This window comes from Lactuca saligna, chromosome 6 (genome assembly GCF_052625555.1).
Source record: "Lactuca saligna cultivar CGN05327 chromosome 6, ASM5262555v1, whole genome shotgun sequence".
NCBI classification, from domain to species: Eukaryota; Viridiplantae; Streptophyta; class Magnoliopsida; order Asterales; family Asteraceae; genus Lactuca; species Lactuca saligna.
In genome coordinates, this window is record NC_136422.1 from 160194707 (window position 1) to 160266795 (window position 72089).

The 72089-nt window shown below is 39.2% G+C and overlaps 1 protein-coding gene across 1 annotated transcript; it reads right to left on the reverse strand.

The window, feature by feature from the left end:
* Positions 1-24034: 24034 nt before the first annotated feature.
* LOC145003076 (uncharacterized) lies at positions 24035-55869 on the reverse strand. Its single transcript, XM_078962226.1, has 4 exons — positions 55635-55869; positions 24803-25311; positions 24580-24756; positions 24035-24388 (listed from the first exon to the last, which is right to left on the reverse strand). Exons 1-4 carry the CDS (start codon positions 55867-55869, stop codon positions 24035-24037), a joined length of 1275 nt encoding a protein of 424 aa, XP_078818352.1.
* Positions 55870-72089: the final 16220 nt, after the last annotated feature.

Consider the following 72089-nt stretch of genomic DNA (forward strand, 5'->3'; position numbering starts at 1 on the left):
TTACCCGTTCCCGTTATCCTCACTTTACGTCCCTAAACACCTATCATAAGGGACCTAGCCTAAGGATCATCATCGTTCACAACACCTACAGGTTGCGAGCCTGCTAGTGTTCCACTGGACTGTCTAGAAGAGTCCGTGGTCGTCATCTATACTCCGCTAGATGACTAGATCAACAACAACAACATCGAGGCCTCTCATCATTTTATCACACATCACCTATTACATCTACCCATGTTTTACCCCAACATTTTCGTAGATATAAAATACATATATAGTTTAAATCATTGAAAACATGTATAACAACGTTCATCTAACATAGATAGCAAGTATTCAGATAATATGCACACTTAGCACGTAATTTATATAAAATACTTCATATCTATGTGTAAGCTGAAAGTAACTATGCACTCACCTGATTAGGTGGTGACTCAGCACTCGGACAGCGCTTCGATACTCTTAAAATGATATTCCTTCGATAAAACCTAGTATCGATATCACTAGGGTTTAGTTTAATGATAACCGCGATAAATTAATTAGTTTGACTATTATTAAGCGTTAATAATGCTCAATATAACTCATAATAATAGCCCACATAATTATTTTAAGGACCTAATAACATTCCTATAATTATTTGGAAGCTATATTAAAAATTGCGTAAGCGTAGCACACTTACAGCGAATTTTATTGAAAACCGGGACTCAATTGGAGCAGCGTTTCGAAACTGAAAAACTCCTTTTTCTCGGGACTCCGGGAGCCTCGGGGCTTCCTTAGGGTGCTAGGGGTTCAACTAGGGCTTAGGGGTGGTTTGGGGTTGTAGAGAGAGAAAGATTTTAGAGAGAGAATGAGAAATGGTGTGAAAAATGAGGGCACCTTCGGCCCCCTTATATAGGCGCGAGGCCTCGGCAGTACGCGGGGCGTTCAGCAGCTACGCGGGGCGTTCCCTCGGATAAGGGCGCCAGCTCGCAGCCAGCTGTCTCGCACCGGACGGAGGGGAAGCGAAGGTACGCGGGGCGTACCCGGACCTCGCACGCGGGGCGTAGGGCGAAGCGGCGTGGCGCCTTCTGGACCGAGAGCGAGCGAACGCGGGGCGCACGAAGCCGGACGCTGGGCGTAGCGAGGAGCGACGTGTCGCTCATCCGAGCGAGACCGTGGGCCGCAAGCGACGGCTCTGATCGCGCCACGTCACCCGATTTCGCATCAGACTTCGCATTTTCGAGTTCAAACTTCAAAAATTCGTAACTTTCGCATACGAGCTCCGTTTTTGATGTTCTTTATGTCCACGCGAAGGTGGGAACGTACTCTACAACTTTCGTTTAGACTTCGTCGGCTAATTTTGGCTCGATTTTAAATTTTATATTATTAATGGGCCGGGACACGGTTGATCCGTTAAATCCTCATAACTTCTTCATCCGACATCCGTTTTTGCCCATCTTTTTCTCGTTACGCTACTCTCTACAAGATCTTCGATTCTCGTTCAGGTCGTGTCGGCTAAAAACTGCTCGATCAAACATTCGAATTTCGGGCAGTACATTGCTAGTCCGAAACTTCGAGAAAGCGTAACTTTTTCACACGAAGTCGGATTTGGGCGTTCTTTTTATCGATGTTCTTAGTTTAACATATCCTACAACTTTTGTTTAGATTTCTAAGGCTAAAAAGTCTTCTATCGTAAATTTACCATTTTATGTCTTCCGGTGCCGTGCCGGTTTTGCCATAAAACTTCGGCGGGCCATAACTTCTTCGTTATAGCTCGGATTTCGGCATTCTTTATATGTACGGAAACCTCGAGACATATTCTACAACTTTATGTAGAGATATCAGGATTATCTCACACTTTAATTTTGACGCTCATTTTTATTCTTTATTAATTATACATTTATAATTTAATAATAAACACATAAACACATAGTTCACATAATACGCAAATATTTCATATTTATTACTTCAAAAAGAGTTACAATAGTTGACCTAGACTATTACATTGACAAAATGCTTAGCCCTGAAAACCCGGGCGTTACAATTCATTTATTCCTAAGGAATTGGCACGAAATCCATTGCTGCCAAAGTTTATTTATCAAGTACTAAGTCCATAGTTATCAGGCACTAACTCCATAGTCACCAAGGTTCACTTAACAAGCACTGACTCCATAGTCGCCAAGGTTTACTCAACAAGCGCTAACTCCATAGTCGCCAAGGTTTACTCAACAAGCGCTAAATCCATAGTCGCCAAGGTTTACTCAACGTGCGCTAACTCCATAGTCGCCAAGGTTCATCAAATAGGCACGAAGTCACATCGTTGCCAAGGTTTATACAATAGGCGCTAACCCCATAGTCACCAACTATCCCATCTACCCAAGTTCCACTCAACATTTTTGTAGATATAAATACTTACACAGTTTAAATCATTTAACACTTGTATAAAACGTCAATTCCACGTCCATCTCAAATAGACAAATAATATATAAACACATAGCACGTATTTCATAGCAAATACTTCATATTTATGTGTTAGAAGAAAGTAACCACACACTCACACATATAAACAACAATAAACTTAATACACTCAAACCATACTTGTATTATTATCGTGTTTATGAAAGCTTGTATACACTCACTTGATCAGAAGATGATCGGACAACACTATGGCTTGTAGAAGTAGTATTCTTCGGTGAAACCGAGATCACTTCACACACCTAGTTTCTCGCGGGCAGATCTTCGGCTCGGAAACTCTTTTCTTCTCGGGATCTTCGGGCTTCGAGACTTGCTTCGGGTCTCGGGGTTGATACCGGGGCTTCAGGGGGTTAAAATAGGGCTTAGAGGGTGTATTGGGAGTGGGAGAGAAGGGATGGAGCAACCATAGTCGGTTGGCCCTTCAAATCTATTTATAGGGCAAATTTGGCCCTTGCCACGTCGTGGGCTTGATCGTCACTGCATGCGTCATCCCAAGTTGCATCTGGGGGACTCCCGAAGCTGTCAGGAGATTTGCCACGTCGTGGCACTGCTTGCCATGTCGTGGTCTCTGACAATTTTGGGGTTTCGCACCCCGAACTTCATAAATTCATAACTTTCGCATACGAACTTCATTTTCGATGTTCTTTATATCGACGCGAAGGTGAGATTATGCTATACAACTCTCGTTTAGACTCCATTGGCTAATTTTGACTTTATTTTTAATATATTATAAGTATATTACTTATATATTATCTATAGTAGGCCCGGACAGGAAAACTTCGTTCGAAATTCATAACTCCTTCATTTGAACTCCGTTTTCGTCTGTCTTTTTATCGTTGGAATACTATCGAATAAATCTTCAACTCTTGTTTAGATCACTAAGGATAGATATCTATCTACCTTAAGTTCACTATTTACGTCGCGTTGGGTCGGGCTGGGTCGTGCCAGTTCTGTCGCGAAACTTCGACAGGTCATAACTTCTTCGTTATAACTCGGATTTTGGCGTTCTTTATGTGCATGGAAACCTTGTGACATATACTACAACTTGGTTAAGATTAATCCTTCTAAATAATCTTCCATCAAAAAGTCATTTTTTTGATGCTTATCGTCTCTAAATTGACTAGCCCGGATCTACGGGCATTACAGTTTGTGCCGGCTGTCGAGCTTCAGCAGCTGGCCAGGTAATTTTTTGATATGAGGCAGACGACTGAGACTGTGGCGGAAATCACCGCCAAATTCCAGGAGAGGGCTTTCTTGGTGCCCCAGTATGCAAGTGACGAGTGTGTGAGGAGGACCTGTTATTGTGATATGCTTCGAGTTGACATCCGAGAGCATGTTAGTTTTTCAGTTTGCCCCACCTTGGACTCCATGATTGCCAGGGCAAGGGAGAGGGAGATAGATTTGGATCATATCCGGAAACGGAAAGCGGAGGAGGGGCTTCAGGGAAGAAGCCCAAGGGATCAGATGTGGGGCCAAAAGGCCAACAGGGACGGAGCCGCTGCAGGAAATGCAGCAAGACGCACGAGGGGGCGTGCAGGTTGGGATCATCAGGCTGCTACAAGTGCAGCAAGTTTGGGCACTTTAGCAGGGATTGCACTGCTCCAGCAGCAGTTATTCAGACATTGGAGTTGCTGTGTTTCCACTGCACCCAGAGGGGCCACAAGAAGGCCAATTTCCCCCAGTTAACAGATTCAGCGCAGGTAAAGGCGCCAGCTCCAGCGAACCTGCAGATCACTGATGGCCGATAGGGCAAGGCAGAGGCTCCAGTGGTGAGGAGCCGAGCATTCCAGCTGACCACCGAGGAGGCACGCGCAACACCCGATGTGGTGACGGGTATGATTTTTTTCTCTCTCATTTATTTATATGATGTTATGATATTGATATGTGCCCGGTATATGTATATGTGTTAGGATCGTTCCATGTGAACGGTATCCCAGTTTAGGTGTTGTTCGACTCGGGTGCATCCCGATCGTTTGTGTCCCTTGCGCTTAGCAAGAAGTTTCCTGAGTCTTCGAGCATGCTGGATTGTCCTTTGGAAGTAGAGATTGCTGATGATCGATCGGTGCGAGCATCGATGGTATTTTGGGACTGTGTATTGCGTTTGTTTGAGGAGCGCTACTTGGTGGATTTGGTTCCCATTCCGTTGCGTAGGAACAAGGTGATCATAGGCATGGACTGGTTGAGCCCTAATGGGGGTGGTGATAGATTGTGTGCAGCAACTAGTGCGAGTCAGGACCCTAGGTGGGGGAGAGTTAGTGATCCACGGCGAGAGGCCACAACGCGGACCCGCTGTATGTTCAGCAGCAAGGGTTAGACGTTACTTTCAGCAGGGATGCACAGGATATGTCGCGTACGTGATGGATACCCGGGAGGCGGATAATGCGACCGTGAGCGAGGTTCCAGTGGTGCGAGATTTCGCGGATGTTTTCCCAGAGGAGCTTCCTGGGACACCTCCTGAGCGACAGGTGGAGTTCAGGATTGACCTTGTTCCTGGTGCGGCCCCGATAGCCAAGGCACCATATCGGCTGGCTCCTCCCGAGATGCAGGAGTTGTCTACGCAGCTGCAGGAGCTGCTAGATAAGGGATTCATTAGACCGAGCAATTCACCCTGGGGAGCCCCGATTCTGTTTGTGAAGAAGAAGGACAGGTCGCACCGGATGTGTATAGACTATCGGGAGTTGAATAAGGTAACGGTGAAGAACCGTTACCCACTCCCGAGGATTGATGATCTCTTTGATCAGCTCCAGGGAGACTCTTGGTTCTCCAAGATTGATTTGCGTTCGGGTTATCATCAGATGAGGGTCAGGGAAGAGGATACGTAGAAGACCGCGTTTCGGATGTGCTATGGCCACTATGAGTTCGTGGTGATGCCGTTTGGGCTCACCAATGCTCCTGCCGCGTTCATGGACCTCATGAACCGCATATGTAGACCGATGTTGGATCGGTCTGTGATAGTCTTTATCGATGACATCTTGGTTTATTCCAAGACGCAAGAGGAGCATGAGGAGCATCTGAGAGAGGTTTTGGAGACCCTGAGGAGGGAGAGCTTGTATGCCAAGTTCTCCAAGTGTGAGTTTTGGTTGCACGAGGTGCAATTTCTCGGACACCTTGTCAACCAGAACGAGATTTTGGTCGATCCGGCCAAGGTCGAGGCCGTGATGAGATGGGAGGTTCCGAAGTATCCATCTGAGATTCGGAGTTTCCTAGGATTGGCAGGCTACTATCGGAGGTTCATTCAGGATTTCTCCAAGATAGTTGTACCCCTGACTCGGTTGACGAAGAAAGTCGTGGTCTTTCGGTGGGGACCCGAGCAGCAGGCAGCATTTGAGACACTGAGACAGAGATTGTGCGAGGCGCCGACCTTAGCCCCGCCAGAGGGCGTAGAGGATTTTGTGGTTTATTGTGACGCGTCTATTTCAGGGTTGGGCGCGATATTGTTGCAGAGAGGGCATGTCATTGCCTACGCTTCGAGGCAGCTCAAGCCTCACGAGGCGAACTACCCGACGCATGATTTGGAGTTGGGGGCAGTGGTATTCGCCCTCAAGATTTGGCGGCATTACCTCTACGGGGTTCGGTGTACCATTTACACGGACCACAAGAGATTGAGGTACCTCATGGATCAACCCAATTTGAACATGAGGCAGCATCGATGGTTGGACGTGGTGAAGGATTATGATTGTGATATCCTTTACCACCCGGGAAAGGCCAACATGGTGGCCGATGCGCTTAGCCGCAAGGCGGCGCCAATCAGGGATATTTGCATGAGGATGACTGTGGTGACTCCCCTGTTAGAGCAGATTCGGGAGGCTCAACAGGAGGCTATCAAGCAGGAACATCAGAAGAGCGAACGTGTGGTGGGTCAGGTTTCCTCCTTCGATTATGATAGTCGAGGACTATTGACACTACACCGCAGGGTGTGGGTGCCGTATCACGAAGGCGTGCGTCAAATCTTGATGGAGGAGGCGCACAAGTCCCGATTCTCTATTCATCCCGGGGCAACGAAGATGTATAGGGATCTTCGTCTAGATTATTGGTGGCCCTGCATGAAACGGGATGTGGCATGGTACGTCGAGCGGTGCTTGACCTACAGGAAGGTCAAGGCCGAACATCAGAGACCGTATGGGAAGATGCAGCCGTTGGACATCCCGTTGTGGAAATTAGAAGACATCACGATGGATTTTATCACAAAGCTTCCCAGGACTACGCGCAGAGTAGATTCGATTTGGTTCATCATGTATCGATTGACCAAGAGTGCCCATTTTATTCCGATCCAGGAGAGCATCTCGGCCGAGAAGTTGGCCGATATCTACATCAGGGAGATAGTAGCGTGACACGGGGTGCCAGTGTCAGTGATATCAGACCGAGATGTGCGATTCACTTCCAGATTTTTGGAAGAAGTTTCATGACGAGTTAGGCAGTCGTTTGCATTTTAGCACCACCTTTCACCCGCAAATGGATGGTCAGAGCAAGCGGACTATCCAAACTTTGGAGGATATGTTGCGGGCATGCGTGTTAGATTTCGGTGGTAGCTGGGATACCTACCTTCCCTTGGCTGAGTTCTCATACAACAACAGCTACCATGCGAGTATCGACCGTCCCCCATTCGAGATGTTGTACGGACGGAGGTGCAGGACCCCGATATGCTGGGGTGAAGTTGGCCAGAGGGTCATGGGGAGCACTGAGGTGGTGCTTGAGACGACCGAGAGGATCCAGCAGGTTCGGTGCAGGCTTCAGACTGCTCAGAGTCGGCAGAAAAGTTACGCCGACAAGCGTCGATCTGACTTGGAGTTCCAAGTCGGGGATATGGTTCTCCTGAAGGTGCCGCCTTGGAAAGGCGTCATTCGATTCAGGAAGTGGGGCAAATTGGGCCCGAGATTTTGTTGGGTTTTAGCCATAAGAACTTTCCTATGTGCGCATGCAAAACCCTATTGCTTGGATCTAGGATTTCTAATAAACATGCTTTTGAATCCAAGACTTCTAATGGCTAATTAGGTTAAATAGCAATATTAAAACAGATCTAGAATCATACATTTGAATCCCTTGTTGATCTTGTTTGTCTTGGAGCTTCTAGAGTCACAATTGTCACTCCTCTAATGGCTTACAAACACCAATAGCAAGCAAGATGATTTAGGAGAGAGGAGAGGGGAGGAATTCGACCAGAGGTTCCTTGCTTAAGGTTGTGTCTCGAACTCCCACATCCATAGGGTCTATTTATACTATCAGACTCCTTAAGGGTTTCACCCTAAACCCTAATTGGATAATCTTCTCTTAAGGCTATCCAAATCCATTCCATAGATATCCCTATGGACGATTTTAAGCTATCCTAAAGCTCTTAGAATCCGTCCAAGGTGTATCCTAATGGATTTATAGTCTAAAGTCTAACTATCAAACAATTGATAGTTTATACCCTCTTATTTAATTAATCTCTTTAAGTCACCAAATTAATACCAATTAATTTATGACTTATATTAATCAAATAGCCAAATATTATCCCTTATAATATTTACTCTCTCTTAACAAATCATCCTTCAAGTTGCTATGGTGAAGGCAACCCAAAAGGACCATGCACCACCGAGTATAGTTATAGCCTTAGACACTATTCCAACAGTCTCCCACTTGGATAAGTCTAATAACTATACAAGTACAATACGGTTTGCAATTGTAGCTCTCAAAGACGCTGTCAACTCTGATCTAATCAATCATGTCATTTAGATAAGGGATCGTACAGTCCTCTGTTAGATATCATGCTGACAATCCTATGGAATGGTTAGTCTAGCATTTAGATTTCTCGATCTCCGATTTATTTGACATAGAACTTAATCGAACACATCAGTTCAGTTCTGACCGGGCCCGGCACATAAGTCAAATCAAATCATCGAGTGGCCAAGATATCTCTTCTATCCTCTTAGGATAAAATCTACAGATAAACTTCGACTTATATGCATTTACTTATTCATTAACCAACTATACACAACAATGCGTTTTATAACATCAAGTTACTGATGCGTTTTCGCATTATCAATGCACAATCAATTAACAAACATAAACCATATATCTAGGTTTTAAGACCATATGACATTATCGTCTTGCGATCACCTTTTATATCGTATTCCATAAGGTGATTCCAGCAAGCGCGGGTTTATTCCAATGCTCAAAACCAGTTCATAAGCACTCATGAACGTTGCAGCAACCCTTGCTATGTCTAACACCATTTAGACACTCTACACACCAATTCATGACAATCTTCATTCATATCTACTCCCAACATATGAACGATTGTGGACCATTTGAATAATTCGATTATTCCTAATAAACTCAATTATTCTGGAAGTCAAAACATGCAAAGTGAAACAATAGTTAAACAACTAACATGTGATAGTAACTTTACTCATAAATAAAACTCCTTTATTTAATCATCAAATGTCAATTACATTTATCTATTATACGTTTCTAATACTATCTAATCTATGCTAATATCATCCTTCAGCCCAATACTCCTAGCATGCTGCAAGTGCTTAACCCTACTCAGTCCCTTCGTAAGCGGATCTGCTGGGTTATCTTCTGATGATATCTTCTTCACTACGAGTTGTCCTTCTTCTACACGATGTCTAATGAAGTGATATTTTCTGTCGATATGTCGAGATCTACCATGATCCCTCGGTTCCTTGGTCAAGGCAACCGCACCTTCGTTATCACAGAAAATCTCCATGGGCTCCTTTATGGCCGGCACAACTCCAAGATCACCGATGAAGTTCTTCAGCCATATTGCCTCCTTCGACGCTTCGCTCGCTGCGATGTACTCTGATTCGCATGTTGAATCAGCTACGGATTCTTGCTTGGAACTTTTCCATGTCACTTCTCCTCCATTTAGGGTAAAGACCCAGCCTGACTGCGAACGGTAGTTGTCCCTGTCGGTCTGAAAACTGGCGTCACTATACCCTCGCATCTTCAAGTCATCACTCCCTCCAAGGACTAAGAACCATTCTTTCGTCCTCCGAAGGTACTTAAGGATGTTGTTCACCGCAATCCAATGTGCTTTGCCAGGGTTCCCTTGATATCTTCTAACCATGCTCAAAGCGAAGGCTACATCAGGGCGAGTACAAGTCATAGCGTACATGATTGAGCCAACTGCGGAAGCGTATGGTACTCGGCTCATTTCTGCTATCTCAGCTTCGGTACTCGGACTTTGAGTCTTACTCAACATGGCATTTCCTTGTATCGGTAGTTCTCCCTTCTTTGAGTTTTCCATACTAAAAGGTTTTAGTACCTTCTCCAAGTAAGTATTCTGACTAAGTCCAATTAGTCTCTTACTTCTTTCTCTTACTATCCTTATTTCCAAAATGTAAGAAGCCTCTCCGAGGTCCTTCATAGCGAAGCACTTCCCGAGCCAGGACTTAACCTCCTGCAGAGTCGGGATGTCGTTTCCTATGAGTAATATGTCATCGACATATAGAACGAGGAAGCTTACTATACTCCCACTGGCTTTGACATATACACAAGATTCGTCTTCGCTTCGTACAAATCCAAACTCTTTGACTTTCTCATCGAAGCAAAGATTCCATCTACGAGACGCTTGCTTAAGTCCATAAATGGACTTCTCAAGCTTACACACTCTATTCGGATGCTTTGGATCCACAAACCCCTCTGGCTGAGCCATGTAAACATCCTCAGCCAACTTTCCGTTAAGGAAAGCGGTCTTGACATCCATTTGCCAAATCTCATAATCATGAAATGCAGCAATTGCTAGCATCACTCTAATAGATTTAATCTTCGCAACTGGTGAGAAGGTCTCATCATAGTCAACACCGGGATTTTGAGTAAAGCCCTTCGCAACCAATCGCGCTTTATATGTGTGTACGTTCCCATCCACGTCGGTCTTCTTCTTGAAGATCCACTTGCACCCTACGGTCTTGCGTTTGGGCATGTAATCAACCAAATTCCAAACTTGGTTATCGTACATGGATTGGATCTCGCTATCCATCGCCTCTTTCCATTTCGCAGACTCCGGGCCTGCCATGGCTTCCTTATAGCTATTAGGTTCATCAAGATTTACTAGTGTACCATCACTAATATACGTGTCCCCTTCGGTAGTAATATGAAAACCATAAAACTGGGGATGAACTCTAACTCTATTGGAACGTCTAAGAGGTAAGGATTCGTCAATCGGTTCAACCGGAGTTTCCTCCTCGGGTTGAATGCCAGCGGTTGAGGTTCCTTCATCTATCGACTCTTGAATCTCTTCAAGTTCGATTTGCCTCCCACTGTCTCCTTGGCTTATGAGTTCTCGCTCTCGGAAAACTCCTCTCCTCGCAACAAAGATAACATTATCTTTCGGTCTATAGAAGAGACATCCAAAGGAAGTTTGCGGGTAGCCAATGAAAATACATCGCTCACTTCGAGGTTCAAGCTTGTCGTGAGTATCTCGTCTTACGAAAGCCTCGCAACCCCAAACCTTGATATGTGCCAACGAGGGAGCTTTCCCCGTCCACATCTCGTGAGGTGTTTTGGCAACCTTCTTAGTAGGGACTTTGTTAAGGATATGGGCGGCAGTCTCTAAGGCATACCCCCAAAAGAAGATAGGTAGTGAGGCACGACTCATCATAGAGCGAACCATATCCAATAAGGTTCGATTATGCCTTTCTGCCACACCATTCAACTGCGGTGTCCTAGGAGGCGTCAATTGCGAAACTATTCCACACTCCTTGAGATAATCGTGGAATTCAAGACTTAGGTACTCTCCTCCTCGATCGGATCGAAGCATCTTGATTTTCCTGCCCAATTGATTCTCCACTTCATTCTTGAACTCTTTGAACTTTTCAAAGGTTTCTGACTTTTGCTTGATTAGATAGATATACCCATATCTACTATAATCATCGGTAAAAGTCACATAGAAGCGGTTCCCATCCTTCGTGGTTGATCTAAAAGGTCCACATACATTGGTATGTATTAGGTCTAATAGTTCCTCACCCCTTTCACAAGTACTCGTGAAGGGTGACTTAGTCATCTTTCCAAGTAAACAAGACTCGCATGTGTCATCTTCCCTAAGGTCGAATGACTCCAACACTCCATCCTTTTGGAATTGGGCTATGCGTTTCTTGTTGACATGCCCAAGACGACAATGCCACAAGGATGCTTTATCCATACTAGTGGAAGAATCAATATTCAAAACATCATTTCCTAAGTTATCAACAATCATAACAGTTTCATATATTCCATTACATGGTATAGCTTCAAAGTAAAAGACACCATTTAGATAAGCCAAAATAGAACCATTCTCATTATTAAAAGAAAATCTAAATCCTTGTCTATATAAACCATGAAATGAAATGATGTTTCTAGCCATTTCTGGCGAATAGCAACAATTGTTCAAATCTAACACTAAACTATTCTTAAGCACTAAAGAATACACTCCAATCTTGGTCACAGGCGACGATCTTCTGTTCCCCATGATTAGATTGATCCTTCCTTGCTCCACATCCCTACTTCTTTTTAGTCCCTGCACATTAGAACAAATGTGATAACCACAACCGATGTCAAGAACCCAAGAAATAGCATGATTAGAATCGTTAGATTTGATTGCATATATACCTGCAAAAGATGGCTTGATCTTTCCTTCCTTGATGGCTTGCAAGTAATCCGAGCAGCTTCTCTTCCAATGTCCTATCTTGTGGCAGTGGTGGCACTCTGCCTCCTTCGGGTTAGAGCAGGGCTTAGAGGGATCAACTTTGGTCCCACTAGAAGAGGAACCATCTCGGGCTTTCACCTTTCGATAGTTATTTGAAGAAGCTTTCCTCTTCTTTCCCTTCCCTTGACCAATAGCCAAGACAGGAGCAGCGGATGGATTGGGAGTTGGTGCAACAGACTTATCCTTGAAATTGCTCTCAGCAACCCTCAAGAGACCTTGGAGTTTACTTAGAGTGACCTCCTCTTTGTTCATGTGGTAGGTCATCCTAAATTGATTATACATCGGAGGCAAAGAGTGAAGCACCATGTCGATCGCCAAGTCTTCGCCGAAGTCAACATTTAACTTTCGAAGGCGGTCGACATACCTTTGCATTTTTTGCAAGTGCACGGTAAGAGATTCTCCATGACCCATCTTAGCGGAAATCATGTTAGTGAAGATCTCGTAACGCTCTTGTCTCGCGTTTTGGTGGTACCTCTCCAACAAGTCTTGATGCATCTCGTATGGATACATGTCCTCGTAGGACTTTTGGAATTCGGAGTTCATGGAGGCGATCATGATGCAATGTACTTTCGTTGCATCTCGCTCATGAGTTTCAAAGGCAGTGATTTCAGCGGGAGTAGCAACTTCGGGGTTGATTTTCTCGAGCTTCTCGTCGAGGACATACTCTTTATCCTCATAGCGAGCAATGGTGCGAATGTATCTTATCCATTCGCCAAAGTTCGTTCCATCGAAGGTGACCTTTTGGCAAAGGCTCATCAACGTGAAAGAACTAGCAGCAACGTTGTTTGCGTTTGACATCTATAGAAAGGACAAAGATAGATTAGAACAAGAATCCCTAATTATCACCCAATAAGAAAAATTAGGGCTAGGATCCAACAATGACATTTACATACTAGAAAAGGGATGCCGTAATCTAACATGCAAATAAATTGAAGGTAAGTGAATGACGATTCACTAATTCTCCATCACAAAACTTAAACTTTTAGTCCTAATTGTTTTTGAGAATTCCTAGGTTCGGATGAGATTCATTGAACTATTCAATGGCATGTTTAAATCTCGATATGCCCCTCTTGTTTGTGACTGGGATGCCGAGGATCACAAAGCGGGTGTGAATTACCATGCAAATTTACATGGTGCCTTCATTGTTACGATCACCTATTCGATGTGCCGGTAAACCACACACGCTCCATCGAACTATGATAAACAATGAATCACCCTTCGCCACCTTCGCTTAGAACCAATTAGTGTGCCGGTAAACCACACACGCTCCACTAACATCTTAGCAAGGTGCAAAGTGTAATTTCATGGGATTGCATCAATTCACTTTTCCTAAAGTAACTAAGATTGGGAAATTTAAAAAAGATTTAGTTACTTCGTATTTCTTATTATACTTTTAATGAGAGGATGAGGTTGCCCTATCCTACCCGTTCGGCTAACGACCCTCCACCAATCAAGCAAGCGGTGGGTGTGAGTGTACACCCATTAAGCGCCATTTTATAGGCCGCAACCTTATACCCACCTTATAGATCGGCTTCGTGAATGAGGCCTACTAGCGGTAAGACTAGAATTTACTTATACATATATATATTATTCTAGTAATATTATATAAGTATAGGGTTGCATTTTAAACTTTTCAAAATCTAGGGTTTGAAATTTAAGTTGTCTAAATTAAAACTTTTAATCACAAATATAAATTTCAAAACTTTAGGGTAGGTATTAAACATTTAAAACATGAAGGATCAAATAACAAATAATTCCAATTAACAATTAATATTCTAATTATCTTTATTTGATTTATCTTGATTTCTTTGAAGATAATTACCAAAATAATTAATTATTATCATATAAGGAAATTAAATATTTTATTAGATGATAAATATCTTTAATTAGATCAAGATAATAGTCATATTTATCAAAAAATCGGATTTACATTGATCTAATATGATTAAGGTAAGTTTCCATAAGATAATTATGAAAAAATCCCGAATCTGGCCCTTCCTGACGCCTGGACTCGCCGAGTGCACAAGGGGACTCGTCGAGTCAGGCCTACTCGACGAGTCCACCTTGGAACTCGACGAGTCAGTGACTCAAAACCCAAAAAATCGAATTTTGCAGGTTTGTTTCAGTTATTCAAGCAACAATTTAAAGAAAACCAATCTAGGCTCTGATACCACTGTTGGGTTTTAGCCATAAGAACTTTCCTATGTGCGCATGCAAAACCCTATTGCTTGGATCTAGGCTTTCTAATAAACATGCTTTTGAATCCAAGACTTCTAATGGCTAATTAGGTTAAATAACAATATTAAAACAGATCTAGAATCATACCTTTGAATCCCTTGTTGATCTTGTTTGTCTTGGAGCTTCTAGAGTCACAATTGTCACTCCGCTAATGGCTTACAAACACCAATAGAAAGCAAGATGATTTAGGAGAGAGGAGAGGGGAGGAATTCGACCAGAGGTTCCTTGCTTAAGGTTGTGTCTCGAACTCCCACATCCATAGGGTCTATTTATACTATCAGACTCCTTAAGGGTTTCACCCTAAACCCTAATTGGATAATCTTCTCTTAAGGCTATCCAAATCCATTCCATAGATATCCCTATGGATGATTTTGAGCTATCCTAAAGCTCTTAGAATCCGTCCAAGGTGTATCCTAATGGATTTATAGTCTAAAGTCTAACTATCAAACAATTGACAGTTTATACCCTCTTATTTAATTAATCTCTTTAAGTCACCAAATTAATACCAATTAATTTATGACTTATATTAATCAAATAGCCAAATATTATCCCTTATAATATTTACTCTCTCTTAACAAATCATCCTTCAAGTTGCTATGGTGAAGGCAACCCAAAAGGACCATGCACCACCGAATATAGTTATAGCCTTAGACACTATTCCAACAGATTTATCGGACCGTTCAGGTGTAACACCCAAAGTTTTAAAAGACAAGAAAGGAATGAAATCCCAAATTTTAAGGGTCGACTCGGCGAGTTCGAGCGGGTTCCGGGTCAAGGTGTAAGTGGCCAACTCGGCGAGTCTGGTCTGTGCGAGGAAAACCCTAAATCCGGGACTTTGGGCACTATTTAAGCTTCTTATTCTCTCCATTAGGGTTCCTTAGAGCCTCCCTTGTTCAGAAAACGAAACCTAAGCCTCCATTGTTGTACTTTCAAGCTTCCAAGCCATTTTTGGGTGATTTGAAGGAAGAAGAAGGAGGGGAATCAGTGAAGCTTCAAGGATTTGCTTCAGATCTGGAGTTTGTGGAACCTTTCTGAAGTATTGAAGGTAATAAGTCATTTCCTTCCCTTAGATCAAATCTTGGTTGTGAGTTTTGGGGCTTTTAAGCCATGATTAGCCGCCCTTATGGGTTAGAAGCCGGATCTGGAGTTGCTACTTCAGATCCAAGTGTGTTATGGTCTGGAGAAGCATAAAGTATCAACCATTAAGTCGATTTTGAAGCCCCTTGGCCTTAAACCCTAGTTTTTGGCATATTTTGCCTAGATCTCATTCTCTACACGTAAAGTTTGGAACTTTACGTGCGGAATAGGCTTGGGAAGGGTAGATCTATAGCTTGGAGTCCATGCATGACTCAAAAGTCCTCTGCATGTAAGGAGAACTGAAGGGACTCGGCGAGTCCTTTCAGTGGACACGGCGAGTAGCATGAAGTTATGGAGAAACTCGACAAGTGGGATGAACAACTCGTCGAGTCGTATGCAGATTGCCTTGTACTCGATGAGTCTGCTCTTGGACTCGGCGAGTCAGGTCGCGAAACCCCAAACCCTTCGAGTTGTGACTCGAATCAGTGAGTCGGGTGGAGACTCAATGAGTTGGACAGGTCTGGACTCAGAAATCGGTAGACTCAGCGAGTCATGGACTGACTCGGCGAGTCAAGTAGCGAATGGAAGGTATCTGATCATTTTGAACTCGGCGAGTCAGTAGGGTGACTCGGCGAGTAGGGTTGACCTGGAAGGTTGACTTTGACCTTGGACCAGGGTGGACTTGGTTGTCTTTCGGGGGTCAGTTAGACTCAGTGTTGCATTGATATTGGTAGTTCAGGGAGCAAGGGGAGCAGGAGTTTCGTGAGTTGTCGGGCAGCAACTAGTGAGATCATCAGCAAGTTCAGCCAGTGCATGTGAGTTTCCCTTTTGTGTGAATGGGTCTAAGGCCACAATGCCGGCCCATGTAGTTATGAGTAGAAGACCCGGGGGTTAGCCCTAGGCACAGTACGCTAGTATTATTTTCAGGACGAGGTCCAGTAATAGCGGACGGGTGCCCAAGGAATTGTTTATATGATAGTTTATACTTGTTGTCTGTGTGATACATGTATGTGCCTCGTACGGAGGTGAGTGTGGGCGAGGTCCCGTATCTCACCAGTAGCAGAGTGTGGATGGGGTTCCATATCTCATTAGTAGCAGAATAGAGGCGAGGCCCGAACTAGAACAGGAGTGAGAGTGGGTTAGGCCTGTACCTCACTACCATTAGGAGCGTGGACGGGGTCCCATGACTCATCAGTAGCAGAACATGGGCGAGGCCTAGGATAGGCGAGGCCTTAGGATAGAACCACTTGTATGTGTTAGTTATGTGTTGTGAAATGTTTATGTGTTATTATTTGTTGACGGGCGAGGCCTAAGTAAAACAGATCTGTATCCGAGCGGGGCTCGAAGCCAGGCGGGGCCTGGAGCGGCGAGGCCGTTGTAGCGGGCGAGGCCCGAAGTAGGGGGCGAGGCCCAAGATAGTGGGCGTGGCCCAGTATGTGCAGCATGTGGTTATGTGTGCTATGTGGTAGGGTGGGGAACTCACTAAGCTTCGTGCTTACGGTTTTCAGTTTTGGTTTCAGGTACTTCCGGTAGCGGAGGGAAGAGCTCGGGGTGATCGCATGGCACACACTATAGATTAGACAGCCTGGGAATGTTTACTCTGATAATGAACATGTGTTTTGAAAACTTATACTAATAATATGTTTTGGAATGATGACTTTACTTTAAGTAATGATTTATTAAAAGAAATTTTTGGTCTTAAATTTTGGGTCGTTACATCAGGGTTGTAGCCCAGGTGGGAAAGGTGGCGTATAGGTTGGATCTGCCGGACGAGCTTAGCCAGATCAACAGCACTTTCCATATCTCTCAGTTGCGGAAGTGCTTAGTGGATGATTCAGCAGTAGTGCCGTTGGAGGATATTCAGGTTGACGACAGCCTGAATTACATTGAGCGCCCAGTTGCAATCCTCGACAGGAAGTCGAAGGATTTGAGAAACAAAAGGGTGGAGTTAGTGAAGGTGCAATGGCAGCACTGCAAGGGTTCGCAGTGGACTTGGGAGCCGGTGGATGAGATGATGGAGCATTACCCCGAGCTGTTCCAGGATTGAGCAGCAGACTTCGAGGACGAAGTCTAAAATAAGTGGGGAAGATTTGTAGCACCTGGTTTCTGGTATGTAAATCTTAATTGAGTATTTTCCTTTTTAAGCCTTGGACTCGGCGAGTCATAGGTCTGACTCGCCGAGTAGGGACGGGACCCCCGGGACGCGTTTAAGTTGGCGACTCGGCGAGTCCATATCCTGGACTCAGCGAGTCACCGCTATTGGATGAAACCCTAAGTTTCTGGGGTTTGCACCCTATTTAATCCCCCTTTCCGCCCTAGGCCAGCCCCCATTCACCCCCTAGGGCTCCCAACCCTTGTTTAAGCTTGTTCTTTGAAGAGTTGAAGCAATTGTTGTGTGTTCTTGAAGGTTTTGAAGAAAAAGGGAAGTAGATCCAGAAGAAGGGGAAGCCATCCAAGCACCATTGTGTTCTCTCAGCAGTTCCTTTGAGGTATATCCCATTTTCCCCATGTTTCTATGCTTAAGGCTTCATTTAAGACATTCTTGGCTCATTTCCAAGCTTGTATGTGCATGATAATTCGAAATAAGTTGATTGGTCTCTAGATCCAAGCATAGTTGAGCTCCAGGAGCTCAGATCCACTACCTTTATCAGCCCATATTGCATATAAACCTTAGATCCACTCTTTTGGTGCATTTTGAACCATAAAAACCCCATAGATGGATATCTACACGTAAAGTTGGAAACTTTACGTGTTATTCATGCTCTAGGAGCCCAGATCTACGAATGACATGGATTGGATTCGAGCAAAATCGCATTTTTAGCTCTTGCATGGAGCGGACTCGGCGAGTCCAGTCGCGAGTCTTCGGGTTTGTCTCCTTTTTGTTATGTCGAGTCGTGTGGTGAGTCCAGGAGGGACTCGGTGAGTTGGAAGCCAAAACTCACCCACAGTGGAACTCGGCGAGTCGATGCCCAGACTCGGCGAGTTCAAGGCAATCTCTTTAGATCAAGATCAGACTCGGTGAGTTGTTCATACAACTTGGCGAGTCACAGTATAACTTGTTCATCGGATGAAGATGAACTCGGCAAGTTGTTCATACAACTCGGCGAGTGGGATGAAGGACTTGAACATCAGTTTGTAAGGAGAACTCGTCGAGTAGACGCCTAACTCGACGAGTAAAAACAGAATTCAGGTCAGTCGTTTGGACATGGACTCGACGAGTTGGCGAGCCAACTCGGCGAGTCGGGTCAACTGGAAGTTGACTCTAACTTTGACTTAGGGCATGATTAGGGGTAAAATGGTCATTTTACCCAAAGGTCAGTTAGCAGTTTTTGACTAAGTGATTTGTGGGAATACAACCGGAGGATTTCCGGAACAGCAGCAGCAGCAGTCAGACTATTCCCACGAAGATCAGCAGCTACTCCGAGGTGAGTTACCTTCCAGTAGCGGTGGGTCTAAGGCCACAATGTCGGCCCACCACTAGGAGATGTATGATTAGATGATTATCTTTGTGATAATCATCTAGGGTTGCTACTACCTGTGTTATGTTTATGTGGTTGTATGATATGTGATATCTGTGTTATGTGGTAGTAGTAAGGGAGGTGAAATAGTCCCTGGTACCCGGTCGAGAGGACCGAAGGGGGGGCCAGCACCCAGATATGTTAGGCGGTATCTGATCGAGAGGACCGAAGGGGAGGCCAGCACCCAGATATGTTAGGCAGTATCCAGTCGAGAGGACCGAAGGGGTAGTTCGGGCACCCAGATATTCCTGACAATTTATGTATGTTATGTCATTGTATGGTTTGTGGTACAATGGGGGAACTCACTAAGCTTTGTGCTTACAGTTTACAATTTTGGTTTCAGGTACCTCTTCATCATAGGGGAAGGAGCTGGCTCGGTAGCGGCACATCATGCACACACATTGGATTCCGCATTTATTAGATTTCCTTGGGATTTATACTCTGATGTTTCGATTGGTTGTATGACTTGACTTTTGAACATGGTTATGTTGTGATGTAGTCTGATCAAACAATGTTTTTATCTATTAACATTTTCTAAAGTAATGTTTTAAAAACGAAATTTTTGGACGTGAAAATTGGGTTGTTACACCTATACTAGTAATAAAACTTGTGAAATAGTATTATCGTTTTAATATATTAAAACTATATAAAGTTGTTACTTATTCTTACACCAAACTTATTTATCAATTTCAAAGTTGTGAGTTGTCATAACCATACTTGATGACCTAAGCCTCACCTGAAACACAACGTTCTTCAGGCGTTGTAATATGGTACGACAATTGTAATCCCAAGCCTTTCGGCTTGACTGTAGCTAACAGTCGAGATGTGGGATTGTCAATCCCATATAGATCTATATACAAGTGTCACGCTCTCCCTCAAGGAGACTCTGGTTATAACTTTCAGGGCTTTTGTTTTATACTTGAATAAGTACTTGAAGTATGTCTCACAAATACCTTATTGATAATTATGTGTAAAATATTGAAAAGTATCCTTGAAATAGTCATATCATAACTATATTATAAATTATATTTAATATAATTTATATATCTAATTTCATCAGAAACTCTGATTATGTAGTTTGCATATGTATTTCCAAAAAGTATATTAACAAGTTTGTATGAATCATAAATTATACCTATTATAATTTATATGTTTATTGTAGCAAATAGTTCCAAATGAGTGCAATAGTTTATTTATAATAATAATAAAACAAAAGCATGAGTTTTATCATTTACACGACCGGAGCGGACATGGGGAGGCTGCTGATGCGAGGTGACGTGGCGGGGTACTGTTCTTGCGAAATTATCCGGATTTTTACTATTTTTCTTTATTTTTAAGCCAAAAACTTGTAAAGGTCAATAGTACTTGTTTCCAATGCTCCCTTTCTTTCTTAAATTGATCATACCCCACTTTAACAATATGGTAAATTTTCAAATAATAATATTTTTATAAACTAGATTTATGGTATTTTCGCATAAAAAGGAAATTGATTTGTATAAACATAATATTTAGGCACATATATTCCCCCTCGAAAGAATTAAAATATTAAAAAGGGATCGTACGCACTCACACTTGAAACGTGGGTTCGCGTTGTTCGAATTCGGATTCTTTTGAGAAACTTGTCATGAGAAACCACAAATTCACCATTCTTGAACTTTGAAATATTTCCGAGACCGCTTCGTAATGAGTTTAAACTATTGGGGGCTATTTGATAATTTAATTAACCAAAATAGGATTGCTTTGGTTAAAATAAATAAATGGAGGGACTGAAAAGGTTTAAATATGTTTAATGTTTTGAGTCTTGGACTGGTATTGTTAAGAAAAATTTATGGAAGGGACTGTTTTGAATAAATTGGGTCAAGGTTGGGATGGCATTGATTTTTAAGATAAATATGACAGTAGGGGGTTCTTTTGTAAATGTATCAAAGTTGAAAGAAAATTAGGGCTTATATGTAAAGAAATATCATGGAGGGCTTATTATGTTAACGGCCAAACTTTAATTAATCTAGGGCTTTTATGCCCCGTCGTCATCAGTTGCTTGATCAAAAGAAGAGTCGTGAACGAAATCGACGACGATTTGAAAGGAACGCGACGGCAGACGAGGGAAACACAAAATCTGGTGAGGGGTCCGATGGTTGCCGGTCAATCGCAGGTGGAGGGAGAGATAGGCCGATCCCGGCGACCTTGTGGTTTAATCGTTGTCATTTGTTTCACCGGGTAAAGAAAAGGAACGAGAATGAACAAAGCGGACGAGAACGAACAATTGATGGGTCGAAAGGCAGCACGAAGGTTCGTCGCTCGACTCGCCATCGGCGATGGCCTCCGGCGTTCGACTAGACTGAAGAAGCAGAAGGATCAAAGCAGCGAGGTGGCAATGACCTTGGACGAGAAGGAAGAGACGAAGCAGCGGGACTACTCGTCTTCTGTCTTGGAAGTAGTTGCGAAGGGGAAAGAGGTCCGATGGCGGTCTGGGAGGCTTCGCGAGCAGCAGCAGCGACGATGACGGGGTTTTCGGTTTGTTTGCTCGACGGGAGGGGAAGAGGAGTGCGAGGGTTCGGTGTCTCTGCTGCTTCGATCGGTATCAAGTTCTATCTTTTTTTTAGATTTTTTTTAGATTTTTTTTTTTTTTTGATAGAAATCATTGGGATGTTTGGGTTTTCCTGGAAAATCGATGATAAAGAAGGGGATATGGGTTTGATTTTTGACAGAAATCATGTGTGTTTGGATTGGGTGTTTGAGCTTTGGTATTTGACAGGGAAAATGAAGAATATCAGTGTTCCTCTATTTGTTGATGAAGTTTGATCTTGGTTGGATACGAAGGAGACAGAAAGAATAAATATGGAGTAGTTTGCGAGGTGATTCTTGAGTGTTCATTTTGACATTGTACAGGTTTTTAGAGTGGTTTTGTCTATTGTTTGTGTATGGTGTAGGATTATCCGAGTCCCTTGTATGTAAACTTAGGCTAGTTTTTTTTTTTTTTTTTTTTTAAACACCGAATACCACGCGGAAGCCTTCCGGCTTTTTTCAGCGGAAGTCCGGGTTCGAGCTCATTTACAGTGCAAACCCTTATCCTTTTTTAATGGGATTCCAATGGGTGTCGAACTTCCCACCTGTCCTCAATGGTTATTAACCCTACACCTCTTTCCCAACTGGGTTGGGTTTCGTTGGTACACTTAGGCTAGTTAAAAGGCGGAAGTAATTGGTTGTCAATTCTTTATGAAATGCATTTTTTTTTTCTTTAAGGAATGTATTTCTTTTAAATTTGCAAGTAGTGTTTTGTGTAGTGTATTAGTTCAATCATTTATGTCTTTTGTGTAATGTATTGGTTTAATTATGAATTTGTGTATGAATTGTTAAGAAATTTTATTAGTTTTATTCATGCGATATACGTATATATAAAAAATTAAATTAATACGTTAAGAAATGTAAAATTATTAATTTGTTAAACATTGATTTTTTAAATTAAAAATTGACATATATCTAATATATATGTATGAAAAATCAATTCACCACATATAATTGATTATGATATATATCTCATACTCGTATATACATACGTATATAAATTTATAGACATTTGTTATAATTTTTATTTATTATATAACTTAATATATATATATATATATATATATATATATATATATATATATATATATATATATATATATATATATATATATATATAAGTTTGAGGGGTTAGCTACGATAGTTGTTCCATTCATTTTCCTCCGGCCCACGTTTTGAAAACCGGACCGGACCGGCCGGTTCGATCGGTTCAATTGGGAACCGGTCCCGGATCCGGTTCTTAAATGCCAAAAAACTGGTATTCATTTGAACTAGTGAAAACCAGTAAAAACCGGTTGAACTGGTAAAAACCGGTCCGGTTGAACCGACAAAACCGGTCAAAACCGGAAATTTTATAAATTTTTTTTTTCATTTTTTGTATTTTTTATATAATTAAATATAATTATGACATCATCCGGTTTTCCCGGTTTTTGAGATCGGTCCAACCGGTTGGACCATCTGAACCATCGAACCAGTAAGACGACCGGTTCGGTCTCCGGTCCGGTTTTCAAAACATTGCCTTCGGCTGCTGCTTCTTCGACCCTTCCTGAGTGTCTCCCAACGCCATCGACTTCCAGTGAAATACGATCGTTCTTCCTGATCACCATCTATCTTCCATATCACCAGACTAACCTCACTGACTTTTTTATCACAGTTCAGACCCAAAACCCTCTCACCACTACCGCTCTATATGTCGTTGCTCTCCGATTATAGGATATCTTGCCAACTGCGAAGCCTCCACAAACCCATCCCCAACTCCATCATCGTCTACTTCTTCCCAACGGAGACCATCTTTTCCTCTATTGTGAGCACCAAAGCATCATCGTTGCCATTTTATGTGTGAATAGACTTTTATTCTACTTCTCATGTCAGAATCCCTCTTCCAATGAGCCATCGGTATACTTATCACCATCTACCACCATAACTGATTTTGTATGTTTTGAGTGACTAGGTATTGAAGCTCTAATACCATTCCACCTTTAAATCAAAATTCTTCTTCATCTTCGATTACAAGTCATCAATTGTTTGTGTGTGTTTTTAGTGACCGGAAAAGAACAGTTCACCGCCATCTCTACTCTAAACAATCGAGGACGAAATAGACACAGAAAGAGAGCAAAGGTGAATAAGTCTTTTCTTTGATTTTGGTTGCCAGGTAAAGTCTGATTCTCTCTCGATTTCTACTTTTTTTTAGTACGAAACGGTTTAGTTTAGGTTAAATAGAGTTTTTTTTTTCTAATATTTGAAGGATGGAATAGGTCGTGGCTAAATTCAGGGCCGATCCGTTGATTTTATGGGCCCAATGCAAAACTAAAAAATGGGCCCCTAAATATATATTTTTTACTTATACCAAAAATTCATTAATTATTCCATAATTGCTATAATATGAAGCAAAACAAAAGAACCATAAAACAATAGATAATCTTACACAACTACATGAATCGTGAGATTCTCCTAGCATTCTTGGAAGCAAAATTGTTCACTAACTCTTCAGAATCAATAGTATCTAATATATCATTCTCATAACTATTATCGTCAATCCATTAAGTCTTTCTTGTGACATTGTGGACGGTAAGTAGGACTTCAGCAACTTCAGTTTTGAAAAACTTCTTTCTGCAGATGCGAACGTTACGGGAATAGTCAACAAGATTTTGTAGGCAATAATTGCATTAGGAATACAATCGACTTTCTTCATATACTTTAAAACATCACTAAGGCACGTAATTTCACTTGGTAAGAACATATCAATCAACTTTAAATCCATATAAAGTTCATGAGAATCTATATCTGATTGTTCACCAAACTTAAGTGCGGCTTCGAGATGGCTACAACATGACTTGAGATCTTTTTCACCAAATTCCTTCATTTTTTTTGGAAACAAGAAACCAAAAATATTTTCATACTCTTTGTATTGTTGAAATCTTGTTTTAAGAGAAGCACTTGCTTGATCAACCATATATAAAAATTAATTAACTTTAAAATTCTCCTCAGCTGAAAATACAACATCTTGATCACTTAAATTCTCAGCAAATTATATTTTTTTCTACTAACTGGCCGCTTTTGAGAGAATATCGGATTAATATTCATTTCAACGGAAAGTTCCTTTGCATCATCAATCGCCTTGGAGAACCCTGATTCTCTAAGCTCCTTGAAGTACTCATTTAGCATATTTACTTCGTTAATAGCAACATCGAGAAGCATATCTTTTGATTGTAATTTTTTTTCTAACTAAGTTCAACATTTATAAGATTTGATACCAAATGACTATGGATACCAAAATATCAAATCCACCAAGCTCATTATTTGCTAGCGATTTAGCTTCACTTTGGATTTTAGCATCGTTGTATTTTTCCGCAACTTCAAGTAAAGCTTCTCCTAAATCCGAAAGTTGTTGTCTAATAGCCTTCACACTATCAACACGACTTTCCCACCGAGTGGCAGACAATGACTTTGGAGTCAAACGTTTGATATTCTCTTTCAAAAATTTCCACCTCTTAGTAGAACTGGAAAATTTTGTGTATACTTGTATGACTCCAAAAAAATCTCTAGCTTTACTATAACTGTTAGCCATGTCACAAAGTGCAAGATTAAGACTATGACAACCACACGGAGTATAAAATGCTCTAGAATTTATGTCCAAAAATCTCTTTTGAACTCGTTGATGTTTTCCACTCATGTTTGATCCATTGTCATACCCTTCTCCCCGCATATCATCAATATCAAGACCAAGGGATTTTAATTCATTGTATGTAATATCAAAGAGCCCTTTAACATTTAAAAAACCTAAAAAAATATTCTTCAACAATAACATCATTAGAGGAGAAATTTACATACCTCACTATCAAAGACATTTGTTCGTGGTGACTTGTATCAGGGGTACAATCAAGTATGATACAGTAATATTTTGCTTCCTTTACTTTTTTAATGATTTATTGTTTAATTTCACCAGCTAGTAAAAGTATCACCTCATTTTTTATCTTGTGGCCAAGATAATGTACATGGATCTCATCATTTGTGATACGACACACATGCTCTTTCATAACCAGGTTAAACTCTTCAAACATCTCAATCACTCCCATAAAGTTTCCATTACTTTTTTGATATAATTTTTCATTAGTGCTACGAAATACTAAATTATATTTATCAAGATATTTCGTTAGTGCAATAATCCTCAATAGTACTTGTTTCCAATGCTTCCTTTATTTCTTAAGTTGATTATACCTAACTTTATCAATTGTTTCATTAACTTTCAATATTTCACACATTTCAAAACAAGTAGCTAAATTTGTGAGATGATCTAAACCACCTTTGTGCTCTTTAAGTCTTGTAATAAGATGTTGTCAATTTGCATAACCTTCACTATCCAATTGACCTTCGGGATCCCTTTTCTAAATATTTTACAGCAAAAACAAAAAACTTTATCATGCTCTTTGGAGTATACTAGGCATTTTCTATCACATGCCTGCTTATTTGGCAGAGTTATAGTGTACATAGTTGCAGAAAATGATGTGTTATGAGCATAACAACATTCCTATGTGTCCATGCAATCCTAATTTCTTTGGATCTAAGTTTTTCTCTACTCAACATACAAATTTGAACACCAAAGCAATAACCCTAGATCTAGTATCTAAAATTCGAAATTCACATATACATTAGGGTTAGAAGATTACCTCACTTGTTATATTGTAATAACAAGAACAATCATTGACTCTTGAAAGCTTAGTGCCCCAAGTGTTTGCACCTCTAATGGAGTCACAAACAATCAACACAACAAGGATGACTTGGAGAGATGAGAAAGTCATCCAGGGTTCTTCTTGAAATGCATACGGGCCGAAATCCTCATGTGTGGGGGTCCTTTTACAGTTTTATGGGCTGCTAGGGTTTTTGGAGGAAACCCTCATTTCTGCTTAAGGCTTAAGCAGCCTATGGACTCCTCCTTATAAGGCCTTGGACGAAATCTATAGGGCCTCCCTATATGATTTCGTCCACTCCTAATTAATGAGTCCATTAGCCCATTTTTTCAACTATCAATGATTCACAAAACCAGTCTTTCCATTATTAATCAGTTCCTTGAATACCTAAAATTAATATAAAATTTATTTATGAGTAATTGCTAATTAATAATATGATTTCCATATAATATATTAAACTTGTAATATATTAATAAAATCATTTTGAGTACTAATTTATTTTTCATATAATAAATCCTACTCTCTCTCTCTCTCTCTCTCTCTCTCCCTCCTTCTCTCTCTCTCTCTCCCTCTCTCCACTAGTCATCCTATCAAGTTGCATGATTGAAGGCAACCCAAAAGGACCATGCTCATGATCAAATCAAGTACACACCAATTATAGTTATGGGCTTAGACACCTAATCCAACAATCTCCCACTTGGATAAGTCTAATAACTATTATTGCAAGTATGACTTTAGAATCTGATTAGCAATCGTAGCTTTCAAAAGCCGTTGTCGAATTCTGATCATATTAGTAACACATCCTTTAGATAAGGGATCAAATATTCCTCCATTCTACAAGATATCATATGGACATGAGACATGGATCATAATCATTCTATCTGTCCAAGAGTTGTTTCCCGATTTCTGATTTATGACGACTGACTAATTGAACAAATCAAATCACTCCAGTCTTGGCCAAGTGCTTAGAGTGTCATCACTAAATCATCAAGGGGCCCACATATATCACTTTTATCCGATTTAGGGTAAGAGGAACGGATAAACTTCAACTCGTATTCTTGAACTATTTAGTCATCAAATTACACACAACAATATGTTTTATAACACCAAGTTACTAATGTGCTTACATATTATCAATGCACAACCGACTCGTAGACAATAACTATATGTCTCCGTTTCAAGAATATAAGATATTATCATCTCACAATCACTCATGATAAAATCCATGAAGTGATTTAGATGAGCGTGGGTTTAATCAAATACTCAAATCTTATTTCAGGAGCACTCATGAACACTACAACAAACATTTGCTATGGCTAAGCACTTAGACAATCTATAGTCGGATTCATGACAATATTACCTCACTACTTACTTCCAAAGTATGATCAATTGTGGTTGTTTGAATAAACCTATTATTCGGGAAGTAAAACATGTGAAGTTGTAATAACCCGTAATTTCAAATCAATGTAAGTTGGGATTATTTGAATAAAAGCCTAAGCTACAACTGTATGCAAGTAAACTAACATCATAACCATCAAACAAATAAGAACTTTGAATACCAAGAATACATACTTCTATATGTTAAGGTATATAATTATACATGCCTTGTTAATCATACATATTTATAAGTTATAAACTCTTACATTGAAAGTTGTACACTTATAACTTATTATATAAGTCAAGATAAGTCAAAGTACGAAAGTTTAGGTCATGAAAACACTCATTAAATGGAGTTTACGGTCAAACATCACATAGAATAGAGTTCACAGATTGCTTTTTATCCTAAAAAGGTGTTCATGGTCCAAAGATCCAAGGATCTTTTGAGTTCAAGGTCCATTTAATTAAACCAAAAGGGAGTTCATGGTTTGGGACTTATTCCAAGGTAGTTCACGATTGAATCTCAAAACAAAATAGATGTTCATGGTTGGCCATGAACCGTGAACACATCAAATATCTCATATCTTATCTTAATTCAGCATACCAATGTGATAGAATACACTTACCAATGAACATATCACATCAAGTTCTTTCATATATAATGTGCAAATGAATTCATTTTCACATTTAACAACCGTAAACTCTTCATTCTCTTACAAAGTTTCAAGCTATAGTTCTTTATTTTCTCTCAAGTATCAAGTTATATCCAGAGAACCTTAAAACTCTCAAGAACACTTCATATTTGCTTCCCTAATTCCTTCACTAATTGTAAGTAATCTCCTTGAGCAAATATTAGTTACCTTGTTATATTACTAGTTAACTAATTTAGGGAATTCAATTATGTGTAAAATATAATCAGGATACGGTTAATCACACGTATTCTATACCGGGAATCATCATAACAACATCGAAACCAACCAGGAACTCATACACGAGGTGAGTTCATACCCTTGCATTTTTACTACTTTTTTAGGGGGGGAATATAAGTCTAACACGAGCTTATTGTGTTTACAAATATATGATTTCTAAATATCTTCCAAAACGACTCAAAATCACTGAAACTCTTTTAAATGTTGTTAAACCCTTTAAATGTTTTATAAATCCTTTTAAACTTATATTTTGCCAAAATCATATATATATATATATATATATATATATATATATATATATATATATATATATATATATATAAGATTTAAAGGGCTTAGGACTAATAACTTGCTTTATTTCATTTTCCTTGTTTGGATGTGGGCTTAGGGTATAGTTATTCGTCTGAATGTCGTTTAAGTTTTAATTATACATATTACAGGTGTATATGAATATAAAAGTTACTTCAATCGGTTTCAATACCCTTTGTAACATGTTGAGCAAATGGGTACATTCATGATAGTTCATACCAAATAGAACAAATAAATTATAATAGGTATAATTTACGATACAAGGATTCTATTTTACTAGTCAATCACATAGGGATATAATTTGAAACTAAACACGTATGTGCAAATTACTTTATGTATCCAAGTATATTAAACAAGGAACATACTACCAGTCATTTATTGCAGAATGATTGTGCAATTTTACTATACGCGTAAGCATCAATATGGTTTTTGTGAAATATTTTTTCATTAGCTTATTTATTCAGTTAAGTAAGCAAACACTATTAAAGTCCTGATGATTATAACCAGAATCTCCCAACAGAGAGCGATAAAAATGTGTATAAATCTATATGGGATTCACAATCCCTTACCCAACTACTAGCTATAGTTAGGTTGACATGCCATAGGGTGACAAATGTCGTTACAGTTCCAACACCTGTAAGCGTCGTATCAAGACCTCGAGTCATTAGTATGGTTATAATAACTCACAAAAAGATATTAACAATACTATTAGTGTATAAATACTTAAACTAAAGAGTACGAATATAAAGTACTGGTTTTACAAGAATACAGTTTACAATAACAACTGGTGGAGCCAAGCACATTCATTTTTATAGGGTTTTCAAAGAGTAGAATTATAGAACATGGAAAACATAACAATACATAAAAGATTATTTTGATAGTTTTACTGTGAACTATAACTATGTCACACTGTTTTATAAGTACAGTAATACTTACATAGATTGGTTTTATGGGATTAAAACTACTTTTCAATTACATCGGAAAATATAGGATTTTCTGGAGTAGTAAACATACTCAAGGAACGGAAAACAAGCTTTGAAACATAAATACTTATGAACTCACTCAACTTAAATGTTGATACTCTCTTTTTCAAAATACTTGTATTCTCAGGGAACCAGTAGACAGGTACCTTCCCGAGCTTTTGAGAAGAAGGAGCAGTTTTGAGTTGCGTCTTTAAGTTTTTGCTATATTTTGGTGTCAATATTCATTGATTGAACACATATGTAAAAACTTATACTTATTTAATGTAATGGTTGTTGTACTTTGATTACTATGATGCATGTGTTGTGATACTTAAACATGAAGTCATCCACCCCCGGACGTTTCTGTCGTTTAGGTTTGGGGGTGTGACAGAAGTGAAACACAAGAACAACCTAATCCAATATGGTGTCATTGTATAATGTTTCGAGTAATCAACTTATCACTTGAATTAAAACAATAGTCATGCCATGCTCCAAGCATGCACACTATGCTTATCTATGGCCCTTCTATTGTGAAATAGATCAATTAAATACATTTTCAATGACTCTCATTTCACAATTCCAAATCGTTACTACAAGCACAAGAATACCAAATTCTTGCCACTACTAGAATGTGTTAGAGTCCAAACTTACATGCAATGACCCCTTTTGTAACATCCCGACTCCCAAGCATAAATTTTAAATCTTTATATTCATAATTATAGACCTACTCGACGAGTTGGTTGCCCCAACTCGTCATGTAGAGAGTGATATGGTCGCATGATTTCTGGAACCTACTCGACGAGTTGGAGGACCCAACTCGACGAGAAGAGTCTGTACTTGAAAACCCTAAATTTTAGGGTTTGCACCCTATATAAAGTACCTTAAGTCCTTCCTTACAGTCTCCTTACCACCTTTTCACGTCCAGAAGCAAACCCTAATCGATCAAACCCTATTTGAGTGTGTGTGTGTGTGTGAGAGAGAGAGAGAGAGAGGCTAAAAGTCTGTGTTTGGTGCATTTCTTGAAATATGCTTGAAGATTTGGAGACTTGGAACGGGAAGAAGCTTGTAGATCCAACATCTACATCGTGTTGGCCTACATTTGGAGGTAAAAAGTATTTACCTTGGCTTTCCATTCCTTATATCTCTTCTTATACAAGTTTATGGGCATTTTGGTGCAAAATGGGGGTCATTCTCAGGTTTGAGTTGGTCACGAGGACATGGCTTCAAAGCTAGACTCCTCTAGGTCCTCTTTGACATAAATCCTCAAGCTTTATGAAGCTTTGGCCTCTCTCCATGCCCTAAACCTCTTCTTAGACTTAGTTTGGATTTTTAAGCCTTTTGAGACCTTGCGTGCACGTAAAGTTAGCAACTTTACGTGCTAACCACACCGTAGGAAGCTAGATCTACAGTTTGGAGTTTTGGTTTTGCTCAAAAATGTCTGAATGAGAAAAGGTCTGGAGGAACTCGATGAGTTGCATAGCCAACTCAACGAGTTGAATCGGGTTTTCGCGCTTTCTGGATTATGAGCGGACTCGCCGAGCTGATGAGTTGACTCGACGAGTCAGTTAGGGTTTTTTCTGATTTCCTATTTTCTGAAGGAACTCGACGAGTCAGTAGATGCACTCGATGAGTTAGGTCAACATGGATTGTTGATTGTTGACTTTGACAAAGGGTTGAGCAAGTTTGACTTATGAGGGTATTCTGGTCATTTGGGTCTTAATGGGACTAGTTCTATGGTGACTATAGTTGTTTGAGTTTGGAGCTGTATTCGGGAGTTTGATTTCTTCAGTTCAGTTTGGCATTGTGAGGTGAGCTATACTGACAGGGTCTACGGCACCAAGGTTGGCCCTTTGGATGGTTATCCTGCTTGATAATTTTTTTTATCTGTTAGATTGGTTTCCTGGTAGATAGGACGTTTCTATGTGTTTATGATATGTATCCTGGTAGATGGGAAGTTGCCATGCTTAGTGATCTGTAGATTAGTTTGACTGTATGTAGACTGTTATGTGATATCTGATATATGAGCTTTGTATGTGGGCATTCCAACCTAATGGTTGTGGGACAACAGTATTACATCCCGAGGATGACTTGACTCATTGTACGTGGGCATTCGAACCCGATGGTTGTAGGCCAAGAGTATTCCATCACGAGGATGACTGGACTCATTGTATCTGGGAGTTTTATCCCGATGGTTGTGGGCCGAGAGTATTCCATCTCAAGGATGATTGGACTCATTGTATGTGGGCAATCTAACCCGATGGTTATGGGCCGAGGGTATACCATCCCGAGGATGATTAGACCCATAGTATGTTGGTATTCCAACCCGATCGTTGAGGGCCTAGGGTATTCCATCCCAATAGACGATTGGACCCATAGTATGTTGTCATTATATGTGTATGATTATGGTGTGTGTATTTTTCGGGAATTCACTATGCTTTAGGCTTAAAGTTTGGTTTATGATTTCAGGTACTTCATAGGATTGTGGGAAGGAGAAGGCTTGATCATGCACCTCCTCACATTTTATGATTTGGATTTCTGGCATACTCTAATATGAAACAATTTTGAAAACATTTTGTAATAATTAATGGTTTTCAAATGCTTGACAAAGTTTTAAATTTTGGTGAAATTTATGGATGTTACAAGTTGGTATCAGAGCCTTGATTTGAGTGAATTAGAGGAACACTCGTGTGAATCTAGTCTCAAATTAAGGTAAAGATTTTAAAATGATTTTCAAAACGGCTTTCAAAAACAATAAAGGAGGATGCGAAGTGTACAATCAGTCGGAGCTAGTAAGTAGACCCCATAATACCATATTGTTATTTGATGTTATGATATATTAGAACAACATGCTAGTTATAGGCTAGGGATCTTCAGGAATTGCATGGTAGAACTACCTGATTACGTGATGCCATAGTTCCTATAGGGTTCTATTATGTGGTAGTTGTGTGACTCTTTCGCATATGAATTGGCTATTAAGTGAATCCACCAAGTCACATGTTGCATGCATTAAATGATCTTAGGATGGGAGGTTTAGTCCTACTGCACAGCTCTTGTATGAGTCCTAATCGTTGTAGGGTTAAGCTTTTCATTCTAAGATTGTTTAACCTATGGAGCATGTGATGGTATTCATGATGTAGTTATCTGGCACCAATGGAGGGTCATGTGACGTAGGCTTAGTTATACGGGGTTAGTTAGCCAGTTGTGAGATGTTAGAATTCCTCTAGGAGTGAGGATTGAGGGCTCGCCTATGTTTATATATACTAGGGTTTTGTGATGCTGCTTGGGACAAACATGGGTAGGTGTGGAAGTTAGTATGGGCCCATACTACTGAAAGCACAAGACCCATACACGTAGCAAGGATGTCACAACCCTTAGGGTTTTATAGAGAGTTGGTTCTCCATGGTTGTTTATGTGGATTACCTGATATCATCCTTATGTATTTTTTAGTATGGTGACTACGAGGCAATATGAGACCAGGTCTAGGTTAGGATCGGGAGCTGGCATCCAGGATAGACCAACATTAACAGAGGATCGTGTCAGTGAGATCATCCGAGAGGAGGTGGTTGAGATTGTCCGGGGACAGATACCAGAGATGTTCAGGTCTATCAAGACCATGATGATGGAGTACTTTGATGACAAATATGTAGCCATCATTGAGACTGCTGTTGTTGTAGCCTCTGCAGCTATGGCGGCTGAGGGTGTTGGGTCGGGACGAGTGTTTCAGTATCAAGACTTTGATAACACGAAGACCCTGTCTTTTTATGGAGCCCAGGACGCGATTGTAGCCATGAGACGGCTGTCTGATGTGGAGGGATGTTTCTTCACATGTTCCTGCCCTGTTGACCAGAAGGTCAGGTGAGCTATGAACCTTTTGAGGTCCGAAGCGAAGGATTGGTGGAGATTGGTTACTGGTTTGTATTCTTATGAGCAAAGGGATGTTCTGACATGGGATCAGTTCAGGGATATGTTGCGTACCAGCTACATTCCTAGGGTGGAGCATGAGAGACTGGCTTAGGAGTTCTTGGACTTGACACAGGGTACGGAGTTTGTGACAAAGATCACCGGGAGGTTCACTGAGAGGGCGATGTTTTGCTCAGAGTTTAGGCTCAGATGAATTGTTATCTGAGCATGCTCAAGACTGAAATTCAGCATTTTGTAGCTACCCAACGTTGTGATACACTATTGGAGTTACAGGAGGCCGCTAGGCGGCGTGAGCTGGAGATCGAGCTGTAGTTGAGGGAGCAGAGGCAGGCCCTGACGCAGGCTTAGACCGCTGATACTGGATCTGGGGGCCGTAAGGGCCGCACTTGTGCGAGAAATCATATTATTTAATTAGTATCGGTCAAGAATTAATTTGAAATTAATTTAGTCATCAAAAGAGACTAATTAAATTAACGGGGACTGATTAAGTCAATCAGTAATATTTATAGTCTGGACCAATGATCCATATTGATTAGGATGGACTAATTCTATGTGGGATTCTATGAAGAGTTAGTCCATAAGTCCCATCATATGGATTATTGGATTGCTTAAAGGCTTAAGCAAATAGACTAGCGTTTACAAGATTAAACCTTAGGAAGCCCACACTATAAAAGAAACCCTCCTAAGCCAAAATTGTACACTTGTGTTTTATGAAGCGTATGAATGATTTTGGAGTCTCCAACTGATAGGTTTTGAGCTTTCTAACACTCGTATGGTGTACATGCAACCCTATAAACCTTGGATCTATGTTTTCTGTAAGATACATGAAAATAATGATTTTCCAAGGTGTACTTCCTAACTAGCATGTTATGGGAACTTGAATCATAAAATACTAGTAGAATTACATACTTTTTAGTAGTGGTTGATTGCTTTTGAGTTTGAGAGCCTAGCAACAATAATGTGGATGCCTCAAATGGAAGTCACAAATCACCACAAACTTTGGGAACTTTTAGAGAGAGTATGAACACTTGTAGAAATTGGCCACCTTTGCTCACACACACACACAATAGTTCCATTTCAAGTGCCAAGGAATCCTTTATATAGTGTGGTGGATTAGGGTTACATCCATGTAAACCCTAAAACCCATGACTTTTCATTTCCATGAGATCCATGGGTTAAAGCTCCATGGACTTTCCATGTAAGCCTAGCCCATTCCAAATAAGCATTAGCCCACACTATATAAATACAAGAGTCCATATTTAATTAGTCACCTTTTTGATCTCCAAATTACTTCTAAATTAATTCTAGATCAATACTAATTAAATAATATGATTTCATATTAATATATTAGAACTTATAATATATTAATAAATCATAACTTATACTATTCTCAAAAGATTATCCATATAAATTTTTTTGGTGAAGTGCAATCAAAATGGACCATGTCGGGTTGGATCAAGTACATCTCAAATATAGTTATGGACTTAGACACCTTATCCAACAGTCTCCCACTTGGATAAGTCTAATAACTATAGTTGCAAGCATGACTTTAGGAACCGACCAGCAATCATAGCTCTTTAAACTATGTTGAACTACGAAGCACCATTTTAGATAAGGGATCATATAATCCTCTATTCTGGATATCAGCAGGACAAATACATGGAACAATGTCGTACTTATTGTCCAACAGTTTGTTTCCCGATTTCCGATTTGTTTGACATAGAACTTGAATGAACACATCAATTTTAGTTTTGACCGGGCCCAGTACATAGGTCAAAACAAAATCATCGAGGGGCCCAGATATTGCTTCTAATCCAAGAAGGAACAGATAAACTTCAACCCATATGCTTGTTCTACTAGTTGTTGAATTATACACAAAGATACCTTTTATGACATCAAGTTACTGATGTGTTTTCGTACAATCAATGCATAACCAACTCATAGTCAACGACTCATATCTCTAGGTTTGAACACTTATATGATATTACCGTCTCACGATCACTCGAGATAAATTCCATGAAATGATACAAGTGAGCGTGGGTTGAATCCAATACTCAGAACTTAAAACCACTTATGAGTGTTGCAGCAACTCTTGCTATGTCCAACATCTTAGACATCTACAAGCCAACTCATGATAGTCTTAATTCATATCTACTTCCAACATATGACTGACTGTGGAGAATTTGAATAATATGATATACCGTAACATAATTATTCTGGAAGTCAAAACATGCAAAATGAAATAATAGTAAACGGTTGACAAAAGATAGTAACACTTTGCTCATAAATAAACAACAACTTTTATTCATCATCAAATTTCAATTACACTTTACAAAATTCAAAAACTACTAATCTGTAAAACTAATATCGTCCTTTAGCCCGATGCGCCTTGCATGCCGCATATGCGTAACCCTAGTCAGCCCCTTCGTGAGGGGATCTATTGGGTTCTCCTATGATGATATCATCTTTGCTACAAGGAGTCCTTCTATCTTGTGTCTTATGAAGTGATATTTTCTTTCAATGTGTATGGATCTGCCATGATCTCTCAGTTCCTTGGCTAAGGCAACTGCACTATTGTTGTCAAGGAAAATCTCCATAGGCTCCTTTATAGCTGGTACAACTCCAAGGTCTTCGATGAAGTTCCTCAGCCATATCGCCTCCTTCACCACTTCACTCGCTGCTATATACTCTGATTCACAGGTCGAATCAACTACTATATCCTGTTTGGAAATTTTCCAAGAAATTGCTCCTCCATTTATAGTAAAGACCCAGCCCGACTAAGAGCGGAAATTATCCCTATTAGTCTGAAAGCTAGCATCACTATACCCTATAACTCTCAATTCATCACCCTCACCAAGGATAAGAATCCAATCCTTAGTCCTTCGCAGGTACTTGAGAATGTTCTTTACCGCAGTCTAGTGAGCCTTGCCAGGATTTCCCTGATATCGGTTGACCATGTTCAAAGAAAAAGCCACATCAGGGCGAGTACAAGTCATATCATACACGATCGAGCCAATAGCGGAAGCATATGGTAATCGACTCATATCAGCTATCTCATCCTCTGTACTCGGGCTCTGAGCCTTGCTTAGTTTTGCATTACGTTGGATCGATAAGTCACCTTTCTTGGAATTCTGCATGTTGAACCTTTTCAACACTTTGTCCACATAGGTGCTTTGACTAAGTCAAATTATTCTGTTACTCCTTTCTCTTAATATCCTTATCCCTAGGATGTAGGCAGCTTCTCTAAGGTCCTTCATAGCGAAACACTTCCCAAGCCAATACTTAACCTCCTGCAAAGTTGGGATGCCATTTCTCATGAGTATTATGTCATCCACATATAGAACCAAAAAGCTAATTATACTCCCACTAGTTCTGACATACACGCAAGATTCATCTTTGCTTCTCGAAAAGCCAAACTCTTTGACCTTCTCATCAAAACAAAGGTTCCAGCTGCGAGATGCTTGTTTCAATCCATAAATGGATTTTTCAAGCTTGCACTCTATCAGGGTACTCTACATTGATAAAACCCTCTGGCTGACTCATCTAAACATCCTAGCCAACTTTCCATTAAGGAAAGCAGTTTTGACATCCATCTGCCATATTTCATAATCATGAAATGTAGCAATGGCCAGCATAAACCTAATAGACTTAATATTTGCTACTGGTGAGAAGGTTTCATCATAATCAACTCCCTGAGTTTGAGTGAAACCCTTTGCAACCAGTTGTGCCTTATAAGTGTGCACCTTTCCATCCATGTCGATCTTCTTCTTGAAGATCCATTTGTACTCGACTGTCTTACAACCAGGTACATTGTCAACTGAGTTCCAAACTTGATTGTCATACATGGACTGAATCTTGTTGTCCATAGCCTCTTTCCATTTAGTAGACTTAGGGCCTGCCATGGCTTCCTTAAACTTGTTAGGTTCATCCAGATTTACCAGTGTGCTATCACTGATAAATGTATCACTTTCCATAGTAATATGGAAACCATAGTAATGTTAGGTGCATTCCTAACTTGCGTGGAACACCTCAGAGGTACAAACTCGTCAGTCGGTTCAACAGGAGTTTCCTGCTCAGGTTGATTGCTAGGATTTGAGGTTCCTTCACCACTTGAATCTTGAATTTTTAAGGTCAATTTTCATCCCACTGTTTCCTTGGCTTATGAACTCTCTCTCGCGAAAGACTCCCCTCCTTTCTACAAAGACCACATTATCACTGGGTCTGCAGAAGAGGTAACCGGAGGAATTCTGTAGGTAGCTGATGAAAATACACCTCTCACTTCGAGGTTCAAGCTTATCATGAGCCTCGCGCCTCACGAAAGCCTCACAACCCCAAATCTTGATGTGGTCCAAATTGGGAACTTTCCCGATCCACATCTCGTAAGGTGTTTTGGAAACCTTTTGGTACAGACTAGATTAAGGATATGGGCGGCAATCTCTAAGGCATACCCTAGAATGAGATTGGTAGCAAAGCTCGACTAATCATGGAACGAACCATGTCCAACAAAATTACACCTCTCAGCTACACCATTAAGTTGCAGTGTCCTGGGAGGTGTCAATTGTGAGTGAGACAATCCCACATTCCTTAAGATAGTCAAGGAACTCTGTAGTAAGATACTCACCACCTCAATCAGATCGAAGCATCTTAATGTTCCTGCCCAATTGATTTTCCACTTCCTGCTTAAACTCTTTGAACTTTTTAAAGGTTTTTGACTTATTCTTGATTAAGCAGACGTATCCATATCTACTAAAATCATCAATAAAAGTCACATAGAAACGGTTAGCATCCCTTGTGGTGGTTCTAAAGGGTCCACACACATTCTTGTGTATCAGATCCTACAAACCCTCACCCCTAGCACAAGTACTAGTGAAGGGTGATTATGTCATTTCTCCAAGTAGACAAGATTCACAACTTTCATCCGACTTTAGGTCAAATGACTCCAAGACTCCATCCATTTGGAGTAGGCCTATGTGTTTCTTTCTTACATTTCCAAGACGACAATGCCACAATGATGCTTTATCTAAATTAGTGGAAGAATCAATACACAACACATTATTTCCTAGGTTATCTACAACCGACACAGCTTCATACACACCATCACAAGGTAATGCTTTAAAGTAAAGAACATTATTAAAGAAAGCATTAATACCACCACATTCATTATCAAAAGAAAAGGTAAACCCTTTTTTGTTCAAAGCATGAAAGGAAATAATATTTCTCGCCATTTCAGACGAGTAACAAAATTTATTCAAATCTAAAGTTAACCCACTACTTAGAAACAAAGTATAAACTCCAATCTTGGTGACAGGTGAAGCTTTCCTATTCCCCATGATTAAGCTTATCTTTCCATGCTCCGTATACTCACTTCTTCTTAGTCCCTGCAAATTAGAATAAATATGAATACCACAACCGAATCAAGGACCCAAGAATTAGATTGGGGTGAGTTATAGACAATATAATGTAAATACATGCATCGTTGGGTTTTACTTTCCCATCCTTCACATCTTGCAGGTACTTTGGGCAGTCTCGCTTCCAGTGCCACTTTTTATGGAAATAGAAGCATCCAGCCTCTTTAGGGTTAGCAGAAGGAGTGACGGAACCTTTCTTGGTTCCATTTTAAGAGGAGCCTTCAAGGGACTTTCCCTTCGTACCCATCGAGGGGCTCTTCCTCTTCTTCCCTTTTCCTTGCCCGATTGCCAAGATAGCGGTTGCGGTAGGAGTAGGAGTGGTGACAACCGACTTACCATTAAGACCACTTTCGGCGGTCTTCAAGAGTCCTTGAAGTTGGATGAGTGTAACTTCCTCCTTATTCATGTGGTATGTCATTCGGAATTGATCAAAACAATAAGGTAAGTAGTGCAAAATGATGTCAATTGCCAACTCCTCAGGGAAGTTCACATTTAGCTTCAGCAGACGGTCCACATACCTTTTCATTTTTTGTAAGTGGCCCGTGATGGGTTCACCATCCTTCATTCGGGTTGTTATCATTGAGTAGATGATGACATACCTCTCTTGGCGAGCACTTTGATGGTAGTGGTCCATCAAGTCCCGGTGCATTTCAAAAGGGTAGTAGTCCTCATAGGACTTTTGGTGCTCGGCTATCATAGTGGCTAACATGATACATGCCACTTTCGTGGCATCTCTCACATGAGTCCGGAATTTAGCGATCTCCCTAGGAGTAGCAGACGACTCATCAAATTCCTTTAGCTCCTTGTCGAGGACATATTCCTTGTCCTCATAACGAGTGACCATCCTGATGTTCCGGATACAATCCATAAAGTTGGAACCATCGAAGATGACTCTCCCACAAAGGTTCATGAGAGAGAAGGAGCCGGTAGAGTTTGAGCCCGAAGCAGCATTGTTAAAAGACATCTGAAAAAGAAGAAAGACAAGTTTAGATTACATATAAAGATAGTCCTTAATAAGACACCCAAATGTAATATTAAAGCTAGGACCCAACAGAATATTTTATAACTTAGAAGAGGGATGCGTAATCCAAGCTATAAAATATTTGAAGGTACGTGAATGATGATTCACCAATTACCACCATGAAAAATGAAATAAATTATTAGGTTTTAATTGGTTTTGAAATTCCTAGATTCTTTGAGATTCATTAAACTTTTCGATGTCATGTTTCAATCTCGAGTGTGCCCTTCGAGTTTTGTGACTGGGATGTCGAGGATCACGAAACAAGGTGTGAAGTAACCATGCAAATTACTTGGTACCCTTAATGTTTATCACTCAATCGATGTTTCGGTTAACCATATGCACTCCACCGACCTATGATAAACCTTAAGCCACCCTTTGTCTACCTTTTTAAGTCCAAGTTAGTATGTCGGTTAACAACACACGCTCCACTAACGACTTAAGCAAAGTGTAAAGTGTAATTTCACGGGTTAGCACCTTATTCACATTTTCCTAAAGTAACTAAGATTGGGAATTTATAAAAACATTTAGTTACTTTACATTCATCATACTTTTAATGAGTATTTAATGTCATTGTCCTACCTGTTCGGCAACGACCCTCCATCAGTCAAGGAAGTGGTGGGTGAGAGTGGACACCCATTAAGCTGCCATTTTATAGGCAACAACCTTATACCCCCCCCCCCCCTATATACCGGCTTCGTGAATGAGGCCTACAACGGTAAGATGACTTGTTCGTACAGATATATATATATATATATATATATATATATATATATATATATATATATATATATATATATATTATTAACTTATAATATTATAAAGTATAAGGGTTGAATTTTAACTTTTAAAATTCTAGGGGTTGGAACTAAAGCTTACTAAAATGTGTGAGACTTTACATGTTCCAAAACTTGAGGGCAAGTTTTGTAACTTTTAAAACTTTTCAACTTCATAACTTATGAGTTAATGGATTAATAAAATGAGAGAATTTTCATTTCATGTAACCTATGTGTTTAATAATGGACTTTAAAAGTGTGACTTTTGGTAATCCATAACTTGAGGACAAATTATGGATTCCATTAAAACACATCAAGATCAAGAATTAAATCAACAAGCAAGTTACAAATAACTCCTATGATCTTCTAAACTCATAAGAACATGAATATTCATATCAACAATTTCAAGAATCATAAATAAACTATATAAAACTTGAAATTTTGATACTAGCCATTGTAAATGGATTAGCATAACCATTACACCATCTAAAACAGATTTTAAAACACCAAAACAGTTTAGGGTAATGTTTCTAGTCCATTTACAGCAGCAAAACTAGAAAAAAATGCATTTTGGGGCTCGTACTCGTTGAGTGCATGAACCTACTAGACGAGTAGGATGAATTTTAACTTGGACTCGGCGAGTTCACTCAGCGGATTACAAAATTTTGAGCTTTTTCAACAATTTTGCATAAAGTATCAAGAAAACAAGCCTAGTATCTGATACCACTGATGGGTTTTGAGCAATCTAACACTCCTATGACGTACATGCAAGCCTAGAAACCTTGGATCTATGTTTTCTCTAAGATACATGCAAATAATGATTTTCCAATTTTTACTTCCTAACTAGCATGTTTAGGAACTTGAATCATAAAATACTAGTAGAATTACATACATTTTAGTAGTCGTTGATTGCTTTTGAGTTTGAGAGCCTAGCACCAATAATGTGGATGCGTCAAATGGAAGTCACAAATCACCCCAAACTTTGGAAACCTTTAGAGAGAGTATCAACACTTGTAGAAATTGGCCACCTTTGCTCACACACACACACACTAGTGACATTTCAAGTGCCAAGGACTCCTTTATATAGTGTGGTGGATTAGGGTTACATCCATCTAAACCCTAATACCCGTGACTTTTCATTTCCATGAGATCCATGGGTTAAAGCTCCATGGACTATACATGGACTTTCCATGCAAGCCTAGCCCATTCCAAATAAGCATTAGCCCACACTATATAAATACAAGAGTCCATATTTAATTAGTCATCCTTTTTATCACCAAATTAATTCTAAATTAATTCTAGATCAATACTAATTAAATAATATGATTTCATATTAATATATTAGAACTTATAATATATTAATAAATCATAACTTATACTATTCTCAAAAGATTATCCATATAAATTGTTCGGGTGAAGTGCAACCCAAATGGACCATGTCGGGTCGGGTCAAGTACATCTCAAATATATTTATGGACTTAGAAACCTTATCCAACACCAACATCTCTCTCAATTTCCTCCTTGTGTTCTTTGTTTGTTTTAATTACATTTGAGGCATCACACTTGAGGTGCTAGGCTCTTGAAAGATCAGTTCCTACAAGCTACAACAAAGAGGTAATCTTCTACCTAGCTTTTATGATTTACATGAAAAATTGTATGCTAGTTGTATACTTCATGATTTAGAATTTTTTATTGCATGTATAACTAGAGAAACTTTAGATCCAAAGAATTTAGGGTTGTATGTGCACCATAGGAATGTTCTAGTACATAAAACCCAACACGAGGAGGCCAGGACAGCAATAGATGCGGTAGCTGGTATGTTTTCTATCCCTTATCTTGATGATTATGTTTATGATATGCTCATATGTTTCTACCCACGTTAGTTACATTTCTTGTGACTCTTTTCCTGCTCTTGTATTGTTAGACTCAGGGGCGAGTCAATTATTTGTTTCCCGATCGTTTAGCAGAGGGTTCGGGCTGCCTTCTGGAGAGCTAAAGTGTTCGTTACGAGTCTCCATCACCAACAAACACGAGGTATCTGCTTCGTCAGTTTATCAGGGTTGTGATCTAGAGATTTTTGGGGTGTCCTTTCTGATTGAATTGATTCTAATCTCCATGGGAGACGTTTGTTTTATAGAAGGTATGGACTGGTTGAGTCGCTTCTGTACCATGATCGATTGTGAGGGTTAACGTGTGGTAGTTTGAACCCCAAGTGGGGGAGAAATGATTATATTATACGAGGGCACCAGGATGGGTTCAGGGTTCTGTTCAGCCACCAGGGCTCGACAGTATATTCAGCACAGGTGTGCGGGTTATTTAGCGTATGTGGTGGATACACAGGATAAGGATCAGGTCTCAGTCTCAGAGGTCTCTGTCATTAGAGAGTTCGCTGATGTGTTTCCAGAGGATTTTCCCGGAGTGCCTTCAGAGAGGCAGGTCGAGTTCAGGATCAACCTTATGCCATATGCGACCCCTATCGTCAAGGCATCGTACCGATTAGCACCGCCTAAGATGCAGGAGCTGTCATCTCAGTTGCAGGAGCTGCTGGGCAAGCAGTTCATTCGTCCGAGCAGTTCACCGTGGGGAGCGCCGATTATCTTTGTTAGGAAGAAGGGTGATTCACACTGGATGTGCATTGACTACTGGGAGCTGAACAAGTTGTCTGTGAAGAACCATTATCCCATCACACGGATAGATGAATTTTTCGATCAGTTGCAGGGAGCACCTTGGTTTTCCAAGATAGATTTGAGATCAGGGTATCATCAAGTCAGAGTGATGGAAGAGGACGCGGAGAAGACCTTGTTTTGCACTCGGTACGGACATTACGAGTTTGTGGTGATTCTGTTTGGGCTCACCAACGCATCGACAATATTTATGGACCTGATGAATTAGGTATGCAAACCGATGCTCGATCGCTCAATCATTGTGTTTATAGATGACATATTGGTTTACTTCAAGACCAGAGAGCAGCATGAGGAGTACCTCCGTGAGTTATTGGGAGTCTTGAGGCGAGAGCGGTTGTTTGCCATGTTCTCGAAGCGTGAGTTTTGGTTACGAGAGGTCCAGTTCCTTGGACACCTTGTTAAATAGGAGGGGATTTTGGTTGATCCGATGAAAATCGAGGCGGTTATGCAGTGACAGGTTCCTAAGTCTCCCTCTGATATCATAAGCTTCTTCGGATTGGCAGGGTACTACCGTGGATTCATAAAGGATTTCACCAAGATTTTAGTACCCCTCATTCGTCTGACAAGGAATGGGGATAGATTTCTGGTGGGGCCCTAAGCAGCATACTGCATTTGAGACCCTACAACAGAGACTGTGCGAGGCACTGGTTTTGACACTCCCTGAGGGAGTTGAGTATTTTTTAGTATTTTGTGATGCATCGATCACCGGGTTGGGAGCAGTCCTTATGCAGAAGGGACGGGTTATAGCATATGCATCGCGGCAGTTGAAGCCACATGAGACGAGATATCCCACACACGATTTAGAGTTGGGAGCGGTGGTATTCACTCTCAAGCTTTGGAGACATTACCTCTATGAGGTCTGTTGTACCATTTACATGGACCACAAGAGTCTGAGGCACATCTTGGATCAGCCGAAATTGAACATGAGACAGCGTAGGTGGCTGGACGTAGTCAACGACTACGACTGCGAGATCCTTTACCATCTGGGTAAAGCGAACACGGTGGACAATTCTTTGAGCCGTAATTCGGCTGGGTCTTCGATTGGGATGACTTGTATGAGGATATCGGTGGACTCTCCACTTATAGGATTGATTAAGGAGGCCCAGTCTAAGGGCGTGCATGAGGAGAATTGGAAGAATGAGAGGATTAGAGGCGAGATCACCCAATTTGTGCAAAATAGTTGGGGATTTTTGACCCAATGTGGTCGGGTATGGGTTTTGATGTTTGGTGGGGTCAAACAGATTGTACTAGAGGAGGCTCACAAGTCTCGATCCTCTATTCACCAAGGGGCCACCAAGATATACTATGATCTGCATCTGAGTTACTAGTGGCCATGCATGAAACAAAAGATCAAGTGATATGTCAAGAGGTGCTCGACATGCAGGATGGTCAAGGCTGAGCATCAGAGGCCGCATGGCAAGCTTCAACCTCTAGAGGTTCTCATGTCGAAATGGGAGTAGACGATGGATTTTATCACCAAGCTGCCACAAATGGCAAAGGTTTTTGATGCTATATGGGTCATCGTGGATCGATTGACCAAGAGTGCCCATTTTTTGGCTATTCGAGAGAGTTCATCGGCCGAGAAGTTGGCCAATGTGTATATTCGCAAGATCGTTGCTCACCATGGGATGCCGGTCTCTATTGTCTCAGACCGTGAAGTTTGTTTCACATCCCATTTTTGGTAGAAGTTCCACGAGGAACTGGGCATGCGGTTGCATTTCAGTACATCTTATCATCCTCAGACGGACAGTCAGAGCGAGCAGACCATCCAGACTCTTGAGGATATGTTACAAGCTTGCGTTATTAACTTTGGTGGGAGCTGTGACTCCTACTTACCTCTGGCGGAGTTCTCCTACAACAACTTTCATTCCAACATTGGTGCCCCACCATTCGAACTGAGCTCTTATCACACCCCCATACCGAGATGGCGTAAATATTCGCGGGCGGAGGATGTCATGTATAGTATCATAACTATGTATAATAGTAAAACAAGAAACAACATTGATTGCATTAATAATAATAGTTAATACATGTGTGTTCTTGAAACAATTGAATGAAACCAAAAAAAATATAACAAAATAAAAAACGAGTCTGAACATGCTCCATCTTCTCCAAAATCTACCAGTGTACCTGTATACTGGTGTCCTGAGAATACAAGTTATTTTGAAATAGAGGATTAGCATTTTAGATGGTGGGTTCATAAGTATTTTAGTGTCAAGTGTTTATGTTTGTTTCATAAATGTGTTTGTGTACTTCCTAGAAAATCCTATATTTTCTACTTTAAAATGAAATGTAGTCTTCTCTCCAAGACCCAACTGTTTGTATGTTTTGTTCTTTTGAAAATGGTGTAAAATGTATTTATGTACTAGATATATTATAAAATGAATGTTTTCCATATTTGAAACTATCTTTACTAGAAAAATAGTATGCATTTAACCTGTGAAAATATCACTGTGAAAATGTAATGGAAAATGAATACTTATAGTAGTTTTGTATAAAATACACTACTAATGCATTAACTGAATTAAACCCAAACTAATTAATTAAGGTTTAAAAATGTGATTTGGTTGTAACCATACTTGATCGACTAGTATAAATCACGACTTTCTTCAGACGTAAAAAATGATATGACATTTGTCACCCATAGACCTGCAGGTCCCACCGTAGCTAGCAGCAAGGTGTGGGATGGTAAATCCCGTATAGATCTATACACAAACTTACGCTCTCCCTCCAGGAGACTCTGGTTACAAAACATGACACAACAAGTATTGTTACGACATGAAATAGTATCTCACATTTAGTTATCTTGTTCTTGTTATCGTGTGTATGTTCCTTCTTGTTCTTGTAAATGAATAGTATACTTTGTAGTGAATAGTAATAGTATACATGTATTGACTCATGCGTGTTTCCCTGTTCTAGAAAATAGTATGTATTGACTCATGTTTGTTTCTGTATTCTAGAAAATAGTATGTACTCTAAACTATACCTATTATAGTTTACTAGTATATTTGTTTGAACTGCTACTGAAAAGACTCAATTGTCTAACATGTGCAACAGAGTCAAGTATTTCTTTTAAAAATGGGTTTAATATTCATGTATATATTTGATAAGTATAATTATGAGTTAGCTGACAGTCAGACTAGTGATCCTACCCTAAGCCTACAACCAAACATGGAACAGGAGTTACGGTATTTAACAATAGTCCAAAGTCCGTTAAAGCATATTTATACATAAATATATAAACGAACATGATTTTGATATAAACAGAAATCTAAAATAGTTTAAAAGAGTTTTCTAAATGATTTTTGGCAGTATTTGACATAAGAAATAGTTTTGTTTTTCAATGTAGATATAAACACAATTACATTGTGTTCAACTTGTATTCCCCCCCCCCCCCCCATAAAAGCATTTAAAACATTTAAAAGGTTAATTGTAGGGATATGAACTCGCCTTATGTGAGTAAATTAGATTTGAAGAGTTGATAAAGAGATGTTTTTCCACAAGATAGCTCTCGGGACAAAACCAAGTCCTAAATAGCATTTTATACAACACATTGGCATAAAATTAGTGGATATAACTTTGTTAAGAGAGAGTAAATATTATAAGGAATAATATATGGTTATTTGATTAATATATAAGTCATAAATTAACTGGAATTAATTTGGTGACTTAAAGAGATTAATTAAATAAAGGGGTATAAACTGTCAATTGTTTGATAGTTAAACTTTAGACTATAAATCCATTGGGATATGCTTTGGACAAATTCTATGAGATATAGGATAGCTAAAATCTTCCAAAGGCTTATCTATGGAATGGATTTGGATAGCCTTAAGAGAAGATTATCCAATTAGGGTTTAGGTTGTAACCCTTAAGGAGTCTACAAGTATAAATAGACCCTAGGGGTGAGGGAATTCGACACACCATCTAAAGTAGAGATACTCTGGCCGAATTCCTCCCCTCTCCTCTCTCCTAAATCATCTTGCTTGCTATTGGTGTTTGTAAGCCATTAGAGGAGTGACATTTGTGACTCTAGAAGCTCCAAGACAACAAGATCAACAAAGAACTCAAAGGTATGATTCTAGATCTGTTTCAATGTTGTTATTTAACCTAATTAGCAATTAGAAGTCTTGGATTCAAAGCATGTTTAATTAGAAAGCCTAGATCCAAGCATTAGGGTTTTGCATGCGCACATAGGAAAGTTCTTATGGCTAAAACCCATCAGTGGTATCAGAGCCTAGCTTGGTTTTCTTTAAATTGTTGCTTGATTAACTGAAACAAACCTGCAAAATTCGATTTTGGGTTTATGAGTCATGTACTCGGCGAGTTCCAAAGTGGACTCGGCGAGTAGGCCTGTACTCGGCAAGTCCGAGCGTCTGCATTAGGCAAAACCGGGATTTTTTCATGTTTATCTTATGGAAACTTACCTTAATCATATTAGATCAACCCTAATTCGATTTTTTGATATATATGACTATTATCTTGATCTAATTAAAGATGTTTATCATCTAATAAAATATTTAATTTCCTTATGTGATAAATGATTAATTATTTTGATAATTATCTTAAAAGAAATCTTGGATAAATCAAATAAAGATAATTAGGATATTAATTGTTAATTGGAATTATTTGTTATTTGATCCTTCATGTTTTAAATGTTTAAAACCTACCCTAAAGTTTTTGAAATTTATATTTGTGATTAAAAGTTTTAATTTAGACAACTTAAATTTCAAACCCTAGATTTTGAAAAAAGTTTTAAAATACAACCCTATACTAATATGATATTACTAGAATAATATATATATATATATATATATATATATATATATATATATATATAACTAAATGCTAGTCTTACCGTTAGTAGGCCTCATTCACGAAGCCGATCTATAAGGTTGGTATAAGGTTGCGGCCTATAAAATGGCGCTTAATGGGTGTACACTCACACCCACCGCTTGCTTGATTGGTGGAGGGTCGTTAGCCGAACGGGTAGGATATGGCAACCTCATCTTCTCATTAAAAGTATAATAAGAAATACAAAGTAACTACACGTTTTAAAAATTTCCCAATCTTAGTTACTTTAGGAAAAGTGAATTGATGCAATCCCATGAAATTACACTTTGCACCTTGCTAAGAAGTTAGTGGAGCGTGTGTGGTTTACCGGCACACTAATTGGTTCTAAGCGAAGGTGGCAAAGGGTGATTTATTGTGTATCATAGTTCGATGGAGCGTGTGTGGTTTACCGGCACATCGAATAGATGATCGTTACAATGAAGGCACCATGTGAATTTGCATGGTAATTCACACCCGCTTTGTGATCCTCGGCATCCCAGTCACAAACGAGAGGGGCATATCGAGATTTAAACATGCCATTGAACAGTTTCAATGAATCTCATCCGAACCTAGGATTTCTCAAAAACACTTAGGACTAATAGTTTAAGTTTTGTGATGGAGAATTAGTGAATCATCATTCACTTACCTTCAATTTATTTGCATGTTAGATTACGGCATCCCTTTTCTAGTATGTAAATGTTATTGTTGGATCGTAGCCCTAATTTTCTTATTGGGTGATAATTAGGGATTCTTATTCTAATCTATCTTTGTCCTTTCTATAGATGTCGAACACAAACAACGCTGCTGCTAGTTCTTTCACGTTGATGAGCCTTTGCCAAAAGCTCACCTTCGATGGAACGAACTTTAGCGAATGGATAAGATACATTCGCACCATTGCTCGCTATGAGGATAAAGAGTATGTCCTCGATGAGAAGCTCGAGAAAATCAACCCCGAAGTTGCTACTCCCGAAGAAATCACCGCCTTTGAAACTCATGAGCGAGATGCAACGAAGGTACATTGCATCATGATCGCCACCATGAACTCCGAATTCCAAAAGTCCTACGAGGACATGTATCCATACGAGATGCATCAAGACTTGTTGGAGAGATACTACCAAAACGCGAGACAAGAGCGTTACGAGATTTTCACTAACATGATCTCCGCTAAGATGGGTCATGGAGAATCTCTTACCGTGCACCTGCAAAAGATGCAAAGGTATGTCGACCGCCTTTGCAAGTTAAATGTTGACTTCGGTGAAGACTTGGCGATCGATATGGTGCTTCACTCTTTGCCTCCGATGTACAACCAATTTAGGATGACCTACCACATGAACAAAGAAGAGGTCACCCTAAGAAAACTCCAAGGTCTCTTGAGGGTCGCTGAGAGCAACTTCAAGGACAAGTCTGTTGCACCTACTCCCAATCCGTCCGCTGCTCCTGTCTTGGCTATTGGTCAAGGGAAGGGAAAGAAGAGGAAAGCTTCATCGAATAACTATCGCAAGGTGAAATCCTGAGATGGTGCCTCTTCTAGTGGGACCAAAGTTGATCCCGCAAAGCCCTGCTCCAACCCAAAGGAGGCAGAGTGCCACCACTGCCACAAGATAGAACATTGGAAGAGAAGCTGCCCGGATTACCTGCAAGTGATCAAAGAAGGAAAGATCAAGCCATCTTTCGCAGGTATATACACAATCAAATCTAACGATTCTAACCATGCTATTTCTTGGGTTCTTGATACCGGTTGTGGTTATCACATTTGTTCTAATGTGCAGGGACTAAGAAGAAGTAGGGATGTAGAGCAAGGAAGGATCAATCTAATCATGGGGAACAGAAGATCGTCGCCTGTGACCAAGATTGGAGTGTATTCTTTAGTGCTTAGGAATAGTTTGGTTTTAGATTTGAACAATTGTTGCTATTCGCCAGAAATGGCTAGAAACATCATTTCATTTCATGGTTTATATAGACAAGGATTTAGATTTTCTTTTAATAATGAGAATGGTTCTATTTTGGCTTATCTAAATGGTGTCTTTTACTTTGAAGCTATACCATGTAATGGAATATATGAAACTGTTATGATTGTTGATAACTTAGGAAATGATGTTTTCAATATTGATTCTTCCACTAGTATGGATAAAGCATCCTTGTGGCATTGTCGTCTTGAACATGTCAACAAGAAACGCATAGCCCAACTCCAAAAGGATGGAGTGCTGGAGTCATTCGACCTTAGGGAAGATGACACATGCGAATCTTGTTTACTTGGAAAGATGACTAAGTCACCCTTCACGAGTACTTGTGAAAGGGGTGAGGGGCTATTGGACCTAATACATACCGATGTATGTGGACCCTTTAGATCAACCACGAAGGATGGGAACCGCTTCTATGTGACCTTTACCGATGACTACAGTAGATATGGGTATATCTACTTAATCAAGCAAAAGTCAGACACCTTTGAAAAGTTCAAAGAGTTCAAGAATGAAGTGGAGAATCAATTGGGCAGGAAAATCAAGATGCTTCAATCCGATCGAGGAGGAGAGTACCTAAGTCTTGAATTCCACGATTATCTCAAGGAGTGTGGAATAGTTTCGCAATTGACGCCTCCTAGGACACCGCAGTTGAATGGTGTGGCAGAAAGGCGTAATCGAACCTTATTGGATATGGTTCGCTCTATGATGAGTCGTGCTTCACTACCTATCTTCTTTTGGGGGTATGCCTTAGAGACTGCCGCCCATATCCTTAACCAAGTCCCTACTAAGAAGGTTACCAAAACACCTCACGAGATGTGGACAGGGAAAGCTCCCTCGTTGGCACATATCAAGGTTTGGGGTTGTGAGGCTTTCGTAAGACGAGATACTCACGACAAGCTTGAACCTCGAAGTGAGCGATGTATTTTCATCGGCTACCCGCAAACATCCTTTGGATATCTCTTCTATAGACCGAAAGACAATGTTGTCTTTGTTGCGAGGAGAGGAGTTTTCCGAGAGCGAGAACTCATAAGCCAAGGAGACAGTGGGAGGCAAATCGAACTTGAAGAGATTCAAGAATCGATAGATGAAGGAACCTCTACCGCTGGCGTTCAACCCGAGGAGGAAACTCCAGTTGAATCGATTGACGAATCCTTACCTCTTATACGTTCCGATAGAGTTAGAGTTCAACCCCAGTTTTATGGTTTTCATATTACTACCGAAGGGGACACGTATATTAGTGATGGTACACTAGTAAATCTTGATGAACCTAATATCTATAAGGAAGCCATGGCAGGCCCGAAGTCTGCGAAATGGAAAGAGGCAATGGATAGCGATATCCAATCCATGTACGATAACCAAGTTTGGAATTTGGTTGATTATGTGCCCGAACGTAAGACCGTTGGGTGCAAATGGATCTTCAAAAAGAAGACCGACGTAGATGGGAACGTACACACATATAAGGCGTGATTGGTCGCGAAGGGCTTTACTCAAACTCCCGGAGTTGACTATGATGAGACCTTCTCACCAGTTGCGAAGATTAAATCTATTAGAGTGATGCTAGCAATTGCCGCATTTCATGATTATGAGATTTGGCAAATGGATGTCAAGACCGCTTTCCTTAATGGAAAGTTGGCTGAGGATGTTTACATGGCTCAGCCAGAGGGGTTTGTGGATCCGAAGCATCCGAATAGAGTGTGTAAGCTTGAGAAGTCCATTTATGGACTTAAGCAAGCATCTCGCAGATGGAATCTTTGCTTCGATGAGAAAGTCAAAGAGTTTGGATTTGTACGAAGCGAAGACGAATCTTGTGTATATGTCAAAGCCAGTGGGAGTATAGTAAGCTTTCTCGTTCTATATGTCGATGACATATTACTCATAGGGAACGACATCCCAACTCTGCAGGAGGTTAAGTCCTGGCTCGGGAAGTGTTTCGCTATGAAGGACCTCGGAGAGGCTTCTTACATTTTGGGAATATGGATAGTAAGAGAAAGAAGTAAGAGACTAATTGGACTTAGTCAGAATACTTACTTAGAGAAGGTACTAAAACGTTTTAGTATGGAAAACTCAAAGAAGGGAGAATTACCGATACAAGGAAATGCCAAGTTGAGTAAGACTCAAAGTCCGAGTACCAAAGCTGAGATAGCAGAAATGAGCCAAGTACCATACGCTTCCGCAGTTGGCTCAATCATGTACGCTATGACTTGTACTCGCCCTGATGTAGCCTTCGCTTTGAGCATGGTTAGCAGATACCAAGGGAACCCTGGCAAAGCACATTGGATTGCGGTGAAGAACATCCTTAAGTACCTTCGGAGGACGAAAGAATGGTTCTTAGTTCTTGGAGGGAGTGATGACTTGAAGGTGCAAGGGTATAGTGACACCAGCTTTCAGACCGACAGGGACAACTATCGTTCGCAGTCGGGCTGGGTCTTTACCCTAAATGGAGGAGCAGTGACATGGAAAAATTCCAAGCAGGAAACCGTAGCTGATTCAACGTGCGAATCAGAGTACATCGCAGCGAGCGAAGCGTCGAAGGAGACAATATGGCTAAAGAACTTCATTGGTGATCTTGGAGTTGTGCCGGCTATAAAGGAGCCCATGGAGATTTTCTGTGATAACGAAGGTGCGGTTGCTTTGACCAAGGAACCGAGGGATCATGGTAGATCTCGACATATCGATAGAAAATATCACTTCATTAGACATCGTGTAGAAGAAGGACAACTCGTAGTGAAGAGGATATCATCAGAAGATAACCCAGCAGATCCGCTTACGAAGGGACTGAGTAGGGTTAAGCACTTGCAGCATGCTAGGAGTATTGGGCTGAAGAATGATATTAGTATAGATTAGATAGTATTAAAAACGTATAATAGATAAATGTAATTAACATTTGATGATTAAATAAAGGAGTTTTATTTATGAGTAAAGTTACTGTCACATGTTAATTGTTTAACTATTGTTTCACTTTGCATGTTTTGACTTCCAGAATAATTGAGTTTATTAGGAATAATCGAATTATTCAAATGGTCCACAATCGTTCATATGTTGGGAGTAGATATGAATGAAGATTGTCATGAATTGGTGTGTAGAATGTCTTAATGGTGTTAGACATAGCAAGGGTTGCTACAACGTTCATGAGTGCTTATGAACTGGTTTTGAGCATTGGAATAAACCCGCGCTTGCTGGAATCACCTTATGGAATACGATATAAAAGGTGATCGCAAGACGATAATATCATATAGTCTTAAAACCTAGATATATGGTTTATTATTTGTTAATTGATTGTACATTGATAATGCGAAAACGCATCAGTAACTCGGTGTTATAAAATGCATTGTTGTGTATAGTTGGTTAATGAATAAGTAAATGCATATAAGTCGAAGTTTATCTGTAACTTTTATCTAAGAAGGTAAAAGCGATATCTCGGCCGCTCGATGATTTGATTTGACTTATGTGCTGGGCCCGGTCAGAACTGAATTGATGTGTTTGATTAAGTTCTATGTCAAATAAATCAGAGATCGAGAAATCTAAATGCTTGACTAACCATTCCATAGGATTGTCGGCATGATATCTAACAGAGGACTGTACGATCCCTTATCTAAAGGACAAGATTGATTAGATCAGAGTTGACAGCATCTTTGAGAGCTACGATTGCAAACCGAATTGTACTTGTATAGTTACTAGACTTATCCAAGTGGGAGACTGTTGGAATAGTGTCTAAGGTTGCAACTATATTATGCAAGTATTTGATCCGGTTGTGCATGGTCTTTTTGGGTTGCCTTCACCATATCAACTTGATGGATGATTTGTTAAGAGAGAGTAAATATTATAAGGAATAATATATGGTTATTTGATTAATATATAAGTCATAAATTAACTGGAATTAATTTGGTGACTTAAAGAGATTAATTAAATAAAGGGGTATAAACTGTCAATTGTTTGATAGTTAAACTTTAGACTATAAATCCATTGGGATATGCTTTGGACGAATTCTATGAGATATAGGATAGCTAAAATCGTCCAAAGGCTTATCTATGGAATGGATTTGGATAGCCTTAAGAGAAGATTATCCAATTAAGGTTTAGGTTGTAACCCTTAAGGAGTCTACAAGTATAAATATACCCTAGGGGTGAGGGAATTCGACACACCATCTAAAGTAGAGATACTCTAGCCGAATTCCTCCCCTCTCCTCTCTCCTAAATCATCTTGCTTGCTATTGGTGTTTGTAAGCCATTAGAGGAGTGACATTTGTGACTCTAGAAGCTCCAAGACAACAAGATCAACAAAGAACTCAAAGGTATGATTCTAGATCTGTTTCAATGTTGTTATTTAACCTAATTAGCCATTAGAAGTCTTGGATTCAAAGCATGTTTAATTAGAAAGCCTAGATCCAAGCATTAGGGTTTTGCATGCGCACATAGGAAAGTTCTTATGGCTAAAACCCATCAATAACCTCTAAGGATAAAGGAAAACAAGCTAGGATGCAAGAATCACTTACAAAAGGATGTTAGAATCGAAAATCAAGAAACTACTGGGTGTTCACGACCAAACTTCGAGGTTCACGGCCAAAAAGAGTTTTCGGCCTTTGAAGGTATGAAGGTTTACGGCTGCAAAGGGTTTTCGGCCATAAACTCCAAACTGAAAGATGCTTGATTTGCAGAAGAATGAACTCTTGATGATCCACAACCAGTTCTGAAGGTGAAATGAGGGATCCTTGGATGATAGATGAAAGAAATAGGGTTTGCGGTTAAAGGTTTTTTTAGAGAGAATTGATGTGTTTTCGGCTAGAAGAGTAGAAGTGAGTCAAAAATGCAGTCAAACTTCACACACACACACAGATATATATATATATATATATATATATATATATATATATATATATATATATATATATATATATATATATATATATATATATATATATGTGGGAGGGTTTGCGGACCAAGGCAAGTTCACGACTCGATGCCTGTTTACGGTTCATGCGAGGTTTACGGCTCCGAGGCCGTTTGGAACCCGAAGGAAAAAAAAGAAGGAGTAGATACGAGGGTTCTCGATTCTAAGTGTTTTCCTTCTAAGCACACATCACCTTTGAATTAAAGGCATTTAAACCAAATCTTAGAGTTTCATAAATCTACTTAATATAAAATAGATCAAAATGAGAAGTTTGACTTTTAATGAATAAGTTTGACTTTTACAAGGAAAGAAATTTTGGGTTGTCACAGCTCTTTTAACCACGCTTGCTCTACTTTCTTTGTAGTGCTTGACAACAAGTGCAACGCTGGCAACAAGATCACCGGTGAGATCTTTATCACTCTCCTCAGCTTGGCCTGAGTTATCTGAGTCGCTGATATGCTTTATTTCTTCCTTTCGAGATACAAGGGCAACATACTTCTTTTTTCTTGAGTCTTTCATGATTTCTTTTCGAAGAGCTTTGGCCTCTTTGTAATTTTGTAAGTTACTAAACAAGGAATTCATATCCATGGCATTGATCTTTTCACTGTTCTTAAGTGTCACACCCCCGGCCGAGGTGGCGGAACACGTAGGGTTGTACGAGTAAGTTCATGGATTATAGGAAAATTGAATATATATATATATATATATATATATATATATATATATATATATATATATCACAAGTACAATAATAAACAAAATAACATTCATGTTCCATCTTGATATTTGAATACAAGGCTTTTACAAATAATAATAATACATGAATTGCCTTAGCAGACATGCATATAATACAACAGTAAGTAAACTAGGTCACATGTAATCCATTCCATCTTGAATGTCAGTTTAGTGATTTCCTGAGAATATATATAGTTTTGAGGGTTAACAAAAGGTTGGTGAGTGTTACAAGTTTTTTGCTAAAAGCAGTAATATTTTTAATAAGTCTAAAAAGAATTATCTTTTAACGTATAACAATATTTAAAACAGTGTTTGCAATGAGTCTTTAAAAGCCCAAAATGTATTTCAGTATACGTAAATCCATACTTTAAACTGTCTTTGTAATAAATCCTTGAAAGCCAAAATGTATCTTTTATATAAGTAAATCCATACTTTAAATTGTGTTGGTAATAAACCTTTGAATATCCTTGAAAACCAAACTATTATGTTACATAAGTAATTCCATATTTAAAAATAGTTTTGGAAGCAACCAAGCCCATGAGAGAGAGAGAGATTCTAGTTAATGTTTATAGTGAGTCCTATAACAAATCTATATGACTTGAGTGTACCCCCTCCAACGCTTCATTGGACGTTGCAGTAAAAACCATAAATACCTATCGCCCGCTTCGATTGCTCGGTCGAGGGTTGAAGTTAGCAACCGCGTGTAGGGATGTCAACCCTGTATAGATATATACATATGTATCTCGCTCCGAAGATCAACGGTTACAGTAGTGTGGGTAGGCTACGTGTTTAAACTCAGCTAACAAATAACGTCTCACTGAAAAACCATGAACTAAAAAGTTGGTGAATAACTCTCAGCCCTAACTTAATTGTGATTAAGTCACTAGGCATAATGAATATCGTTGTATGAGGTTTATAAAAGACAAGTATGTTTGACATCATGCAAGTGTAGTGTGCTCGCTTTTATAAAAACGAATGTTTCAGATTAATGGACATAGGTACATGTATAAATGTTGTGTACTTATACATATAAATAAACATGCAAACTAATAGCTTAAATCCATGAAATACTACATGGTTTCATAATGTGCTTGTTATAATTTGAAATGTCACATGAAAATCATATAATTTTGTATCGTGTAGTATTTGTTATGTGAAATGGTTATTTCATGATAAAATGACCCTAATAAGTATACGAAAGTTTTTTACTAGTTTATTCATAAAAATATGGTAAATTGTTAAATAATAATATTTTTATAAACTAGAGTTATGGTATTTTCGCATAAAAAGGAAATTGATTTGTATAAACATAATATTTAGGCACATATATTCCCCCTCGAAAGAATTAAAATATTAAAAAGGGGTCGTACGCACTCACCCTTGAAGCGTGGGTTTGAGTTGTTCGAATTCGGATTCTTTTGAGAAACTTGTCATGAGAAACCGCAAATCCACCTTTCTTGAACTTTGAAATATTTCTGAGACCGCTTCGTAACGAGTTTAAATTATTGGAGGCTATTTCGTAGCTTAATTAACCAAAATAGGATTGCTTTAGTTAAAATAAATAAATGGAGGGACTGAAAAGGTTTAAATAGGTTTAATGTTTTGAGTCTTGGACTGGTATTGTTAAGAAAACTCTATGGAAAGGACTCTTTTGAATAAATGGGGTCAAGGTTTGGGGATTGGGATTGATTTTTAAGATAACTATGGCAGTGGCCAGTGGGGGTTCTTTTGTAAATGTACCAAAGGTGAAAGAAAATTAGGGCTTATATGTAAAGAAATATCATGGAGGGCATATTATGTTTAATGGCCAAACTTTAATTAATCTAGGGCTTTTATGCCCCGTTGTCATCAGTTGAAAGGAACGAAATCGACGACGATTTGAAAGGAACGCGACGGCAGACGAGGGAAACACAAAATCAGGTGAGGAGTCCGATGGTTGCCGGTCAATCGCAGGTGGAGGGAGAGATAGGCCGATCCCCGGCGACCTTGTGGTTTAATCGTTGTCATTTGTTTCACCGGGTAAAGAAAAGGAACAAGAATGAACAAAGCGGACGAGAACGAACAATCTATGGGTCGAAAGGCAGCACGAAGGTTCGTCGCTCGACTCGCCATCGGCGATGGCCTCCGGCGTTCGACTAGACTGAAGAAGGAGGAGGATCGAAGCAGCGAGGCGGCAATGACCTCGGACGAGAAGGAAGAGATGAAGTTGCGGGACTGCTCGTCTTCTATCTTGGAAGTATTTATGAAGGGGAAATAGGTCCGATGGCGGTCTGGGAGGCGTCGCGAGCAGCAGCAGCGACGATGACGGGGTGTTCGGTTTGTTTGCTCGACGGGAGGGGAAGAGGAGTGCGAGGGTTCGGTGTGTCTGCTTCTTCGATCGGTATCAAGTTCTCTCTTTTTTTTGAGATTTTTTTTCCTTTTTTTTTTTTTTTGTTTGATAGAAATCATTGGGGTGTTTGGCTTTTCTTGGAAAATCGATGACAATGAAGGGGATATTGGTTTATTTAGGACAGAAATCCATGTGTGTCTGGATTGGGTGTTTGAGCTTTGGTATTTTGACAGGGAAAATGAAGAATATCAGTGTTGTTCTCTTTGTTGATGATGTTTGATCTTGATTGGATACGAAGGAGACAGAAAGAAGAAATATGGAGTAGTTTGCGTGTTGATTATTTTTATCATTGTATTGAGTGTTCATTTTGACATTGTACAGGTTTTTAGTGTGGTTTTGTCTATTGTTTGTGTATGGTGTAAGATTATCCGAGTCCCTTGTATGTAAACTTAGGATAGTTTTTTTTTTTTTTTTTGAAACGCCGAATACCATGCGGAAGCTTTCCCGCTTTTTTAAGCGGAAGTCCGGGTTCGAGCTCCTTTACACCGCAAACCCTTATCCTTTTTTAATGAGATTCCAATGGGAGTCGAACTCCCCCTCAATGGTTATAAACGTTACACCTCTTTCCCAACTGGATTGGGCTTCGTTGGTACACTTAGGCTAGTTAAAAGCCGGAAGTAATTGGTTGTCAATTCTTTAAGAAATGCATTTGTTTTTTTCTTCTTCTTTAAGGAATGTATTTGTTTTAAATTTGCAAGTAGTGTTTTGTGTAGTGTATTAGTTCAATCATTTATGTCTTTTGTGTAATGTATTGGTTTAATTATGTATTTGTGTATGAATTGTTAAGAAATTTTATTAGTTTTATTCATGCGATATACGTATATATAAAATTAAATTAATACGTTAAGAAATGTAAAATTATTAATTTGTTAAACATTGGTTTTTTAAATTAAAAATTGACATATATCTAATATATATGTATGAAAAATTAATTCGCCACATATAATTGATTATGACATATATCTCATACTTGTATATACGTACGTATATAAATTTCTATACATTTATTGTTGTTATAATTTTTACTTATTTTATATATATATATATATATATATATATATATATATATATATATATATATATATATATATATATATATATATATATATATTAAAAGAGTGAGGGGTTAGCTACGATAGTTGTTCCATTCATTTTCTTCCGGTTGCTGCTTCTTCGACCCTTCCTGAGTGTCTTCCAACGCCATCGACTTCAAGTAAAATACGACCGTTCTTCCCGATCACCATCTATCTTCCATATTACCATACTAACCTCACTGTCTTTTTTCATCACAGTTCAGACCCAAAACCCTCTAACCACCACCGCTCTATATGTTGCTGCTCTCTGATTATAGGATATCTTGCCAACTGCGAAGCCTCCACAAACCTGGCCCCAACTCCATCATCGTCTACTTCTTCCCAACGGACACCAACTTTTCCTCTATCGTGAGCACCAAAGCATCATCGTCGCCATTTTACGTGTGAACAGACTTCTATTCTACTTCTCATGTCAGAATCCCTCTTACAGCTAGCCATCGGTATACTTATCACCATGTACCTCCATAATTGATTTTGTGTGTTTTGAGTGACTAGGTATTGAAGCTCTAATACCATTAAACCCTTAAATCAAAATTATTCTTCATATTCGATTACAAGTCATCAATTATTTGTGTGTGTTTTTAGTGACCGGAAAAGAACAGTTCACCGCCGTCTCTACTCTAAACTATCGAGGACGAAATAGACACAGAAAGAGAGCAAAGGTGAGTACGTCTTTTCTTTGATTTTGGTTGCCACGTAAACTCTGAATCTCTCTCGATTTCTACTTTTTTCGGTACAAAACGGTTTAGTTTAGGTTAAATAGAGTTTTTTTTCTAATATTTGAAGGATGGAATAGGTCGTGGCTAAATTCAGGGCCAGTCCGTTGATTTTATGGGCCCAATGCGAAACTAAAAAAATGGTCCCCTAAATATATATTTTTTACTTATACCAAAAATTCATTAATTATTCCATAATTACTATAATATGAAGCAAAACATAAGAACGATAAAACAATAGATAATCTTACAAAACTACATGAATCGTGAGATTCTCCTAGCATTCTTGGAAGCAAAATCGTTAACTAACTCTTCAGAATCAATAGTATCTAATATAACGTTCTCATAACTATTATCGTCAATCCATTAAGTCTTTCTTGTGACATTGTGGACCGTAAGTAGGACTTCAACAACTTCAGTTTTGAAAAACTTCTTTTTGCAGCCGCGAACGTTACGGGAATAGTCAACAAGATTTTGGAGGAAATAATTGCATTAAGAAAACAATCGACTTTTTTCATATACTTTAAAACATCAATAATGCTCGTAATTTCACTCGGTAAGAACATATCAATCCGCTTTAACTCCATATAAAGTTCATGAGAATCTGTATCTGATTGTTCACCAGACTTAAGTGTGGCTTCGAGACGTCTGCAACATAACTTGAGATCTTTGTCATCAAATTCCTTCATTTTTTTGGAAACAAGAAACCGAAAATATTTTCATACTCTTTGTAATGTTGAAATCGTGTTTTAAGAGAAGCACTCGCTTGATCAACAATATATAAAAAGTAATTAACTTTAAAATTCTCCTCAACTGAAAATACGACATCTTGATCATTTGAATTCTCATCAAATTGTTTTTTTTCTACTAACTGGCCGCTTTTGAGAGAATATCGGATTAATATTCATTTCAATGGAAACTTCCTTTGCATCATCAATCGCCTTGGAGAACCCTATTTCTCTAAACTCCTTGAAGTACTCATTTAGCATATTTACTTCGTTAATAGCAATATCGAGAAGCATATCTTTTGATTGTAATTTTTTCTATGTAAGTTCACCATGTACATGATTTGATACCAAATGACTATGGATACAAAAATCTAAAATCCACCAAGCTCATTATTTGCTAGCGATTTAGCTTCACTTTGGATTTTAGCATCGTTGTATTTTTCCGCAACTTCAAGTAAAGCTTCTCCTAAATCCGGAAGTTGTTGTCTAATAGCCTTCACACTATCAATACGATTTTCCCACCGAGTGGCATACAATGACTTTGGAGTCAAACATTTGATATTCTCTTTCAAAATTTTTCACCTCTTAGTAGAATTGGAAACTAATGTATATACTCATATGACTCCAAAAAAATCTCTAGCTTTACTACAACTGTTAGCCATGTCACAAAGTGCAAGATTAAGACTATGACAACCATATGGAGTATAAAATGCTCTAGAATTTATGTCCAAAAATCTCTTTTGGACTCCTTGATGTTTTCCTCTCATGTTTGATCCATTGTCATACCCTTCTCCCCGCATATCATCAATATCAAGACCAAGAGATTTTAATTCATTGTATGTAATATCAAAGAGCCCTTTAACATTTAAAAAACCTAAAAAAAAAATATTCTTCAATAGTAACATCATTAGAGGAGAAATTTACATACCTCACTATCAAAGACATTTGTTCTTGGTGAATTGTATCAGGGGTACAATCAAGTATGATACAGTAATATTTTTCTTCCTTTACTTTTTTAATGATTTATTGTTTAATTTCATCAGCTAGTAAAAGTATCACCTCATTTTTGATCTTGTGGCCAAGATAATGTACATGGATCTCATCATTTGTGATACGACACATATGCTCTGTCATAACCAGGTTAAACTCTTCAAACATCTCAATCACTCCCAGAAAGTTTCCATTACTTTTTTTGATATAATTTTTCATTAGTGCCACGAAATGCTAAATTATATTTAGCAAGATATTTCATTAGTGCAATAATCCTCAATAGTACTTGTTTCCAATGCTCCCTTTATTTCTTAAATTGATCATACCCAACTTTATCAATTGTTTCATTAACTTTCAATATTTCACGCATTTCAAACCAAGTAGCTAAATTTGTAAGATGATCTAAACCATCTTCAGGCTCTTTAAGTCTTGTCATAAGATGTTGCCAAACTGCATAACCTTCACTATCCAATTGACCTTCGGGATCCCTTTTCTAAATATTTTACAGCAAAAACAAAAAACTTTATCAAGCTCTTTGGAGCATACTAGGCATTTTCTATCACATGCCTGCTTATTTGGCAGAGTTATAGTGTACATAGTTGTAGAAAATGATGAGTTATGAGCATAACAACCTTCCTATCTATCCATGCAATCGTAATTTCTTTGGATCTAAGTTTTTCTCTACTCAACATACAAATTTAAACACCAAAGCAATAACCCTATATCTAGTATCTAAAATTCGAAATTCACATATATATATATATATATATATATATATATATATATATATATATATATTAGGGTTAGAAGATTACCTCACTTGTTATATTGTAATAACAAGAACAATCATTGACTCTTGAAAGCTTATTGCCCCGTGTGTTGCACCTCTAATGGAGTCACAAACAATCAACACAACAAGGATGACTTGGAGAGATGAGAAAGTCATCCAGGGTTCTTCTTGGAATGCATACGGGCCGAAATCCTCATGTGTGGGGGTCCTTTTATAGTTGTATGGGCTACTAGGATTTCTGGTGGATACCCTAATTTCTACTTAAGGCTTAAGCAGCCCATGGACTCCTCCTTATAAGGCCTTGGACGAAATCTATAGGGCCTCCCTATATGATTTCGTTCACTCCTAATTAATGAGTCCATTAGCCCAATTTTTCAACTATCAATGATTCACAAAACCAGTCCTTCCATTATTAATCAGTTCCTTTAATACCTAAAATTAATATCAAATTTAGTTCTGATTAATTGCTAATTAATAATATGATTTCCATATAATATATTAAACTTGTAATATATTAATAAAATCATTTTTAGTACTAATTTATTATTCATATAATAAATCCTTCTCTCTCTCTCTCCACTAGTCATCCTATCAAGTTGCATGAGTGAAGGCAACCCAAGAGGACCATGCTCATAATCAAATCAAGTACACACCAATTATAGTTATGGGCTTAGTGTAACACCGAAATTTTTCAAAACTAAAATCTTCATTTAAAATCGCTTAATCTTAAAACACTTTTTGTAAAATCACATTTTGAACAAATTACAAAACAAAACTACATATTCAATTAAATAATAATCCAAGATCCTCAAAAACATAATTCTTCCTCTGGTGTGTACAATCGAGCCGGTGTTGTCCCGTGATCCTGAGAGAAACCTAAAGCACATAACACATAACATTGTAAGCACGGAGCTTAGTGAGTTCCCCAAAATGCCACGTACAGCAAATACGCCTTTCCAGGCCATAGCTCTATGGGATCTTTCGATCCAAGTGTATCAGGGGATTTCCATCCCATAACTCTGTTAACCTTCCGGTCCATATCATCATACTCATATCATAACATATTACATATATAACATACATCACATTTGCATCATACACATAAGACCTTCCAGTCACTCATAATTACCCCATCGGGTAACGCATAGTGAGAAGACTCACCTGGCAAGCAGAAAACGGTTATCTTTACACTTGAATCTCAAACTCGCCACTACCTAACACATAAGGCAAATATCTCTAATTAACACTCGAAGTCCCAAATCTAATTAATCCTGCGATTACTCTTTCCCTCTCTAATCGGGTAGTAGGTAAAAGACCATTTTAACCCTCCAAGGTTTCTATTACTTATGTTGACCAAACCCCAAAGTCAACTGAAGTCAACGGTCAACTCTGACCAGACTCGTCGAGTACACAAGGGTGACTCGGTGAGTCCATGCGTGTCTTCTGACTCCTCCAAGGCCTCATTTGACTCGTCGAGTGAACCTTCCACTCGACGGGTTTCCTCTGGATTCGAATTGTGGGGCAACCCGACTCGACTCGTCGATTCTTCCCATGGACTCGGCAAGTTGCTTCCATGACAACACTCATCTGACCTTCTGAGGTCAAATTTGATCCTCTAATCCATAGATCCGGCTTCTTTACGACCAATAACTACGTAAAGGTCGAGGATTGACATACATGCAAAGCTCACAAGGCTTTCCATGGATAAATGGCTCCTAAAATGGAATCAAAGTCTCATTCCCTCAATGAACCAACATAAAGCATACAGAATAAGGCTCTATGGACCTCTATGGGTCCAAAGGGACCCTATACTCATCACTACAAGCCATAGAAAGGTGTAGAAACCCTAAAATCACCAATCTTAACCAAAACAGAAAAGGGAATTCGATTTGATACCTCTACAGTGAAGATACGAGCTTAGGAACTCTGAATTAACAACTCCCTTAACCTCCCTTTGCTGGAAATGACTTCTCCCTTGCAAAATCACACCAAGAATGCTCAAAAGGGCATTTTCTCTCTCACTCTTCGCTCAAGCTCTCTAGAGTATCCCTCTCTGGATTGGTAGCCGCACAAACCCAGACAATTAGCGTTTCCCTTAACAGTGCTGACTCGGCGAGTCCAGATACCCGACTCGTCGAGCCTCTTCATTAAACAGGTCACAACATCGCGATTCTACCCGACGAGTTGAGGTGTCAACTCGTTGAGTCTCTTCATATCCCAAAATAAAATACTCAAATTTCCAAGCTTGGATATCCGGATGTTACACTTAGACACCTAATACAACAATCTCCCAGTTGGATAAGTCTAATAATTATTAGTGCAAGTATGACTTTAAAATCTGATTAGCAATCATAGCTTTCAAAAGATGTTGTCAAACTTTGATCATATCAGTAATGCGTCCTTTAGATAAGAGATCAAATATTCCTCCATTCTATAAGATATTCTATGGAAATAAGACATGGATCATAATCATTCTCTTTGTCCAACAGTTGTTCCCCAATTTCTGATCTATTACGACTGACTAATTGAACAAATCCAGTCAGTCCAAGCTTGGCCAAACGCATAGGGTGTCATCACTAAATCATGGAGGGGCCCACATATATCGTTTTTATCCCATTTAGGGTAAAAGGAACGGATAAACTTCAACTCATATGCTTTTACTATTTACTCATCAAATCACACACAACAATACATTTTATAACACCAAGTTACTGATGTGTTTACGTATTATCAATGCATAGCCGACTCGTAGACAACAACTATATGTCTCCGTTTCAAGAATGTAATATATTATCATCTCGCAATCACTCGTGATAAAATCCATGAAGTGATTTAGATGATCGTGGGTTTAATCCAACACTCAAATCTTATTTCAAGAGCACTCATGAACACTGCAGCAAACATTTGCTATGTATAAGCACTTAGATAATCTATAGTCGGATTCATGACAGTCTAACCTCACTACTTACTTCCAAAGTATGATTGATTCTGGAAGTTTGAATAATCCTATTATCCGGGAAGTAAAACATGCGAAGTGAACCACAAGAACAACCTAATCCAATATGGTCTCAGAACTTTTTGAATATAAATAAAACACTTGTTATTTAATCACCATATTGATTAGACCTTACTCATTGTATAATGTTGCGAGTAATCAACTTGTCACTTGAATTAAAACAATAGTCATGCCATGCTCCAAGCATGCACACTATGCTTATCTATGGCCCTTTTATTGTGAAATAGATCAATTGAATACATTTTCAATGACGCTCATTTGACAATTCCAAATCCTTACTACAATCACAAGAATACTAAATTCTTGCCACTACTAGAATGTGTTAGAGTCTAAACTTACATGCAATGACCCCTTTTGTAACATCCCGACTCCCCGGTATAAATTTTAAAGCTTTATATTCATAATTATAGACCTGCTAAATGAGTTGGTTTCCCTAACTCGTCATGTAGAGAGTGATATGGTTGCGTCATTTCTGGAGCCTACTCGACGAGTTGGAGGACCCAAATCGATGAGTAGAGTATGTACATGAAAACCCTAAATTTTAGGGTTTGCACCCTATTTAAAGGACCTTAAGTCCTTCCTTCCAGCCTCCTTACCACCTTTCATGTTCAGAAGCAAACCTTAATCGATCAAAGCCCTATTTTGAGTGTATGTGTATGTGTGAGCCTAAAAGTGTGCGTTTGGTGCATTTATTGAAAGAGGCTTGAAGATTTGGAGACTTGGAACGGGAAGAAGCTGGTAGATCCAACCTCTACATTGTGTTGGCATGCATTTGGAGGTAAAAATTATTTACCTTGGCTTTCTATTCCTTAGATCTCTTCTTATACAAGTTTATGGGTATTTTGGTGCAAAATGGGGGTCATTCTCAAGTTTGAGTTGGTCAACATGGACTGTTTACCATTGAATTTGACAAAGGGTTAACCAAGTATGACTTCTGAGGGTCTTTTGGTAATTTAGGTCTTGATGGGACTAGTTCTATGGTGACTATAGGTGTTCGAGTTTGGAGCTGTATTCAGGACTTTGATTTCTTCAGTTCAGTTCGACATTGTGAGATGAGTTTTCCTCACTATACTAGCAGGGTCTACGGCACCAAGGCCAGGCCTTTGGATTTTTATCCTACTGAATTATTGTTTTTGATCTGTTAGATCGATGTCTTGGTAGATAGGATGTTTCTATGTGTTTATGATATGTATCCTGGTAGATAGGATGTTGTCATGCTTAGTGATATGTAGATCAGTTTGACTGTCTGTAGACTGTTATGTGATATCTGATATATGAGCATTGTTGGATTATTGTCTAGGTACATAACGATATTTGGTATGTACTTGACCCGATTGTAGCATGGTCCTTTTGGGTTGCTTTCACACTGGTGACTAGACAGGATGAATGTTAAGGAGATAGGCTGATTTATTACTAAGAATAATAAATTGGAGTATAAATATGACTTTTTTAATATATTATATGAATAATATATTAATTTGGAATCATATTATTAATTATTATTTAACCAGAAATTAATTATGAATTAACTTTGGGATTAAAGGAATTTATTAAAAGTGTAGGGGTTGTTTTGTAATTATTTATTAGTTGAGACTTTGGGCCATTGGATCACCTTTATTAGGGCTTGGCAGAAAATCCTAGAGGGATCTAGGCATTTTTGTCCAAGGGCTTATGGAAAGGAGTCCATGGGTTTTCTTAGGCCCTAAGCTAAGAGATTAGGGTTTCCACCTTGAAACCCTAGTTGACTTCAACTATAAATAGCACCCTAAGGCACTCAAAATCGGCAACCCCTTGGAGAAACCCTAGTAGAGCTGATTTTGTGATCTTGTTAGTCTCCCTCCTCTCTCTAATGTTCATCCTCTCACTCGAGTGTGTTTGTGAGCCATTAGAGGGACTATACTCATTGTATGTGGGCATTCCAACCCGATGGTTGTAGGCCAAGAGTATTCCATCCCGAGGATGACTAGACTCATTGTATGTGGGCATTCCAACCCGATGGTTGTGCGCCGAGAGTAATCCATCTCGAGGATGATTAGACTCATTGTTTGTGGGCATTCCAACCCGATGGTTGAGGCATGAGGGTATACCATCCCGATGATAATTGTGTTGGAATAGTGTCTAAGGCTGCAACTATACTAGGCAAGTATTTGACCCGGTTGTGCATGGTCCTTTTGGGTTGCCTTCACCATAGCAACTTGATGGAATGATTTATTAAGAGAGAGTAAATATTATAAAGAATAATATAGAGTTATTTGATTAATATAAGTCATAGAATTAATTGGAATTAATTTGGTGACTTAAAGAGATTAATTAAATAAGAGGGTATAAACTGTCAATTGTTTGATAATTAAACTTGAGACTGTAAATCCATACAGATATGGATTGGACGAATTCTAGGAGCTAAAGGATAACTCAAAATCGTCCATGATGTTATCTAGGAATGGATTTGGATAGCCTTAAGAGAAGATTATCCAATTAGGGTTTAGACTGTAACCCTTAAGGAGTCTGCAAGTATAAATAGACCCTATGGGTAAGGGAAATGGGCATCTCATCTAAAGTAAGAGAACTTTGGCCGATTTCCTCCCCTCTCCTCTCTCCTAAATCATCTTCCTTGCTATTGATGTTTGTAAGCCATTAGAGGAGTGACATTTGTGACTCTAGAAGCTCCAAGACAACAAGATCAACAAGGAATTCAAAGGTATGGTTCTAGATCTATTTCAATGTTTTTATTTAACCTAATTAGGCATTAGAAGTCTTGGATTCAAAGCATGTTTAATTAGAAAGCCTAGATCCGAGCATTAGGGTTTTGCATGCGCACATAGGAAAGTTCTTATGGCTAAAACCCATCAATGGTATCAGAGCCTAGCTTGGTTTTCTTTAAATTGTTGCTTGATTAACTGAAACAAACCTGCAAAATTCGATTTTTTGGGTTCTGAGTCATGGACTCGGCGAGTTCCAAAGTGGACTCAGCGAGTAGGCCTGACTCGGCGAGTCCCTTTGTGTACTCGGTGAGTCCGGGCGTCAGGATTAGCCAAAACCGGGATTTTTTTCATGTTTATCTTATGGAAACTTACCTTAATCATGTTAGATCAACCCTAATCCGATTTTTTGATATATATGACTATGATCTTGATCTAATTAAAGATATTTATCATCTAATAAAATATTTAATTTCCTTATATGATAATTAATTAATTATTTTGATTATTTTGGTAATTATCTTAAAAGAAATCTTGGATAAATCAAATATAGATAATTAGGATATTAATTGTTAATTGGAATTATTTGTTATTTGATCCTCCATGTTTTAAATGTTTAAAACTTGCCCTCACGTTTTGAAATTTATATTTGTGATTAAAAGTTTTAATTTAGACAACTTAAATTTCAAACCCTACGTTTCAAAAGGTTTAAAACACAACCCTATACTAATATGATATTACTAGAATAATATATATATAACTAAATGCTAGTCTTACCGTTAGTAGGCCTCATTCACGAAGCCGATCTATAAGGTGGGTATAAGGTTGCGGCCTATAAAATGGCGCTTAATGGGTGTACACTCACACCCACTGCTTGCTTGATTGGTGGAGGGTCGTTAGCCGAACGGGTAGGATAGGGCAACCTCATCCTCTCATTAAAAGTATAATAAATAATACAAAGTAACTACACGTTTTTTCAAAATTTCCCAATCTTAGTTACTTTAGGAAAAGTGAATTGATGCAATCCCATGAAATTACACTTTGTACCCTTGCTAAGAAGTTAGTGGAGCGTGTGTGGTTTACCGACACACTGATTGGTTCTAAGCAAAGGTGGCAAAGGGTGATTCATTGTTTATCATATTTCGATGGAGCGTGTGTGGTTTACCGGCACATCGAATAGGTGATCGTTACAATGAAGGCACCATGTGAATTTGCATGGTAATTCACACCCGCTTTGTGATCCTCGGTATCCCAGTCACAAACAAGAGGGACATATTGAGATTTAAACATGCCATTGAATAGTTTCAATGAATCTCATCTGAACATAGGAATTCTCAATACACTTAGGACTAATAGTTTAGGTTTTGTAATGGAGAATTAGTGAATCGTCATTCACTTACCTTCAATTTATTTGCATGTTAGATTACGACATCCCTTTTCTAGTATGTAAATGTTATTGTTGGATCCTAACCCTAATTTTTCTTATCGGGTGATAATTAGGGATTCTTATTCTAATCTATCTTTTTCCTTTCTATAGATGTCGAACGCAAACAACGCTGCAGCTAGTTCTTTCACATTGATGAGCCTTTGCCAAAAGGTGACCTTCGATGGAACGAACTTTAGCGAATGGATAAGATACATTCGCACCATTGCTCGCTATGAGGATAAGGAGTATGTCCTCGATGAAAAGCTTGAGAATATCAACCCCGTAATCGTTACTCCGGCCGAAATCACCGCTTTTGAGACTGATGAGCGAGATGCAACGAAGGTACATTGCATCATGATTGCCACCATGAACTCCGAATTCCAAAAGTCCTACGAGGACATGTACCCATACAAGATGCATCAAGACTTATTGGAGATAGACCACCAAAACGTGAGACAAGAGGGTTATGAGATTTTCACTAACATGATTTCCGCTAAGATGGGTCATGGAGAATCTCTTACCGTGCACCTGCAAAAGATGCAAAGGTATGTCGACCGCCTTCGCAAGTTAAATGTTGACTTCGGTGAAGACTTGGCGATCGATATGGTGCTTCACTCTTTGCCTCCGATGTACAACCAATTTAGGATGACCTACCACATGAACAAAGAAGAGGTCACCCTAAGCAAACTCCAAGGTCTCTTGAGGGTCGCTGAGAGCAACTTCAAGGACAAGTCTGTTGCACCTACTCCCAATCCGTCCGCTGCTCCTGTCTTGGCTATTGGTCAAGGGAAGGGAAAGAAGAGGAAAGCTTCATCGAATAACTATCGCAAGGTGAAATCCTGAGATGGTACCTCTTCTAGTGGGACCAAAGTTGATCCCGCTAAGCCCTGCTCCAACCCAAAGGAGGCAGAGTGCCACCACTGCTACAAGATAAGACATTGGAAGAGAAGCTGCCCAGAATACCTGCAAGCAATCAAAGAAGGAAAGATCAAGCCATCTTTCGCAGGTATATACACAATTAAATCTAACGATTCTAATCATGCTATTTCTTGGGTTGTTGACACCGGTTGTGGTTATCACATTTGTTCTAATGTGCAGGGACTAAGAAGAAGTAGGGATGTGGAGCAAGGAAGGATCAATCTAATCATGGGGAACAGAAGATCGTCGTCTGTGACCAAGATTGGAGTGTATTCTTTAGTGCTTAGGAATAATTTATGTTTAGATTTGAACGATTGTTGCTATTCGCCAGAAATGGCTAGAAACATCATTTCATTTCATGGTTTATATAGACAAGGATTTAGATTTTCTTTTAATAATGAGAATGGTTCTATTTTGGCTTATCTAAATGGTGTCTTTTACTTTGAAGCTATACCATGTAACGGAATATATGAAACTGTTATGATTGTTGATAACTTAGGAAATGATGTTTTCAATATTGATTCTTCCACTAGTATGGATAAAGCATCCTTGTGGCATTGTCGTCTTGAACATGTCAACAAGAAACGCATAGCCCAACTCCAAAAGGATGGAGTGCTGGAGTCATTCGACCTTAGGGAAGATGACACATGCGAATCTTGTTTACTTGGAAAGATGACTAAGTCACCCTTCACGAGTACTTGTGAAAGGGGTGAGGGGCTATTGGACCTAATACATACCGATGTATGTGGACCCTTTAGATCAACCACGAAGGATGGGAACCGCTTCTATGTGACCTTTACCGATGACTACAGTAGATATGGGTATATCTACTTAATCAAGCAAAAGTCAGACACCTTTGAAAAGTTCAAAGAGTTCAAGAATGAAGTGGAGAATCAATTGGGCAGGAAAATCAAGATGCTTCGATCCGATCGAGGAGGAGAGTACCTAAGTCTTGAAATCCACGATTATCTCAAGGAGTGTGGAATAGTTTCGCAATTGACGCCTCCTAGGACACCGCAGTTGAATGGTGTGGCAGAAAGGCGTAATCGAACCTTATTGGATATGGTTCGCTCTATGATGAGTCGTGCTTCACTACCTATCTTCTTTTGGGGGTATGCCTTAGAGACTTCCGCCCATATCCTTAACCGAGTCCCTACTAAGAAGGTTGCCAAAACACCTCACAAGATATGGACAGGGAAAGCTCCCTCGTTGGCACACATCAAGCTCCCTCGTTGGAATCTGGTTGATTATGTGCCCGGACGTAAGACCGTTGGGTGCAAATGGATCTTCAAGAAGAAAACCGACAT

Bases quoted from the DNA above. Each gene is read 5' to 3' on its own strand.
- LOC145003076 (XM_078962226.1), bottom strand. From the start codon at position 55,869: ATGGATATGAATTCCTTGTTTAGTAACTTACAAAATTACAAAGAGGCC. The intron at 24,757-24,802 runs GTATCCATAGTC...TGTTGAACTTAG, and splicing joins TTGGTGGATTTGATATTTTG to TTAGAAAAAAAATTACAATC. The intron at 24,389-24,579 runs GTTAGTAGAAAA...AAAAAAATGAAG, and splicing joins TATTCTCTCAAAAGCGGCCA to GAATTTGGTGAAAAAGATCT.